Source organism: Microcebus murinus, chromosome 18, assembly GCF_040939455.1.
Source record: "Microcebus murinus isolate Inina chromosome 18, M.murinus_Inina_mat1.0, whole genome shotgun sequence".
Lineage (NCBI taxonomy): Eukaryota > Metazoa > Chordata > Mammalia > Primates > Cheirogaleidae > Microcebus > Microcebus murinus.
Window position 1 is genome coordinate 2,950,202 of NC_134121.1, and position 56,894 is coordinate 3,007,095.

Consider the following 56,894-nt stretch of genomic DNA (forward strand, 5'->3'; position numbering starts at 1 on the left):
TGTGAACCACTGGCAAGGGAATGTCACTGACCTAGGGACTTCCAGTTTGGAACTAACTCAAGGTCCCGGGCATCCCAGCGGAAAGTCACTTCAATTCCTTCCGCTTGGGGGCGGGGTAGGAAATGAGAAAGAACGCCAAGCGCCAGAGTCCGAGGCGTTCCTGGAGCTTCCCTGGAATGGGGGAGAGCCTGCGGGGGGTCCCGGAGCAGGAGCAGGACTGTGGCATCCAGCACAGCTGGCGGCTGAAGCCCCAGCCCTGGCGGAGCTCGGGTTCAAGGCAGCCAAGGGAGTCGGATGACCTCGCTGCCCGCAGGCTCTGGTGCCACCATTCCTCGCCTGGGCCAGCCTCGCCTTGAGATTTCCCGTGGGACGGTGGGTGCTCCCTTCCCTCCCGATGGGGCGCTGGGTCTCGGGAGGAGGGGCGCTCGCGGACCGGCCCCGTAACTGGTAGGCCAAGCCTCCCTCGGTGCAGACAGAAGCGGGGGTCAAACTCTCCGCCTGGGGCATGCTGAGCCACAGGCTGCCGTCTAGGGGCTGAGAAGTCGGGGCCAGCAACGAGGCAGCAGAGGCCGCGCGCCCTGGGCGTGGGGGCTTCTGTTAACACCCTCATCTCGGGTGGGGCTCCAAGACCTTGACCGCTGGGATACCCACTTGTCCCAGGCTGCTCTGCCGCCACACCCTGCCGCCCATCCTCCTCCTCGACTCTCGCAGTTCTGCCCCTGGCTGTGCCTAGTGTCTGTCCTATCTGAGTCCCTGGTCCCCAGAGCGTCCAGACCCAGCGACTCCGGACTCCTTTCAGGCCGCAGCTCTCCAGCCCACGCTGCTCCCCGAGGGGCCCCCGGGGCTCCCGGAGCCGGCTTTCTGCAAGCAACACCAGACGGCTTTCCTGGGAAGGGGTGTGTGCCCGCGCGCGTGCTGAGTGTGTGCGCGCGCGTTGGCAGTGGAAATCCGCCCCGCGGCGCGCATGCGTGCTGGCTCGGGCGCTGTGCGCGTGCTCCTGCCGGCACCGCACCGGCAGCGCGCCTGGCCTACGCGCCCCGAGGGCCCGCCCGAGCGCTTTCCCCGCCAGCCCACTGGGCCCAACCCGTCCGGGGGCAGACGCCGCAAGGGACGAATCTAAACTGCGCCTGAGCGGCACACAGTGGGTTTCCCAGGGAGGATAGGTGCGTGCCGCGCCCCCTCTCCGTGGGTGCCCCTCACTGGGAAGCAGTGACAGCTTGAGCTGACACTGGGTTCCCCTGGGGAAAGTCACCCAAACCAGAACCGCTGGATCCCGTTAGCCTGTCCTGGTCCCAGGACGCCAGTAATAGCAAAATAGTAACAGTAATAATGAAGGCTTGCCGAGCGTTTGCCTGTGCCTGACAGCGTGCTGGTGCTGACATCCTATCTCATTTAACCCTCCCGTGGACTCTGTCGGGGAAAGCATGCTAATAGTCCTTTTTGATAGTTTACTGAAGCTGGAGCACAGAGAGGTTAGGTCACTTGCAGAAGGGCACACAGCTAGCAAGTGGATTTGAACCCAGGCAGGCTGGCCCCAGAGCTCACATTTCTAGTCACTATGCTCCTCGGTAAAGGAAAAGCAAAGACTCCCACCGACATCAGCCTCCAGCGGGGTTGAAGGTTCTGGAAGCCCCTCCTGTCTCTGTTGTTCCAGCCTCATCTTTTGTGCTGAGGGCTCTGAGAAGTCTCCCTGCTAGGGCCATTGTTGTGGCTGGTTCCAAGAGATCCCACCAGCTCTTTCTTACCTCAAATTCTTCCCTGGAGCCCTGGAGGAAGTGAAATGTCCGGAGCGACCAAAAGTCCTTGCTGTGGGGTATTGGAGACTACTGGCTCAGGGCCTCTCAGGCGGAACCCCTGCGGTGTGCCTCTGGACGAGGCACTCGGCCTGGCTGTCCCTCAGTTTCTCCTCTCTCAGGTGGGGGTGGCACAGCTTCCTACCTGGTGGTGGTGACTCCTTTGCGGGGCGGTCAGGCACTGGACATAGAGCAACTGCTCGGTAGATGATGCTTAACTTCAGGGAGAGGTTTTCCTCCCGTGGAGGGGAGGGGAGGAGGTTTGATTTCAGTTCCTGTAGTTTAAGGCAGAAGCCAAAGGTCACGTGGCCTCCATCCAGAGCGTGTGCACCTTGTCGCATTCCATCGTAAAGGGTTCAGCCCCTTCTTACACTTTCCAGCCGGTTCTACTGCTTCTCCAACTAGGAGGATCTGAATGTCTACCAGGGAGGGCAAGGCGCGGGACAGGAAAGGTGGGAGCCAAGAAACCTGGGCAGCTTCACCTCCAGTTTCCCGCCAGCCGGACCAGGCCAGGCCTTCTGACCTTTTCCCAGAGTGTCGGGTCACCTCTGCGGCGTTCCCGCAGCAGAAGGCACCCAGCGCTGGCTGGGCGTCGGGGAGCAGAGCAGCAGAGCAGCAGGGCACCCGTCTGGCTCCTCCCGGGCTGCGGGAGGCGAGCCACCGACCACAGCCGCCAAACACGCGGCGGGCGACCGCCCGCAAAGCCATGCCCCGGAGCCGCCCCGCTCGCTTCACAGCCCCGCCGCCGGCCCGCCGGAGTCCAGCGGTTGGCTCCAAACCCACCCGCGCGCTCGCGCGCGCGGCCAACGCCGACCCGGCAAGTCCGACGCCCGCCAAGCCGCGGAGTTGAAACGCTCCCCGAGGACGAGCCGAGGCCGGGCCGCAGCCTCGAGCTAGAGCACGCGCTCGGGCCTGCTGGGCTGGCTGGCCGGCCACCGCGAGCCCAGCGCCCGCCGGGCCGCCCGGCTCTGCCCCTCTCCCCCGACCGAGCCAAGCCTCGGGCCTCCCGCGGGGAGGACGCGCCGGTGGGCGGCGGGTCCCGGGAGGCCTAAGAGGGTCCCAGACCTCGGCGGCCTCCGGGCTCGCGGAAGGGAAGGCGGGGGCGGGAAGTGCAGGGTCCCGCGCCGTCTAGTGGCTGGGGCCGAGGGCTGGGCGGGCTCCCAGGAGCAGGTTGGAAGTCGCGAAGGCCAGTCGAGGCCGCCCGCCCGGGTCACCCGCAGGAGTGAGGAATAGGGAGGGAGAACCAGGGACTGAGGGTAAGCAGGTGTCCCCGGGCGGACGGGCCCCCGCGTTTCTGTAAACAAAGAAACAGGGCAGCTCTTGAGGTGGGGGTGGGCGGTTAAGAGAATCGCAAACAATTTCCTTCATAAAAATGCGATCTGAGAGCATTTGATTTCCACTTTCACTCCCCCCCCAACACACGCACAGTCTCCAAAGACACTCAAATTGCAGCCATATGGGGCTAAAGTAATAGGAAGCAGTTACCTTATTTACTGCAGAGGCGGCGCACGCGAACCTGGCGGCCGCGGACCGCCGGCGACGGGACTAAGCGCGGTGTGTTCTCGCTCTTCCAGGCTCTGTTTACTCCTGGGAGGTTCACGTGGGAAAAGCCATTACCTAACTTTTAACGGGGACAGCGGTTGTATGGAGGAAGGAAGGGAAGTGTTTGGAGAATTGAGTGGTAGGGGATGGGGGGGCGGTTCATAAAAAAGTTGGGGAGTGAGAATCCTCCTTCCGATGGTTCCTAAGAAAGTGCCACCAGCTGCGGGTCCGAAGGGACCCGGTCCACACTCGGCGGAGTGACCCGAATGCTAGCACCCTCTCTGGGCACACAGGCATCCCCCACGCCCCCCTATCCAGAGCCCAGCTCTGGCCGGTCCATTTGCCCAGACCCCCGCCTCTTGCGTGTCTCCGAAGTGTGGAGGACCCAGGTCGCCCAGTGACCTGTTGTCACACCCGCTGAACCCTGCTCTCTGCCGGGCAGCTGGTGCCAGGGTGCCAGGCAGGGCGAGAGGACCTTCCCCGTCACTCCCCTTCCTCCCGGTCATCTTTCTCTGGGGGACAGAGGGACGGAGCACGTCTGCAGCGACCTAGAGCTGGCTTAGGTCTGACTCCAGCTTATCCTGTTGCCCTCTCCTCTCCTTCTGAATCGAGTCCCACCTTTGCCCCGTGCTCTGCAGGGACCCCGACGTTTGCAAACGCAGACACCTGGAGAGCCCGAATTCTGTTCCCAGCGAGCGTTTCCTAAAGAACCGCGGTCAGACACAAAGATGGAGGGAGGTGAGAAATGGGTTGGAGGAGAGAAAATAATTACCAGATACCCCCTAGAGGAGGGGCTGGGGTTTCATTTCTTCACTTCAAGCTTAAGGGGTATTTAGAGAAAGAAGGAAAAATGAGGCCGAGAGAGGGAAACAGGAAGAAAGGAAGAAAGGATGGGAGAGAGAAGAAAAGGGAAGGAACACAAGGAGGGAGAACCAGAGCGAGATTTTTCAGCGTGAAACTAAAACCATCAACCTCTGCACGCCTGGTGCAAACCCCGGGGTCTGCAGAGGCACCCAGCCCAAGCCCAGCCAGGGATAGGGCTCCGGAAATCCTATCTGAAGCAAAACCACCACTCTCCGCGGGTGCAAGCGACTTTCCAGGGGTCAGGGAGGGCGGCAGGCCAGGTGGGTCGGGGCCCCAGCCCACTCCGGGTAGGCTCCCTCCTCCAGCCTCTGGAGTGGCCCTGGAGCGGCCAATGAGCGCGGGCGGCCGGCGCGGGGTTTGGGGCGGCCCCGCAGTCACAGCCCGCCGGGCGGGCAGCGGCTTTCAGGAGGGGGCGGGCGGGACGTGCAGAGCGACCCGGGCCCAGGGCGGAGGGTGGGCTTTCTCTGGGCGGGGAAACCAGACACTTATAGGCGGCTGAGGCCGACTTTATTTTTACTGCCCAAACTGTTGGAAAGTATTTAAGCTTAAACAGAAACAGCTGTATCGCTGGCACCGGCAGACGAAACTATTTGTTACCGGGAATGACTTTTTATGATTAAGGACGCGGCCGTCGGCGTCCTCTCGCGGGCGGCCGGCGCGGGTCGCAGGGCAGTGGGAGCGTCGTCGAGGGGCTGTTCGTTAGGACAGAACGGGCCGGAGAGATGAGACTGTCCACCCAGGCCCACCGTGTACAGTTTGGGACCAAAGCCAAAAACTGGAGCCCGTGTTTCCCGGGGCGAGGGGAGGACCGAGAGGGAAGGTGGGCCCGGCGCCACGTCTGGCCCGCGGGTCGAAGGCTTCGCCGCGCCCACCGCCCGCGCGCACCTCGCTTTGCACAGGAGGCCAGTCTTCGGGTCTGGGCGTCCTGCCTCTTCAAGGCAGACTCCTTGGCTGGCCGCTTCTGTCGCGCTCCGTCTATCGTTCTCTCTCCTCGCTGTCCTCCTCCCTTCCTCCCACCCGGGCCTGCCCAGGGGAAACCGCTTCCAGTCTAGTTGGTCATCGATGTTTTAACTAAATCCCGGGTTCCAGTGAATGGGAGTAGAGATTTGGAGCTTGAGCGACAAAAGAAAAAGGTGGGAGGGAGCTGGGCCGGGACTGAGGTTGCTGTCCCCACCGCCGCCGGCCATGGGTCACCGAGAGCCGAGCAAGCGCGGGGGGGCGGCGAGTGCCTGTCCCTGTGCGCGCGCCGAGGCACCGCGGCCCGCCCTCGTCCCCCTTCCAGGAGCCGGCCATCTCCGCGCGTGAGACCCTCTCGCCAAACCCGCAGCGGACCCCGCGACGACCCCTAGCTCCCCGCGCCGCCGTTTCTTCTGGGGCGTCCGCCGCGCGCACTGGCAGAGCCGTGGACTGGAAGAGCGCGGGTCGGGCGCCGGGGTCCCGGGCAACGGACGCGCGCCCAGCCGAGCGCCCCAACGCCAGCCAAGCCCCGGCTCTGCGGGGACGGTCGCCCGCGCCCTTGGCACGCCCGGGCCCAGGGCAGCCAGGGCCGCGGCTGGGGACGCTCCGGGGCAGGGCCTGGCGGAGCCGGAGCGCGGGCGGGGGGCAGGGGCAGGTGGCCGCGGGCGTCGGGGTCAGGGAGAAGGCGCACGAAGGCGCCGCGGGGTCCCGCCGCGGGAGGGCTCGGGTGGGAAATGCCGGGCCTCCATCAGGTCCGCACGCGGCTAGCGCTGGGCGAGCGGTCCAGCCAGACCGGCTCGCGGGGCCCGGAGGGTGGCCGAGGGCAGGGCCGCGCGACAGGAGACCGAGACACAGGCACATTGATTTGTTAGCGGACCCGGCCGGCGACGGCGGGGGAGGCCGTTGCCATAGAGACCGAGGGTCGGTGTGCGGTTCGGGGGGAGGGGGCCGGGCGCGGGAGCGGCCGCGGGCGCGTCTCCGGGGCTCGCGGCTCGGGCGCGGCTCGCGGCGGCCCGGCACCTGTGCATTGTGCATTGTGCGGCGCGGCGGCGGCGCGAGGAGGGGGCGCGAGCCCCGGCGGTGGGGGTGGGGCGGGCCGGGGTCTGCCGAGGGGGCGGAGCCTGGCTGACACCGCCGCGGGGGTCCCAGCGAGAGCTGAGGGGGACGCCCAACACCGGAGGGACAACTTGGCGGCGGGGGAGGGGGCCCGGCGAGGACAGAGGGCAGCCGGCCCCCCTGGCCTGCTCCGCAGACTGACAGCGGCCGGGCCCGCCCTCCCCGCGGCGTCACTTCCGGCGGCGGCCGCCACCCCCGCCCGCTCTGTCTCTGGAGTCGCCTCGGACTCCGCCCCCTGGCGATTGGAACGCGGGTCACGTAGCAACGCGGGGGAGACAGGGAGAGGGGCGTGGCCCGGAGCTCGGCCAATCAGCGCGTGGGGGCGCAGGCCTCCGGCCGCTCGGCTCTAGCAACGTCGTTAGCAACACGTGGGGCGGGAGGAAGCGCGGGCGGGGGGGCGCGCGGAGCGGCGCGGGGGGGCCGCGGGAGGGCGCGGGCGCGCGGGGAGGGGAGGAGAACTGACGTCAGCGGGAGAGTATTATGGTCTGTCGTGCGCTGGCTGCTGCTTTTCTGCTCCTGGAAGCGGCCGAGGGGGGAAGAGGCGAGTCAACATGGAGCTCTCGGCGGTGGGGGAGCGGGTGTTCGCGGCCGAAGCCCTCCTGAAGCGGCGCATTCGGAAAGTAGGTGCCCCGGGCCTCGGCCTCCGCGCGGCGGGCCCTCCCCTCCGCCGGTTTCCTCCCCTGCTGCAGCCCAGCTTCCCTTCCCCCAGGTCCCAGCAGCGGCCGCGGCCGTGGCGGCGGCGGCGGCGGCTCTGAGCCCCAGCGCTTCCCTTAGACTTGCAGCGATGCACAGATTGCACGGGTGGGGGGCGGGGTGGGGGATGGATGCCGGTGCATGCACTTTGTGCAGCCCTAGGTGCAGGGGTGGTGCAGCGGGCGCCTGCCTTTGGCGGTGGGGTTTTGAGCATTCATTTGGTGCATGCATTTTCGCATGTATTTCTTGTGTCCTCGTCATGCATTTCTCCCCATGCACACACACACACACACGCACACACATACATACATTTTCCCCTTTGCATCCGCAGGGACGCATGGAATACCTCGTGAAATGGAAGGGCTGGTCGCAGAAGTAAGTCTGTTATATGCAGTTCTCAAGCCCAGACTGTTACTCGGGAGGTTTCTTTCTTCCTCTTTTCCCCTTTATATTGAAATACAATACAATGCAACGAGAAAAGTTACACACACCCCCTCCGCTGCCCCCCTGCTCCTGGGACTGATGCCCGCTTCTTCCTGGTTCCTTCAGGTACAGCACCTGGGAGCCGGAAGAGAACATCCTGGATGCCCGCTTGCTGGCAGCCTTTGAGGAAAGGTACAGACCCTTCCAAGCCCCAGCCACTCACCTAGAAACATGCAGGGTGGCTTCTGTCCAGCCTGGACTGGAGTCCCACTTGGTTTGTTTTTTTTTTTACTCATGCACCCTTTCTCCCTTCCTTCTGTCTCTAGGGAACGAGAGATGGAGCTCTACGGCCCCAAAAAGCGAGGACCCAAACCCAAAACGTTCCTCCTCAAGGTAGGATGGCAGTACCAATGGTGGACAGTAATATTTTGGGGTTACTTTCTGGGAAGGGGGCTCTGAGGGCTATGAGCCAATGCGGTGTCCACACATGTTGCCTCTTTGTAAATCTAGGAGGGAGTGTCCTAACAGGGTGACACTGAGTTAGTAGTGGCAGCACCAAGGGGTGTCTGGGGGGAGGGGCTTAGCCACACTAGAATTCCTTTAGCTTCCAGCCCAGCCATTCCAAATGGACGAGTGAGTGAATACAAGAAGTGTGCTTTCTGCAAACGATTGCTTCCAGGCAGACTTTATTCCTTCCCCCATACTCCACCTCTCAGCCCCACCCCCTCCCCACTCACTCAGAAATTCCCAGGCGTCAGACAGTGTAGCTGGGAGTTTAAGGTTAGAGGAGGGGTCCTGGGGGCGGGGCAGGGCCTGCTCTACTCTTCACACCACCTTCTCTCCCGCAGGCCCAGGCCAAGGCCAAGGCCAAGACTTACGAGTTCCGAAGTGACTCAGCCCGGGGCATTCGGATTCCCTACCCCGGCCGCTCACCCCAGGACCTGGCCTCTACTTCCCGGGCCCGAGAAGGCCTTCGGAACATGGGTCTGTCCCCACCAGGGAGTAGCAGCAGCACCAGCAGCACTTGCCGAGCAGAGCCCCCTCGGGACCGGGACCGGGAGAGGGAGCGGGAACGAGAGAGGGAACGTGAGAGGGAGCGAGAGCGGGCAGCCAGCCGGGTGGATGACAAGCCCAGCTCGCCAGGGGACAGCTCCAAGAAGCGAGGCCCCAAGCCCCGGAAGGAGCTCCTGGACCCTTCACAAAGGCCCTTAGGAGAACCCAGCGATGGCCTCGGAGACTACCTCAAGGGCAGGAAGCTGGACGACACCCCTTCAGGGGCAGGAAAGTTCCCAGCAGGCCACAGCGTGATCCAGCTGGCCCGAAGGCAGGACTCGGACCTGGTGCAGTGTGGTGTGACCAGCCCTAGCTCAGCGGAGACCACGGGCAAGCTGGCTGTGGACACCTTCCCAGCCAGGGTCATAAAGCACAGGCCTGCCTTCTTGGAGGCCAAAGGCCAGGGTGCCTTAGACCCTGGAGGCCCCCGGGTCCGGCATGGGTCAGGTGCCCCCGGCTCTGTGGGAGGCCTGTACCGGGACATGGGGGCCCAGGGGGGAAGGCCCTCCCTCATCGCCAGGATCCCAGTGGCCAGAATCCTGGGGGACCCTGAGGAAGAGTCCTGGAGCCCCTCCCTGACTAACCTGGAGAAGGTGGTGGTCACAGACGTGACCTCAAACTTTTTGACCGTCACCATTAAGGAGAGTAACACGGACCAAGGCTTTTTTAAAGAGAAAAGATGAATTGCTGAGTGGGTGAGCCCAGGACAAGAGAGCAGGGGAGAGAGTGAGCTCAAGCTTGGCATAATGCTTTTCGTTTCTGGTGGGATGTGGCCGCCTGGCTGGACCTGTCCCTAACTTCACACCCCCTCAGCCCCTTTCATTCCTCCTTCCCCTCAGTTTTGGTTGGAAAGATTATCTCTAGAGTTATATTTTCTATTAGATGTAAATATGTTATTTAAGAAAAATATCTAAATATATATATTTCAACTCTTGAAGTTGTTTTATTTAAATGAGGAGAGAGAGAGTGTGTTTTAGTTGGGGCAGGCCGGCTGAGCTGGGGCAGGAGGGCCCCATCCCTCCAGGGCACTAGGAAAGTTGGGGGCCTGGGCCCTGGGTTTCTGATGGTGTCTGGAGGGATGCAGCCTGCCCCCCTCGCCCCTCCTCCCTTCTCAGCAGCCCAGTGCCAGATTCCTGGCACCAAGTCAGGGCCCAGATTTTTTCTCTCTTCCCATTGGCCAGCCAGGCCAACAAAAGGTTGGCTCCCCAATCAGAAAAAAGGGGGTGGAGTCAGTCTGTTTTTCTTTTTTCTATTTTTTTTTTTTTTTAAGATTAAGAAGTCTATTAGAGGGGGAAAGTATTAACTTGGATAACCTTTTCGTGTGTGATGTTGAAGGTACGAAGCGGCTGGCTGGCTGGCGCGCGGGAGGGTGGGATCAGGTCCCCCCAGGGCGACACCGGGAAATGCACTTTAGGGAGGGGAGTGCGTGTTCCGCACGCAGCTCGCGTGTGTCATGTGGATGAAATCTCCCCGTTCCCTCAATTCCTTTCCTTACTCCGCAGAAAGAAAAAGCCAGCGAATCTGTTTACATTCCCGAAATGCCAGGATAAATTGGGAGGATTGCGTGTCAGTGCCCAGAGTGCGAGACAGTTGTACAAGGAAAGTGTTGGGGTGGACTTTTCCCTTTCGCGTCCTCTAGCTTCGCCGGGAGAAGAGACGGCGGCCCCCACCTCCCAGGAAGAGCCGGACAAGTCTCCCCCCACGCGGCAGGGAGGGCGGGCCGCTGGCGCTCCGACGACGACGGACACGGCCGGCCCGGCCGCCCCGCGGGACCGCGGAGGGAGGCGCGGCGGGCGGCGGGCGCGGCTGGCAGCGGCGGCCTCGCACCCGGGCCCTCGCCCGGCCGGCCTGGAGCGCGGCGGAGGACCCGGCTGGCGCTCGCGGCGCGGCAGGACTCGCATCCCCGGCGCCCGCTCGGCGGGGCGAGGGGAAGGAGGGCGAGGCAGGGTTTTCATCCAAGAATGCGCATAGGAACTTTTGCTTCTTCCTCCCCCCCCCCCCCTTCTTAAGAGCAAAAACTATAATTTATAGGCCTTTTCGATTCCCAGTGTTCTCTATTTGAACTCCGCAAGCTCCGCCAAAGGGGAGGGAGGAGCGGGCGTTGGGAGTGGAGGCGGCCAGGGGGAGGCCGCGCGCGGCGGTGGGGCCGGGGCGCCCCCGCCCCGCAGGCCCTGGGCCGCGCTGCGCTCCGAGGGCGCAGAACGCGCGCCCCTCTTTTGACTCAAAAGCACAAATCGGTCCCCTCCACCCCACCCCCGTCCCTTCGAGCTCTGACCCAGCAGCCTCACCGCCCTCCCCGCCCTTAAAGGGCCAGCGAAGACCTAACTTTTCCCACTGCTCGCTCGGGGAGGGCCGTGGGGGCCCTGCGCGCCAAGCAAGCACAGACGCCGGACTCGGGCGAGCGAGGCAGGGGCCGGGTGGGGCAGCCTCGCCGCGGAGGGACGGGAGGGAGCCCCAGCCTCGTCCCCGCGCTCCCGACTCCCCACCGCCAGCCTCTCAGACTTTCTTGCCTTTAAAGAGAGAGAAAAAGGGGAGATCGGTGTACTACGTGATTTTGTTTGTTTTTGAATATCAAATTGCGCCTATAAAAAAAGAAGCCCCTGGAATGGGGATTTTTATCTGCTCAAATTTGTAAAACTGGTATTTTAGACTTTGTATAAAGAAGCGCCGTTGACCCGAGTGTATCTATTTAAATGTTGACGCTATTTTCAGATGAAACTTCAATGAAGGGACACGTCAGTTGCCGAGTGGACGGTGACTCAGGGACACAAATCTTCACCTGGCTGCCGCCTTCCCCTCTGCTCCTGCCTTCGCTCCCAGCCCCCCCTTCCCAGGGCCGCCCTCGCCCCTTCCCTCCGACCTTCCTCCGGTCAGTCTGGTTCTGTCCCCAGCGCCCCTCCATCCTGCCATTTGTCCGTGGCCATGCGCGTGTGTCTCCCTCGCTAGCTCTCGTGGCGTTGACCTGGGGTGGGTGGGCAGGGGCCGGGGGCCTTGTGCTGGGAGTCTGCAACCGCGTGGTGTGCACGCCTGTTGGATTTATTTAAGTCTAAGACTTGTACAAATCTCGAATCGATCTCAGCCTCTGCTCAAGAGTGAAGCTTCGGTACTATCCTCTGCGGTTGTGAATGTCTGTATCCAATACCGCTTTTTACGTGTTTAAATATATACTTTGTAAATAGAGACATGGCTCGGTTTTACTCTTTTTTGGTTTGTTCCCTGAGCTGAGGAAAGAGGTGCCCCAGGAGGACAGGATCGGTCGTTCCTCTCTCATTACACGCCCATCCCCGCACCCTTGGCCCCTCTGCGGGGCGATTCCCGCGAAGGAAGGCCGAAGGCTAGGGAGCCCACCTAGCTGGGAGAGAGCTGGGCTTGGGAGGGAGCGGGGTGTGACTATCCTCCGGCTTGGGCGCGGCTTTACTCACTTATAGACTGCACTTTTCCGGGACTTGGGCAGAATTCGCGGACCCCCGGGGGATGCGGGTGACATCGGGGTTCCCCTTTCCTCTGGCGAGGTTTCCCCTGCGCGCCCAACCCTCAGGCCGGACGTCACGGGTCTCCGAGGCTTGGGTGCCTCTCGGCCTCTCGCCCCGGCCTGCCCAAACTGCTCCCCCGTGCAGTCGAAGGACCCGCCCCCCCAGACCCACCCAAGCTCGCCAGCGCTCCCCGAAATGCACAGCCTCGCGCCTATTGATTGAGGAATTGGATTCGCGGGTATTGCTAGGCAACTGCCTGCTCAGAGCCGGCGCAGAGCGCGCTGATGTGATTAGTGAACCTGGAGCCGCCGCGCTGCAGCCCGGCGCATCCCCGCCCCCCAGTCCCCCGGACTCTCGTCCCTGGCGGGCCTGAGCGCCAAGCTGGGCAACGGACAGTCTGGGGAGAGCAGGGCAAAGCGAAGGTGGGGATGGGAGAGGATGGGGGGCGTTCTCGGTCCTCCCTGACCACGGACTTCGCAGCAGTGGGGGCGTGGTCGTGAAGCCCGCGCAAGAAAGCCGTCCTCTGCATCCCCGAAGAGCCCATCGCATTGAACCCAATGCCGCTTCCAAGCCCCCCTCGGACACCGCCCTGCCCACAAGCAGTTAACTAGGCGCGTCTGTGGAGCACGCCTGGAGGGGCGCAGGCACGCGTTGTCCCCGCATCTCTGGTAGAGGGATAGATGGCCAGGCCCTTGGCAGAGCTCTCCCCACCTCTTCCCCAGCTCTGTGCCCTGTGTGGGAGTGCCCCGGCTCGGCTGGGGCAGCCAGTCGCAGAGCCCCGAGTGCCCTTCCGACGTGAGCCACCTGCGCCTCGCGCTGAGTAGGGTCGCTGGCCTCCAGGGATCCAAAGTCTGCTTCTGAGGCCGCCCTAAGGCGTGCCCTAAGCCGGGCTGGGCTGGCTGTGTGCTGGGCCAGCGGGCGCAGGACGTCAGGGGTCGAAGGTGGGAAGGGTGGCTCAGCGACGGGCGCGGTCCGACGCCAGCCCGCGGCCGAGCCCCTGCCGCCGGGCGGGGCACCGTCCCCTGTCCACTCTTGGGTGTTTGAGGCAACGGAACAGGCTCATGCTTCGGGAGGTGGGAGGGCGCCGACCCTGTCCCTTTTCCCGGTTTGCTGGCAGCCGCCAACCTGAGCTTTGAGCTTCTTCGGCGGGTTTCCGTTCTCTGGGCAGATTCTCCGGGAATCCGCCACACCTGCAGAGACTAGCGGTAAAGCCCTGGCCCGCCCGCCCTCGGCACCGCCTCTGGCCCAAGCCAGTTCCCCCGCGTCCCGAGGACAGGGCAGTCTCTTGCAGCAGTCGCCCGCGCGGAGCCTGGCCCAGCAACGTTGGTCGAACTGGAATACTTATGCTTTCCTTACAGGGTTGGATCTCAACCATTTTCCGTCCCTTTAGGGCTCAGGCTCTGGTTTCCTCTTCTCACCGAAAAGTCCTCCAGGCTCAGAGGTGCTTCGAGCCTGGCGGGAGTCCGAGATGGGGCGGCCCGGGGCCCCGCAGGGATCCTCCGTCCTTGGTGGCACGCGGCCGCCCGCAGCCTCCGGACGAACGCCGCCAGAGAGGCTGCGCCTGGGCCGGGGCTTTCCCCCTGAGACCGCGGAGGCGGAGGGCGCGGGGCGCCGCAGTGGCGTGGGTGCGGGTCGCGCGACTGCGTTCCGGAGCAGCCCGCGGGCGCGGGTGGCGAGTTCCCCTCCCGCACGTCCAAAGCGCCGGCCGCCCGGGCTTCGCGGGGCGCGCGCGCCCTCTGCAGGCGGCGGCCTCAGCCCCTGCCTCCGCGCCCACCCCGCCCACCGTGGAGGCGGGTGCCTCTCGGTTCCGCACCCGCGCAGAGAGAGCCCCGTCTGCCCCCGCCCGAAGGCACCGCTGGGCGCCCCCTTCCATGGGCGCCCCCTCTGCGTCCTCGCTGCGCCCGGTCCTCGAGCCACTAGGACGGAGGGGAGGACGGAGGTGTCCAGGCGCCCGGAGCCCAGTGCTCTGAGCCGCGCTGCACCGACCGCGCCAGGCGCCCTCGGGCCGGTCGCGGCAGCGCGGGGCGGGCCCTCGGGCCGGGTCGGCCCCTTGCAGCCCAGCCCATTCTCCTGGGAAGGCGCTGGATTAGGCGATCAGACCAGCAGCGCAGAAACTAACAAAGGCCGGCGTGGGCCAGGACCCGGCACCCGTCTGGCGAGTCCCTGTAGAAACGGGGTCTCACGACAGCCTGGCTGTCCATCCGGGCAGCGCCAGTGCCCGCGCCCCTTCCCGGCGGTCCCCAGCCGCCTTCTGCAGCTCTCAAAGGCGGGAGGACAGGACCGCTGGGGTCGCCCCTGCCCAACAAAACACCCAGGGCCTCCAGGAAGCCACAAGCACAGAAGCCCCAGCAGCAGCCTTCTCTGCAGGAATCCAACTCTCGCAGGCCTTTCTATTTGTAGTGGGAACTTGCTCCTCAACTACAGCATTCAGGCCCTCGCCCCAGCTAGGCTGAGACCAGTGCCCCAACATGTAGGCCCAACTTCTCTCTTCACTTCAAAGGAAGCTCCATTCTCCCTGGAGGCTGAAGTTTATGAATACATGCATGTGGAGGGCAGTGCAGACCTTAGAGGAGCAGGGAAGGTCATATAATACACAAATCATCTCTTTATTAGGAGCCACGGGTTGGGAGCTGACGGAAAGCTGCTCGTACTTCATGGCAACTCACCAGGAATTTTATAGCCGTGTCCTGTTAAAGTGCTGCCACATGTAGCAGATCCAAGGAGTAGAGGAGCTCTCCAACACAGAGTCTTTGGGTACTGTGGGTGTACCCGGTGGGCGAGGTGGAGGGGGGGCCATGGGGCAGGGAAGTGCAGTGGGGGAGGGCGGAATTTTGGTTTCGCATTGATTACGCTTCAGCGAGATGTCTCACAGGGAGTGTGTGCTGCAGGGTCCCTGTTCTCTACCCACCAGATGCAAGTTACAGCCCTCCTCGCCCTCCCCACTAAACCAGGGTTTCTCAAACTTAGCTCTGCTGACATCCTTTCCCGTTTTGGGGGACAGTCCTGTGCACTGCAGGAGGTTTAGCAGCACCCCTGGTCTCTGCCCGCTAGATGCCAATTTCAGCCACCCCTGGTGACCACCAAAGTTGTCTGCAGACGCTGCCAAATGTCCCCTGGTACGACAAACTGTCCTCAGCTGTGAACCACTGGTGTAGGGACTCCCTCGCAAAATAAAAACCACACACCCTGCTTAGAAAACCACCTTTTTCTGCATCCTATCAAAGTGGCCAAGCCTTTCCCAAAGTCTGTGACTTTTCCATGCCACAATGACCCAGCCCACACCCAGGGAAATATTTTGCCTCAAGGGGAAAGTAGTCCGCTGTGTCTCCGGGCTGAAGTTTATGAATACATGCATGTGGAGGGCAGTGCAGACCTTAGAGCAGGGAGCAGGGATCCTCTACATCACTCACGATGTACACCAGGCCAAAAAGTTTTTTGAAAAATTTATTGATATACTAAGAGTTAACAAAAAGACAAAAATCTTCTGACAACATTTGTTAATGTCCTTCCTCTACAAAATAAATTAACACCAGTCTAAAAAAAATCTGCAACCTATGCTAGTGTTAGTTCTCCAGAAAAAAAAAAATGTTAGAAAACCCCCAGAATCCTGAAATGCACTTGAGTTAAAATCTGGTTATCTAGGCACTACTCTTCTCCTGACTCCAGCCCCTTCCCCCGAAGCTTCCCGGGAGAAGTTTCCTTACCGGGGTTGGTCCCCATTAAACGTGGGGCCGGGCTGCTGTCCCATGTCTACAAAGATCTTTTCTACCCAGGGAAATAACATACCCACTTTTGTTCTCTCTCTTTTAAGAAAGCAAACAAACAACCATAGTCTAAAGCAATTAGAAGTGGCATACATGGATGTTTTTTTAATTAAAAAAACAAAAAACACAAATCAAGCCAGTGATTGGCATGGGTTCAGCTCTGTTCCTTTCCCCAACCCCCAAGTGTCTTCCCCTAGTGAAACTTCTCGGCCTAGAGCCTCCTCTAGCCAAATTTTGAGTGTAACCAAAACAAGGAACACTCTTTTTGGTATGAAAAAATATATATAAAAATATGCCAAACCCTCTAAAGAGGAGGACTGACTAACTGGGCACTTCTTCCTAAACAGCACAGAAGCAAACAAAAAGACAGGGGCTCACACACCCATGCAATATACACAGTGACAGTTCCTGGAGGACCCTTCAGGATAGTCTTAAGCCAGATGTGGCACAGATGCCAAGCTACCCACACACATATAGCAGCAAATAAAATACACAGAGTACTACTTTTATTTATTGGTAAACATAAGACGACCGGCTGCGAGCATCCGGTGCAACGGCAGCGCTCGTGCCTGTGCACACTCACTCTGTAACGTGAACCACCGGCTCCCAAGCACCAGGAAAGAAACATACAACACAGCAAGAAGGCAAGGTGGCTGGGAGTAAGGTGTTTGCAGATTCAAACTTTGGGATTGAAGTAGCTGGTAAACAGAAAGGCACCAAATCGGGGTTTGGAGAGACCTGGCTGCTGGGGCCCCGTGCAGCTGGCCCAAGCACCCTCATTCCTTCAGCAGCTCCTGGGACCCCAGGGCCACCCCCAAGGACTTGCTGGGAGAGAGCTGTTGGCCTGGCTTTGGGGCCTCTAAGGCAGCATAGTGCCTTAGGAGCTGCAGGACTGGGGAGGCAGCCAGCTTCTCTGCAGGGCAGGCGGCCAGGGGCCCAGCTGTCTGGGGACCTGGAAGCTGGACAGTGGCCTGCTGTGTGGGGACCCTCTCCCCCTCCCAGGGGCCAGCTCTTCCCCTACTGCCACTTCCAGCCTGCCTAAGTGGGTGCCACCTCTGCTGCACCCAGACAGCCCCCAATGCAGTTAAGGGTGCAGGTCCCTCTCCAAAGGCACACTGTTGTGATCAATTTGGCTACACAAAGGCCACCTCTTCCTATTTGGCATGGAGTGAGGCATGGGGGGCTTGCAGGATGGTGTGTGGAAGGGCGGCTCTTCCCCATAAGCAGGGTGTCTGGAGCGAGGCCTCACACCTGCAGGCTGACCTCAACCAAGGATGGGAGCGGAGACAGGCCCACCTTCCTTGACTTCTTTTTGGCATCACAGACCCAGTGTCCAGACTGCCTGCCACTGCCGCCCCCAGGGCGCTGTTGACTTGTCCCTGCCCCACGCTGGTGTCTTGGAACAGAAGTCCCAATGTCAGAAATCATACACGGTAGCTCCAAGGCTTAGTCGTCTGGGGGGAGGGGAGCGGAGCGGACAGGGCCCCAAGGCGCAGGCTGGCAGGGCTCGACTTTCGGGGCCCTCTGCCAGGTGGGCTGCTGCCTCGGTCCTGCCTCCCCGATGGCACAGAGATACTGCTGCTCAGCTGGGAAGGAGCAGAGCATAGCACTGCTGAAGATGGGGTGGCGGGATTGTCAGGGACAGTGGCCAGTCCCTCTGGGCAGGGCCCGGCGTGGGCACAGCGAGGGGAGGTTGTTGTGGACGGGAGACACCTGCCAACAGCCAGGAGCCAGCACGTGCCTGCACTCCCATCCTCAGCGGCTCCCCGAGCAGTCTGCGGCCACACTCAGGGCTGAGCTGGTCCTTTACAACCCGAAGATAAACCCCAGCGAGTGGAGAAAGGGGCTCTCCCGCCCAGGGCTCCGCTCGGACACCTCTGCTGGTCTGAGCATGTCTTCCAGCTCCTCTCCAGACTCAGCTCTGGGTCTGCACCCTGAGTCCCAGCACCTACAACCCTAGAACTGGGGACACCATCCGGTGGGCCCTGGCTAGGGGTGTGGGGCTGGGTTTGGTAGGGGACCAATGTCACAGGCCAGCAGGAAGGAAGGCGGCGGCAGCATCCTGCTCCCAGACCCAAACACGGACACTGTTCGAGTGGGACCACCCCTCTCCCTACCACGCGGGGTCTCAGGGCAACTTTCGGGGCTGTAGAGGCTGTACTGAACTGAGATTAGGTGGCGGTGACACCAACCTTTTCAGTGCTCCTGACCTCAACCCGCCCCACTGCAGCCACCAGCGACACCTTTGACATGATGGCCACCGCCGGCCCCCAGCCGTGGGGCAGGACCCCTCACCCCGGCCGGTGCGGGCACTGGTGGCAAAGGCAGGCTCCACCCCACCCTGTCTTCCAAAACTGCTCCAGGCAGCGGGGACACTACGGGCCCTCCCTGGAGCAGTGCCAGGGGGCTCTGTCTCCCCCCAGCGCACTTTCCCTCCGCACCCCAGGGGAGAACTCAAGCTGGACCGGAAGGGTCCAGCCGACACCTCTGCCCTGGGAGGCTGGGACAGAGCTGCCGCCAGTCACGCAGGCCACTGCTCTTCTCGAGGCGGCTCGGGCCGCAGGTGCCACTGAGCTCCTGAGGTACAACGGCAGAGCGAAGAGGTGGCCCAGAGGTAGGAACGCGGGTGCGGCCTGGACCCAGCAAGGCAAAGATAAACGCTCCCCGCCGAGCCCCGGGACGGGGCAGGGGCTGGCGAGAAGTCCCATCCAAGCCCGCCCCCACCCTGGACCCAGCCCCAAGGGGGGTTTGGGCTGCGGGCCACTCCGGAGACCGGGAGGGCCGGGGCGGCCGCGGGGGCTTCAGTAATGTCTCAGATTGAAAAAGCCCACGCTGGTGGGGGACTCCTTCACGGTGACGGTGATGAGGTTGGCGGTGACGTCGGTGACAAAGACGTGCTCGATGAGACTGCGGGTGGGCTTCCAGTCCTGGCTGGTCTGGACGGACACCGACGGGTTCTGCCCAGCGCTGGGGGGCGAGGCCAGGTCGGGGTCCGAGTCGGAGCTGCTGCTGCTCTCCTCACCGGCGCTCATCTCCGGCGGTGCGGCCGCCTTGCGCCCGTCCCCCGGGGCCGCGCGGCCCTCCTGCCCGCGGGGCGCAGCGCCGCCCTTGCCGCAGTCCCTCTTGCCCACGGGGGCGGGCAGAGCTGCAGCCCGGGAGGCCACCTTCTCGCTTTTGCTGGTGTCAGTGGGCACGCCGGCCCCGGTGGGGCCACCCCCGGCGCCCTTCCCGGAGGCCGAGTTGGTGGCCGGGACGCCCTTGGTGGCCGAGGCGTGGCGGGCGAGCAGGCCCACCCCAGGCACGCTGTTCTTGACGCTCTGTAAGTCCAAGACCTGGAGGCTCAGCTCCTGGGTGGGTGCCAGCTGGGGGCCCGGGCACCCGGTGGGCACCCTGCCGCCGCTGCCACCATGAGCATGCAAGGCACCCCCTGTGCTCCCCCCTTTCTGCTCTGCAGCTCCGGCGGCGCTGGGGGCCTTTGGGACTTTGCCTCCTGGGGGGCTCATCCCCAGGTCCCCTTTCTGCGTCCTCACCTTCAGGTCCAGCCCGAGGCCACACTTGGTGGTGGCCTGGGCCTTGAGCGCCAACCTGCTGGCGGCCTGGGCCTGGCCCTGGCTCATCCTGTTCATGTAGTGCACGATGGAGCTCTGCCAGCTGATGCCGCCCCGGCTGGGGCTGCCGGCCACGCCCTTCATCAGGCTGGCCAGGTTCTCCGGGGTGGCCACGGCGCTGGGGCCACCACAGGCCTCCTTGGCGTGGGCCTTCAGGGCTGCCAGGCCCGCGACGGGGGCGCTGAGCGGAGAGGGCAGCTTGCTGGCCGGGGCCCCCAGATCCTTCCGGGCGGTTTTCAGCACCTTGGCCAGGCTCACGGGTCTCCGCGCCGCCTTCTGCTCCGGCGGGAGGGGCTTGCGTCCCCGCTTCTTCCGGATGGGATCCTTCAGCTCGGGCTTGGCCACCAGGATCTGGGCCTTCTTCTGAGGCACTGGGTGGGTCTCACGGCCTCGAGGGCTCCTCTTGGTGTCTAAGTCGCTGTCCTCCTCTTCCTCCGAGGAAGAGGAGGAAGATGTGGAGGAAGAGGAGGAACTGCTGGACTTGGATTTGGAGGGAGCGTCGGGTTCCTGGAAAGATAAAGGAGGCGGCGTCACACCTGCACCTCCCGGCCCAGGCTCCCGAGCAGCACGCCGTCCCCGAGAGGCACCAGGCGCCTTGCAGCCAGCACCTCCTTTTCAGACTGGACAGGCAGCCAGGTAGGAGCCCCACCACGTTGTTCCAGAACAGATTCCTGAGGTCCTTAAGGCTGTTCTCCTCCCCAGGGAGAACTAGCTTCTACTCTGTGAGATCTCAGAAAATAAAAAGTCCTTAGGAGGATCCACAGGATGCAAAATTAAAGGTAGAATAGGAAAGGTGGCTCACACCTGTCATCCCAGCACTCTGGGGGGCCAAGGTGGGAGAATAGCTTGGGCTAAGGAGTTTGAGACCAGCCTGAACAAGAGCCGAGACCCTGTCTCTACTAAAAATAGAAAAATTAGCCGGGAACGGTGGCGCGTGCCTGTAGTCCCAGCTACTTGGGAGGCCGAGGCAGGAGGATCACTTGAGCCCAGGAGTTTGAGGCTGCAGTGAGCTATGATGATGATGCCTCTGCACTCTACCCGGGTGACAGAGACCTTGTCTCAAAAATAAATAAATAAAAGAAAATTTAAAAAAGAAAAGAAACCACAGGCAGTCTGCGTAAGGGCAGAGTGATGAGGGCAAAGGCCCACACCGTAACCACCCAAGTCAGCTTTTAAGGGGACGAAAATTCAGCTCCAGGGCACCCAGCAGACAATTCTAAAAGGGGCTGTGTCCAGGTGGCACGGCCCACACATTTCTCAAGGTTAAGAGTCAACTGAAGCAGCATGAGAGCTGTGCAATCCTCATTTCCAAATCCGAACCTTCCAGGACACAAACAAACCGACAACCTCCTGGCCTTCTGCATGTCACCTGAACGGTAACTTAGCACGTCCTCCTGGTTCTTAGGCCCCCCACGCTGTCTTCGGGCTCAGAATTTTAAAAGGTGTGCCGGGCATGGTGGCTCACACCTGTAACCCTGGCACTCTGGGAGGCTGAGATGGGAGGATCTCGTGAGGCCAGGAGTTATAGACCAGTCTGGGCAGCATGGTGAGACCCCACCTCTATAAGAAATTAAAAAACTAGCGTGGTGGCCCAGATACTTGGGGGGCTGAGGCAGGGGGGATGGCTTGAGCCCAGGAGTTCAAGGCTGCAGTGAGCTAGGCTGACACCACGAACTCCAACCTGGGCGACAGAGCAGGACCCTGCCTCAGAAGAAATTTTTTTTAAAAAAGGTGCTATGCTTTAGGGAGACGGAACCACATCCAGTTCCCTGCTGCATGGCTCTCCTAAGTCAAACAGGTGCCACCGTGTCGAACCACCCAGAAGGCCTCAGGGCTTCCCTGGCAGCCTCTCCTGTGGCACTGAATGCCTCGTGGGCATGACTTCCCCAGCCCCACCGTCCTGTTTGAAGAGGTGAAGCCAGCGTGGACGGGCCAGCAGGACTCTGAGGCAGGGAACCCCACAGCCTCCTGGAAAGGTGGCCTCTGTTAAGTGACTGAGCTCCTGGCCACAGCATGGGGGCAGGGGAGTGAGCCTGAGGAAGGAATCAAAGATACACCTGAGACTGCGGCCAGGCCCTCCTCCACCTTCCTGCCCGACCAGACCTTGGGGGAGGGGGGCGGTGCCAAGGACCCCCGGTTTATGTTGATGCTCACGCCACTGCCCACCACTACAGCAGGGAGGGTGACGGGATACCCCTGAGAAGGCACCAGCAGGTGTTCCCCAGCTAAGGTGCACTCAGAGGGAGGCCCAATATCCTGGGCTTGATGGATTGGCTCCTGTCTACAACCTATGAGCACCTACTGCATGCATGCATGTGTCCTGTTCTCTGTCCCCAGTAACAAAGGGGGGAGGCAGCCAGCAGCCCAGCCTGACCCCCCTGCCACCCAGGAGGAAGGAGTGCACAATGGAGCCAACGGAAGCAGGAAGCCACCTCTCAGGGGCCCAGGGCCGGGACCGTGGAACGGCTGCGCAGCTGCCCTGCAGAGGGTGAGAGGCTGCAGGAAAGGGGGGGGTCCCGTGTCACCCCCTTCCTGAGGGCCCTCACGCCTCCCCTCCCCCTGCCTAGCCCAGCCCAGCGGGGTCAGCGCGGAAGGCACAGCCACCCACCTTGAGCTTGGAGCTCCGGCCACAGGAGGACATCGCGGTGAGCTTCCGCGGCCGGCCTCTCGGCCTCTTGCCCCTCTTCCGGTTCTGCACCTCCTTCTCGTGTTCCCTGCGGGCACATCCCAGTCAGGCAGGGAGGAGCAGCCCTGCACACACCCCTCCGCCGCCGCTCCGAACCAGGCGCCCCCCCATCTGCGGCAGCACCCCCCGGCAGAGGTCTGGACCCTGTTCTTTGCAACAGGTCTGCCTTATGTTTACAGCCACCCCGCTTCACCTGCGTTTAGGTGAAGACGTGAAAGAAAAGTGGGCAGTGACCAGTCCCTCAGTTTTCTCTGAACCCTGCTGAGAGGGTGTTTCAGGAATATTCTAGCACACCGCAACTAGAAGCAGCCCAACCCCCACACCTTAGAGAGGAGGAGCTGCCCACAACCCGGGCATCCTCCCTGGATGGATGCAGGAAACCCCACCCCTCACCTGTGCTCGGAGCCCCCAGGGCCCGGGGCATCTCCGCACGGCAGCGTCCAGAGCCTGGCCTTTCCTGATACCTCGCTGCTCCGGACTCTGTTCTCCATGGGAGTGCCCAACTCTGCAGCGGCCAGGCTCAAGGCCGGCACCCCCCGCAGCACCCCTTAAAGCAGCCCCAGCGCTTGGGGGCGAGGCAGCCCCAGAGAGAGCCCCCAGCCCTCAGAGGAGGCTTGTATTTCAGGCTTCCCCTGTGGGAAGGGGCCCTGGTAATTAAAATGGGCGAAAAACATCATCTCACTGGGGGGCCTGGAAGGTGATTTCTTGAAGACAAATGTGATGGGCACAACCAGGCAGAACTCATACTTCAAAGCCTCGGCCCTCGACCCGCAATCTCCTAGAAGGACGACGGGACAGCCCCTGGGTGTCCTCCGCTGACACATCAACCCGCCGGCCACCACTTTCCCTTCCACCCAAAGGCCCGGCCCTGCCGGATCCCGTGCAGGTGCCTGCCGGCCCCCAGGGTCCGGAGCGAGCTCCCTTTTGAACATCCGCCTTGCTGGCTTTCTCTCTTCCACGATGTAATCTAGACCACCCGAGGTTTTTAAACTCTTGTATCTCTCGGATATTTCTGTTACAACCAAAAGCCAGGTAAGGACCGGCCCTCTCTCAGCGGCTGGGACGAGATCTCAGATGCAGAGGAACGTGCCAGCTGCGGGACTGGGCCAAGCCATCGCCCCCACCCCGAGGCTCACTGGCCCCAGCTATGAACCAAACAGAAGGCAATGGGATCGCCGATAAGATTTTCCAAAGTTACTTGAGCTAGCACAGGTGCACTTCACCTTATTGCACCCCGCTGCCAAAAACCCATCTTTATCTCCCTTGCCGTCACAGCCCCTCCGGGAGGCCCAAAATGTCCTGCTACAGTGGAACCAAGTGAGCACACCTTCATCTTCCAGAGAGCAAGCCTGCCACGCTGACCCCAGCCAGGAAAGATCTGAGCAACAAAGTCATCTGCGCCCACCAACACAGCAGCTCTGGCAAGGGGGGCAGGCGTCCAGGCGACTACCCCATCTTGCTACGTTCGCAGACAGCACGCCCCGGACCACCCTGCCGGGGCTGGAGGGGCACCCCCACGGCCCCTCCGCATCACTCCGTTCCCTGGAACATCTCAAGGGGACCCATCTCTCAAGTCAAGTCTCCCACCTAAAACAGAAATGACATCTAGAATTACAGAAGCAACTGGCCAAACACTGGCAACGGGGCCCCCACCGTGCTCACTCGGCACTAGGTTTTACAGCCCAGAGCAAAACAAATGTTGCTTTTCTCGATACACAGACAACAACAGCAGGCGTGACCTGGTGCTGTGTGTTCCAGCTCCCTCTCTGAGCCTTCTCTGGCCCAATGGCACACTCACACCAGAAGGACCAGAAGGGCAGGTCTGCGCTGTTACCGTGAACCTGCTATCCTACCTATTAGTGTCGTCTGCAAGCCACTCAATAGAAAAGGGCAAGAGAAGCCAAAAGCCTCACACTAAGGAACCCAGAAGTTCCATTTTTGCAAGTCTGGCTGTCGGAAAGCCCAAAGAAGTGCTCATTCGGATTCTTCAGAAACAAGTGTGGCGGCAGGGATGGCTTGACCCATTTCAGTGCCCTGTGCTGGCTGCTCGGAAACCACTGGGACCCTCAAGCGATCCACCTTTCAGACAGCCATGGAGACGGCACCTGAGGCCCTGGGGCCAGGCTTGCTACAGACCTCAGACCAGAGCCCCAACCCCTGCCCCAGCCCCCTGGAGAGCCTGGCTCAGGTGAAACCAGCTGCTGCCCTCCCCCCGCCCCCATGCACCCTGTTAACTTTCTCACTTCTTCTGGAAGGCCAGGAGCAGCCTCGGGTCCAGGATGTTCTCCTCTGGCTCCCAGCTGTTATGTCTGGAAAAGCAAAGGGGGGTGGTGGCATCAAACACCAGGCAGTGACCAGGCCACTTCAGAAAGCGGCCCAGGTAGGGCCACCCAAACTGCTCCCCGAGCTCTGCCCAAGGCAAGGGCACCGGGGTGCAGAGGCAGTCCTCAAAAAGTCCAAACTCCTGCAGGTCCTGGAGGCTGGGGCCCTTGAAGCCAGCACCCTCACCTGAAACCCAAAGAAAAACAGCCACTACTTCAACTCCCCAATTAAAACGCGGCCACAAGAGGACTCCCACTGTCTCCGCCAGGGAGAAAAACAAATCCCAATAAAACTCGAAGTTGCAGAGAGGGAATCCCCCAAACACTGGCCCGGAGCCAGGGAGGGAAGGGAAGGCAGGTCCAGGACGCCTGCAGGGAGGGGCACAGGCGCACAGCCCGGGACTCAGAACAATGTGGCTGGCGCCCAGGCAGGCGCGGGCCGGCACGGGAGGGGGCGCAGAGAAAGGAGAGTGGGGTCCAGGAAGAAGGGGGCCCGGGCTGCCAGAGCAGCTGTGAGGAGAGCCCCTCCTGGGGATGCCAGACCCTCTCCCTCCCATTAAAAAAAAAAAAAAAAAGAAAAAGAAAAAAGAAACCCTACATCCACCGATAGGAAGCTCAGGTTACAGCGGGGAAAATATGGACAGGGGGGGCTCGCATCCCGCGCCTCCCGCCCGGCAGGGCCGGGGAGGGGTGAGCGGGGCGGGGGCGCATGCAACAAATGGGCGCGGGCGGGGCGCGCGGCCGGAGGGGGGTTCGCGCGCGGAGGCCACACGGCCCCGTACCCCGCGGGCTTGTAAACAAAGGGCAGCCCCGGGCTGGGCGCCCCCGCCGAGCCCGAGGAGCCCCCGGGGACCCCGCGAACTTCGCGCCCTGCCCGCGGACGCCCCCGGCCCCTCCACGGCGCGGCCCAGGGTCCCTCCCCTGCCCCCTGGGCGAGGTGGCGCGGGCGGGAAGGCGGGCGCCGCCGGGGGACTCACTTGGAGGACCAGCCGCGCCACTTGACCAGGTACTCCAGCTTGCCCTGCGGGAGAGAAGAAGGGGCGCGTGAGCCGGGGCGGGCGGCGGCGGGGCGGGGGCGGGAGGGGCGCACGCACCTTGCGCAGCCGCTTGCTCAGGATGCACTCGGCGGCGAAGACCTGCTCGCCCACGCTGCTCAGCTCCTCCATGCTGCCCGCTGCCCGCACCGCCGCGCGCCCCGCCGCGCGCCCCGCGGCCGCACACAAAGCGCCGCCCCCGCCCGGCCGGCCCGCCCCGCGCACGCGCACCGCCGCCCCGCGCCCGCGCCCCGGCCCGCCGCCCGCCCCCGCGCGCGGCCCAAACCCGGCGCGGCCCAATCAGCGCGCGGGGGCGGGCGCGGGGCGGGGCGCGCATTGTCCGCGGCGGGCTGGGCGCCGCGCGGGCGGGGGCCGGCGTGGGGGGAGGGGGCGCCCCGCGGCTTCGGGCTGGGGGTGCCCAGCGAGCCCCCCTCGGCCTCTGGGGCGCGCCCGGCCTCCCTCCCGGCGTCGTTTTCGGGGCGACAAGACATTGTTCTGGGGAGGGGAGGGGATGGGGGAGTGGGATGGGGCGCGGCGGCCGCTTCCTGCCCCCACCTGGCAGGGGCGCTGCTCGGGGTGCCCGGGGCCCAGGAGCTCCGGCGCGTTCAGCCCGGGCGCCCTGGGTCTGGGCGGTTTCCCTGCCTTGCCCGGGTGGGGGAGGAACGGGAGGTAAAGGATGGGGCGGCGGGGGTGTGGGGGGGTGGGGGGTGTCCGGCTACAAAAGCGGAGTGGCCCGGGGTTTTTCTCCCCAAAGGCGAGAGAGGAAAACGCACGAACGGAGAACGCCAACCACCCTGAGAAGGGGACAACACAGACTGCTCAGAGTGCTTATTAAGTAGCTTAGGAAAGTGGACCGGCCCCCGAGTTTTAGGGCCCACGCAGGGACAAAACCACACCTTTCCTGAATTTGTTGCACGATTTTGAGGAATGAATAGGGGCCGGGGGCAGTTTGAATGGCTGTTTCTAACTTAGGACTAGGACATTAATGCCACCGGGGCTTGGCAACCAGCGTCCTCTCTGGTTCAGTTGCCCGTGGCGGAAAAGAGACCAGACTGCGTTGTGGAGGTGGGGGTGGCCCCGAGTCCTCCCTGGGGTCCGCACGCTGACGGGCTACCTTTTATCTTCCGCTAAGATTCGAATTCCATTGAGCAAGTCACCCTTTAAGTTATTTACGTTTTGAATCAGAGCAACTCAAACACCTAATCAAGGAAATATACATTAGCCTTAAGTTTATTCGAATCAATACGATCTAACTCAGTGAAAATTCATTTTCTGGTTTTGTTTGGCCCTTGAACATAGCTGCAAAGTACTGCTGCTGTTGAGCAAATCAAAAAGTCGTTTCTGGTTGCAGGAGACTGTCTCAATGTAATTGGGATCATTAAAACCACATTTATAAAGGATTCCGCAGGAGAAATGTGTGTGTGTGTATGTGTGTGTGTGTGTGTGTGCGCGCGCGTGTGTTTAAACAGAAAGGCCTGCTGTAGAAAATGCCCAACTACAGGAACTCATCTTTCAATTTATGGCAGGTCCTGCAATTTTTTTCTGGTAAATAGGGTAAATTCATTTGCTATCCTGGGCAGAACTTGCAAACTCAGATGCTGTTTGCAAAGAAGGCAGGGGAAAGGAAAATCTGCCGAAGGGGAAGGCGACTGCCACTTAGGAGGGGCCGTGGCAAAGCACCCCTGTTTGCGGATAAAACTGGGGTCTGGAGGGAAAAAGAGAGCTGCGCAGAATGCCGCCTCCACGCTTTCCGTTTCCCAGCTTTGTGCAGCGTGGCAGTCAATTGTGGAGCCAAGGGCAAAGGTGTATTCATTGTAACCCTACAAATAGCTGGATCGGTTTCAACTCACGTTTCCTTGCAGCGTTCATCTTGGGTGTAAGATTTTTGCCCTGCAAGTTTCCGGTTTCCTCGTTGACTGCACGGTATCCTGGGATGCTTGCTTAATTTCTTTTCTTTTTTAAGAAAAGAAAGCTTACAAAAAGAGAATTATTTCTTTTTTAAGAAGTACATTTGTCTGGAATTTGATACTAACACATAGAGGGAAAAAAAAAATCAGTATTCCTAGAAAATTTAACACATACATCATCTATCCAAGTGCAAACACCCAGTTTGGGTAAAATAATATTTAGATAATGCATTTGGAGAAACAAACACGACAGATTTGACTAGAATGAAATCAAGAGATAAATATGGCGAGGGTTACGATCCAGAATTTGTGACGTGTTCCTTAAAAACAAAGCTGGGAGTTGGCGGCATCGAGGAACAACCCCAGCTAGTCCAGTTGTGCCAAAGCACGGGTTGGGGCCAGAGCAGATTCTGTCTTCTGTTTCTACTGTCACTGAGATTCCTAAGGCAAATCAGAACTAATCATTTTATTATTCATTCAACAAACAGTCACTCAGCATTTACTACTGTGTAGTAAATGCTGGTTACACCATAGAGTAAGACCCGAGCAGCTCTGTGGGACAGGACTTGCCTAGGTCGTGGAGATGCCCTCGGCTCACGCTGTCCAACCTGGTGCTGTTAGCCACTGAGGCCGCTGAGCACTTGCAGTGTGACCATCGCTGCTGAGGAACTGAATTTTAGATTCTATCTAATTTTAAATAATTTAGCCGCGTGAAGCCAGTGCTGTCCGTACTGGGCACTGGGCAGGCACATAGGGATCCAAAGGAGATCCTTAGAACATTTGAAGTTCAAGTGATGCACTTACGGAAACTAACCCTGGAATGTGAACAGTTTACCCGCACTCACGTTTGTGCTTGATTATATATAAGAATGTTTAAAGCCCACCCAAAAAAAATGATATGAAAAATACAGGCACAAGGGAGTCCGTTCAGAGGGTAGGTGCGTGATGCAGGACCACTTTCTTTCTATTCGAGTGACGACGCTAAGTGTTAACTCAGTCATGTCTGAAAAGCTGCTGAGGAAGGATAAGTATTTTCATGCTGTGCTTGTGGATGAAAAAATTAAAGACACCAAGGCAAGGAATGACTCACCCTGGAGTCAGCGGAAAAGTCAGGAATTGAAATCAATCCAGTGACCCTGGGCTTGGCAGTTAAAACTAGATAACATTAGTCACATCTTACAAAACTGTTTCATGAGAGTGCTTAGGTTTTCTAAAAATACTTTTCTTTTTTTCTTTCGTTCTGAGACAGAGTCTCACTCTGTTGCCCGGGCTAGAGTGCCGTGGCGTCAGCCTAGCTCACAGCAACCTCACACTCCTGGGCTCAAGCGATCCTCCTGCCTCAGCCTCCCAAGTAGCTGGGACTACAGGCATGCGCCACCATGCCCGGCTAATTTTTTCTATATATTTTTAGTTGGCCAATTAATTTCTTTCTATTTTTAGTAGAGACAGGGGTCTCACTCTTGCTCAGGCTGGTTGCAAACTCTTGACCTTGAGTGATCCTCCCACCTCGGCTTCCCAGAGTGCTGGGATTACAGGCGTGAGCCACCGCGCCCAGCCAGGTTTTCTAAAAATACTGACTCCCTGCTGCCATCAGAGAACATCGGCTAAAAAGAGCAGCCAGAGAACCCCCTGCCCCGAGCTGGTCTGCGTGGGGTGCACTCAGGGTATATGATACATCCTACAGTATTTAATATTTAATGTAATAATATATTCCCCCCAGCTCCCCTCCAGATTTGCAGGATGTAGGTGTGACTTACAGGCTAGCTGTGTTATGTTAGTGCCATTTCTGTATATATGATGGGTAAATGTTAAATACACTCGACACACAGCGTTTACGTATCAGAACTCAAGTACAAATAAGCACAGTTCAGGCGCTTGCAGAAGTCCGCAAGCTTTCAGTTTGTCTAAGAACCCCTGGGCACGCGACTGGAGGTCAACCCTGAGTTCTGACCTAGGACACCCTGCGGCTTCACTGTTTAGAATGCTTCTTCCAAAGGGCAGCCTGCCTTAGCCTTCGTTTTGCAGGGGTGCCGGTGAGGTCGTGAATCCGGAATTGCATCCGGCCCGGGGCTGTGGAGCCAGACCCTGCCGTTTCCCGTGTTCGCCTGGCAGGGGCGGGCAGGCCCCTCTAGAAGCAGGCAGCAGCTTGAGCTCGGAGGCCTTCCAAAGTGGACCATGGCAGAAGTAGCACCCCCTTGGGCTCCTGGAACTCCCCCATCCCCACAGCCACCTAGCCCATTGTAGTGCCCCTAAAGTCTTGCCCAGGGAACAGAGTTACAGGATGTGGGAACGGACAATTAACTCCTTTCATGATGTTGCTTTGGAGGCAGATCATAGCCCCTTACGGGAGGTCTCCATTACCTGAGGTTTTATTTTAAAGGGTGTCATTTATTAATCTTGCGATCAGCTCAGTCCCTGATTGCAGTTATGACTATTAAAATAGTGCAGCGATTACCATCTTTGTCTTCCCATGTGCAAGGTGCTAGCGTATCTATGGAATAGCATGTGTATGTAGATGCTGTATTAAAGGATATATGGGCCGGGCGCGGTGGCTCATGCCTGTAATCCTAGCACTCTGGGAGGCTGAGGCGGGCGGATCATTTGAGCTCAGGAGTTTGAGACCAGCCTGAGCAAGAGCAAGACCCCATCTCTACTAAAAAAATAGAAATAAATTAGCTGGACAACTAAAAAATATATATAAAAATTTAGCCGGGCATGGTGGCGCATGCCTGTAGTTCCAGCTACTCGGGAGGCTGAGGTAGGAGGTTCGCTTGAGCCCAGGAGTTTGAGGTTGCTGTGAACTAGGCTGATGCCACGGCACTCTAGCCCGGGCAACAGAGTGAGACTGTTTAAAAAAAAAGGGGGGGGGGAGGTATGTGGACCTACCATTTCATGTTAGCCATCGCCAAACTGTCCCCTGAGGGTCGGCACTAATTCACACTCCTGCTCCGGGTAGATGGGGTGTCCTCTGTCCCCCCTTCTCTGCAACCCTAGTACTTATGGGTGGTCCAGGGGATTTCTGAGTGCCCTCGATGCTCAGCGGTTGGGTGGTGTCCTAACAGAAATTAATCGCCTCGGTTCTCCTGCTTTTTCCAAGACCTTTGCCTTAGTGCAGAATTGTCACAGTGTCAAATGATTTTATGAATGCAATTTTCCAGTGTGAAATGCATTATTTTCACAATTTTAAAACTAACTTACACGTGGCGGGGAGAGGTGGCTCACGCCTGTAATCCCAGCACTCTGAGAGGCTGAGGTGGGAGGATCGCTCAAGGTCAGGAGTTTGAAACCAGCCTGAGCAAGAGCGAGACCCCCGTCTCTACTAAAAATAGAAAGAAATTAGCTGGACAACTAAAAATATATAGAAAAAATTAGCCGGGCATGGTGGCGCTTGCCTGTAGTCCCAGCTACTTGGGAGGCTGAGGCAGGAGGATCGCTTGAGCCCAGGAGTTTGAGGTTGCTGTGAGCTAGGCTGACGCCACGGCACTCTAGCCTGGGTGATAGAGTGAGACTCTAGCTCAAAAAAACCCCCCCAAAAACAAACAAACAAACAAACAAACAAACTTACAGGTACCAAGGTCTCAAATCCAGGGTGAAGCCCTTACATAAAAACAGTTAGGTGAGGGATTCAACCCGGCAAAGGAGTGCACAACTCGTGAGCGTGCTAATTGTTTTTCCTGCGGGCCGGAAGTGGACTCAGGCATCCTCCATGCATCCTTCAGGCACCGTCAATAAACCCAGGGCTTTAAAGATTTGAGGACAGCATTGCAAGACCCTCTCTGAATCCAACACACGTTCTGTTTCAGCCCGGTCTTTAGCTGAATTACTTCTTGTCTGAAGGAACCCAAACACTGGCATGTCATTTAGGTCACCCACAGAAAAGAGAGACCTTGAATCCTGCTGCTTTTTGGTGGCTCTTTGGTAAAGATATGTCCACGAGATCCCTATTAGAAAACACAAAAAGAACCCTTTCCCTCCCTCTTGTTGGCAGAAATAAGAAATCAGTAATAATCAGAGGAATTGCATTTGGAGTCAGAGAATTTTAGGGCCAGAAGGGACCACGAAATGCCATTTTGCACGGGGGAACAGGGCGGCCCAGGGAGTGTCCGGGGTGGCCAGGTGAGCGAGGCTCCGAGCCTGGGCTCCGGGCAGGGCAGCAGCTCGCCGACTGCAGGCGGCTCCTGGGATGCACTGAAAACCGTCCTCCCTCCCTGTGTGTAGCCACCTGGCTGCCTGCTAGTTCTGGAGGCAACAAATGCTGTCCCTTTCCAGCCCCCCTCCCAGAGGCGGGCCTGTGCCAGCCAGGACCAGAGGGACCTTTCCTCACGGCTGCCCTCCCGCCCGTTTCTCTGTGTCCCACCCAGGGCTCCACGCCACGCTCTTTTCTCAGCAGTGCGGCCCGAAGGTCATTCCCCATCGGTGGAGAGACCCGCCTCCGTCCTTTGAACCTCCCGGGATACTCTGCGCAAGGCTGTCCCGTGGTTTGCCGAGCCAGACCCAGATCCACGGGTGTCCAGTTGCTTCCAGCGTTTAGCTCCTGCTGCCGTGAGCAGCACTCGTTTGAAAAAAAAAAAAAATAAGAAAAGGTTCTGTGCGTGCTGGACTCCGGGGGAGGCAGGCGCCGGGCAGCGGCTCTCTGGTGGCCGCGGAGACAGACGACCCATGGAAACGCGGTTAGCTCACGACGCACCGGCGTGTCCCCGGCGGCCTCAGCTGCTTTGGCGCTGAGTGTCCTCCCAGGGCTCGGGCTGCGTTCGCAGGGGACGGGCTCTCAGCGCTGGCAGGGGCGGCCACTGTCTTTTGAGGAATGTTTACAGGACATTCCTCTTTGGAACTAGGACTTTGCATTTCACGTGTCCTGGCTGCCGAGGAAGGAGGGGCCGGTCCCGGCACCACCACTTCCTATTTCTATTTATTTTTATTTATTTATTTATTTATTTTTGAGACAGAGTCTCGCTTTGTCGCCCAGGCTAGAGTGAGTGCCGTGGCGTCAGCCTAGCTCACAGCAACCTCAAACTCCTGGGCTCGAGCAATCCTCCTGCCTCAGCCTCCCCAGTAGCTGGGACTACAGGCATGCACCGCCATGCCCAGCTAATTTTTTCTATATATATATATTAGTTGGCCAATTAATTTCTATTTATAGTAGAGAAGGGGTTTCGCTCTTGCTCAGGCTGGTTTCGAACTCCTGACCTCGAGCAATCCTCCCGCCTCGGCTTCCCAGAGTGCTAGGATTACAGGCGTGAGCCACCGCGCCTGGCCTCCACTTCCTATTTCTTTGGGTCCAACACCGGTTGCATCCCATGGTCCTGGCGTGACTGCTGCTGCCCCAGCGAGGCACGTCCGGCACTCCCAGCTTCACTGGCAGAGCGGTGAGCATCCACCGAGAAGAAGTGGCCGGCCGGGTGAACTTGGGGTTGAGGAACGGCTGTGAAATCACCCCACGAGTTTGCCAAGTGGCCGCTCCTTGCCGGGCCCTGGGGGAGGAAGCAGAGGCAGGACAGTCGAAGGACGGCGCCAGGGGGGGTTCTGGCAGTGATGACAGAGCCCTGGTCTGTGGCCGAGGGACATGGAGGGGCCGTAGGGGCACAAAGTAGAGCCCCTAGCCTCATGCGGGTGGTGAGTCGCATCAGTCGGGTGCTCCGGAGAAACAGAACCTACAGGTGCATGTCCTATATAAAACCCATATGGAGGCCGGTCGTGGTGGCTCATGCCTGTTATCCCAGCACTCTGGGAAGCCGAGATGGGAGGATCACTTGAGGTCAGGAGTTCGAGACCAGCCTGAGCAAGAGTGAGATCCCATCTCTACTAAAAATATAAATTAATTGGACAATTAAAAATATATAGGAGGCCAGGCGTGGTGGCTCACTCCTGTAATGCTAGCACTCTGGGAGGCCGAGGCGGGTGGATCGCTCGAGGTCAGGAGTTCAAAACCAGCCCCAGCAAGAGCAAGACCCTTCCATCTCTACTATAAATAGAAAGAAATCAATTGGCCAACTGATATATATATAAAAAATTAGCCGGGCATGGTGGCGCATGCCTGTAGTCCCAGCTACTCAGGAGGCTGAGGCAGCAGGATTGCTTGAGCCCAGGAGTTTGAGGTTGCTGTGAGCTAGGCTGACGCCACAGCACTCGCTCTAGCCTGCGCAACAAAGCGAGACTCTGTCTCAAAAAAAAAATAAAAAAAATAAAAATATATAGGAAAAATTAGCCAGGCATGGTGGCGCATGCCTGTAGTCCCAGCTACTCGGGAGGCGGAGGCAGGAGGATCGCTTGAGCCCAGGAGTTTGAGGTTGCTGTGAGCGAGGCTGACGCCACGGCACTCACTCTAGCCCGGGCAACACAGTGAGACTCTGTCTCAAAAAACAAAAAAGTCTCGTATGTAGACACCCATTTATAAAGAGATGTTTCACAAGGAGCTGCCTTGCTCTACTTGGGGCGCTGGCACGGCCCCTCCGAACCTGCAGGGCAGAGCCGACCCCGCACCCCTCAGCGGATTTCTTCTTCCTCAGGGAAACCTCGGTGCTGCTCTTTGGGTCTTTAGACGAATTGGGCCAGGCCCACCCAGGCCATGCGGGATCATGTCCTTCAGCTCAAGTCACACCTGCAACAAGTCACACTTCATGCGACCCAGCGCCCTGCAGCGGCCTTCCCAGCAACGCCGGCATTGGGGTTTGGCGGGGCACCTGGGCCCGGAGGCCCAGCCAAGTAGACGGGTCGGACCCACCGTGGCTGGGCTCAGCTGCACGGTTCCTTCTGCTGGGGCAGGCTGGCGTCGCCCGTGTGGCTGCAGTCCCCTGGCGGCGTGGCTGCGGCTGGTGCCTGCTGGCGGGGTGCCTGTCTGCGCCGGCCGGCTGGGCTCCTTCCCCCGGGGGCTGAGTCTCGAGACAGCGAGTCCCAGTGGGCCGGGTCTGCAAACCTCCTCTGGAACCAAGTCTGCTGGGGTCCCCTGGGCCATCGCAGGCCCCGCTGAAGCCCCGTGGAGGAGCAGGCTCCACCTGCCGACCAGAGGAGCAGCCAGTGGGTGCCACATAGGAACATTTATTCCCGCAGCTCTCGGATCGTGTTAGATGGATGAAGATTCCGAATCCCCCAGACTTGCAGGGGGAGCGCCAGCCGTTACCCCGCTGTGCCCGTCAGCTCGGGCCTCCACGACGGAGGACCACAGACTTGGGCCTCAAACAACAGACGTTAATTTTCTCACGGCCCTGAAGCCTGGAGGTCCTAGGGCAAGCTGTTGGCGGAGTCAGTTTCCCCTGAGGCCCCTCTCCCGTCTTGGCCCTCGCATGGTGTTACCCTGTGTGTGTCTGTGTCCTGATTGTCTCTTCTTCTCTCTCTTTTTTTTTTTTTTTTTGAGACAGAATCTCACTCTGTTGCCAGGGCTAGAGTGAGTGCTGTGGCGTCAGCCTCACTCACAGCAACCTCAAACTCCTGGGCTCAAGCGATCCTCCTGCCTCAGCCCCCCGAGTAGCTGGGACTACAGGCACGTGCCACCATGCCCGGCTAATTTTTTCTATTTTTAGTTGTTTGTCTAATTTCTTTCTATTTATAGTAGAGATGGGGTCTCGCTCTTGCTCAGACTGGTCTCGAACTCTTGAACTCAAGCACTCTTCCCGCCTCGGCCTCCCAAAGTGCTAGGATGACAGGCGTGAGCCACTGCGCCCGGCCTAATTATCTCTTCTTATAAGGACGCCAGTCATATTGGATGAGGGCCCGCCCTGAGGACCTTATTTTAACTTAATTATCTTGTTAAAGGCCGCATCTCCAAATACAGCCCTGAGGTCCTGAAGGTTGGGAATTCAACATGTGAACCTTGGGGACACCATTCAGACCCGCTGTGGCACTGGGTCTGTCCCCACCTAGCCTCCTGCTTTGTTTCCGTGTCATCCTCGTCACCTTCGTGGCTGACGTTTATCGGGGGTCCCTGCGTGCCTGGCAGCTTGCGAGGTCCCTCGTGTGCGTCACCCTGTTCAACCTTCCTCCTTCCCTGTAGCCGCAGCCGGATCCGAAGTCACCTCTGAGGACCATAAACAGAGAGACCGTCTCTTAAACGACCCACGGGGCCCGTCTTCTCTTCATCCTTGGAAGAAGTCACTCTGTGTCGGATTGAACCCTGGATCCCCTGAGCTTCGGGGCCAGGCCCCGTGAAAAACATCTATCAGAAAACAGCCGCCGGGCGCGGTGGCTCGCGCCTGTAATCCCAGCACTCTGGGAGGCCGAGGCGGGAGGATAGCTCGAGGTCAGGAGTTCGAAACCAGCAAGAGCAAGAGCGAGACCCCGTCTCGACTATAAACAGAAAGAAATTAATTGGCCAACTAATATATATATATATAGAAAAAATTATATATAGATATAATTTTGCACTCTAGCCCGGGCAACAGAGCAAGACTCTGCCTCAAAAAATAAAAAAATAATAAATGTTAAGATGAAATCATCCTGCAGTCAGGGTGGGCCCTGAATCCAACGACCCATGTCTTTATAGGACACGGGAGAGGGAGTTCCGAGACAGAGACGCCCGGGAGACCCGGGGAACACACACGACATTCTTCCACACTTTGCTTTTTCCATGCAACAACATGCAGCTCGGCGACCTCTGCACTCGGACCCACGCAGACCCACCTGTCCTTAATAACGGGCAGCACGGCCCCGCCCGCCACCACGCAGGCTTACCCGCCCGGCGTGAGCAGCCCTGCAAAGGCGCATTTTTCTCATTTCCAGTTTGATGCCGTTTCCGGTTTTTCAATAGCACAACAGAGTTTTGTTACACCTGCATCTAACTTACCCAGATGCCACACTTCCAGGTTGGAGCTGTTTTCTTTTCTTTTTTTTGAGACAGAGTCTCACTCTGTGGCCCGGGCTAGAGTGAGTGCCGTGGCGTCAGCCTAGCTCACAGCAACCTCAAACTCCCGGGCTCAAGCGATCCTCCTACCTCAGCCTCCCCAGTAGCTGGGACTACAGGCATGCGCCACCATGCCCGGCTACTTTTTTCTATATGTATTCATTGGCCAATTAATTTCTTTCTATTTTTAGTAGAGATGGGGGTCTCATTCTCGCTCAGGCTGGTTTCGAACTCCTGAACTCAAACGATCCTCCCGCCTTGGCCTCTCAGAGTGCTGGGATTACAGGCGTGAGCCACCGCGCCCGGCCTCATCTTAACATTTTTTTTTTAACTTAATTACATCTGCAAAGACCCTGTTTCCGAATAAGGTCACATTTCCTTCTTATATTTGTCTGTATTTTCCAAAATTTCTGTGGTCAGAATTTCTGAACTTGGACCCTTAAATTAGGACAGGTGGACAGGTGGGGCCAAGTCGGGAAGGAGAAAGCTTTTGCCTCTAGAGACAGAATGTAAGACAAGGAAGGAAGCGAAGAGATGCTAGTTAAATTTTTTAAAAAAAATCATTAAACTGGAGAAGAAAGCTGTGGCGTCTTGACGAAAGTCGTGGTCCACCTGCATTTTCCCTCCATGAATCTCCATCCAGGAAAGGCAGCATGGATGCAGCGAGTGACAGCGGTTAGCAATAGGAGAAACACTGAGAAAAGCACAATCGCAGTGTGAGACCTAGACACATGTCTGAGAAACCACAGACGAGGAGGGCAAGACAGAGGACCGGCCCTGGAGAAGCTTGTCCGGGTGCAACCTCGGTTTCCAGAACACGGCTTGCAATATCTGCGTGTGGAGGGTGCCAATCGGTCACAGAGCTTAGGCTGCTCCCTGCCTGGGGACAGCCGAGGGTCCCGCTGGGGCAGCGACAGCCCTTTCCTGGGAGTTTGCACGAGGGCCGGGCAGCAGGTCTCTCGTTCCCTCTGATCTGGCCAAATGGGAGCGGTGTCCCGGGCAGCCCGTCCCGCGGCCCACACTGGGACAAGCCCGTCTGTTGTGAGCCGCTGCAGCCAGCACGCGGGGAGAAGCGGAGGAAAGAGCAGGAGCGAGCAAAAGAGATGGAGAGAGCCCGGACAGAAGCCAACTGCCCGGGTCCTCCAGGGACCCTCCCAGCTGGGAGAGCCCTGGTCGCTCCAGCCAGCGTGAGTTGGGCTCCTGCCGCTCCCGGCCGCCGGGGACCACATTCTCCTGTCGGCTTCCCGCAGACCACTTGTTCAAACGAACTTGCGCGTGTTCCAGGCCACAAAGAAACAGCAGCGTCCAAAAGCGGAACCCACACAGGCCTCGCCTCTGATTTTGATGCGGTAAAACAGGAGACTAATTAAAAAAAAAAAAAAGGCGGTGGAGGGCCACAGGGAGTTACAAAAAGAATCTGAACAGACACATCACAAAAGAAGACGTAAGAATGTCCCCAAATGCACCTCCACAGATGCTCGACACCATCGCTCATTAGGGAAGGGGAAATGCAAACAAAAACCACACATCCACAAGGACAGACAACATTTATTTTTATTTTATTTATTTATTTATTTATTTATTTATTTATTTTTGAGACAGAGTCTCACTCTGTTGCCCGGGCTAGAGTGCCGTGGCGTCAGCCTAGTTCACAGCAACCTCAAACTCCTGGGCTCCAAATGTCCTCCTGTCTCAGCCTCCCGAGTAGCTGGGACTACAGGCATGCGCCCCCATGCCTGGCTAATTTTTTCTATTTTTAGTTGTTTGGCTAATTTCTTTCTTTTTATAGTAGAGATGGAGTCTCGCTCTTGCTCAGGCTGGTTTTTTGTTTTTTGTTTTTTTGGAGACAGAGCCTTGCTTTGTTGCCCAGGCTAGAGTGAGTGCTGTGGTGTCAGCCTCGCTCACAGCAACCTCAAACTCCTGGGCTCAAGCAAATCCTCCTGCCTCAGCCTCCCGAGTAGCTGGGACTACAGGCATGCGCCACCATGGCCGGCTAATTTATTCTATGTATATCAGTTGGCCAATTAATTTCTTTCTATTTACAGTAGAGACGGGGTATCGCTCTTGCTCAGGCTGATTTCGAACTCCTGATATCTAGTAATCCGCCCGCCTGGACTTCCCAGAGTGCTAGGATGACAGGCGTGAGCCACCTTGCCCAGCCATATTTATTTATTATTTATTTATTTGAGACAGAGTCTCACTGTCACCCAGGCTAGAGTGCCATGGCGTCAGCCTAGTTCACAGCAACCTCAAACTCCTGGGCTCAAGCAATCCTCCTTCCTCAGCCTCCTGAGTAGCTGGGACTACAGTCATGTGCCACCGTGCCTGCCTAATTTTATATATAAATATATTTTTAGTTGGCCAATTAATTTCTTTCTATCTATAGTAGAGACGGGGTCTCGCTCGTGCCCAGGCTGGTATCAAACTCCTGACCTGAAGTGATCCTCCTGCCTTGGCCTCCCAGAGTGCTGGGATTACTGGCGTGAGCCACCGCACCCGGCCCCGTTTGTTTTTTTACTTCAAAATAAGATACGTGCAGTGTGCATAGGAATTTGTTCATAGTTTTTTTTTTTTTTTTAACTATAGTCCGGCCCTCCAACGGTCTGAGGGACAGTGAACTGGCCCCCTGTTTAAAAAGTTTGCAGACCCCTGTTCTACATTGACCAAAGCTGGCAGAACGAACCACCTCACATGGGTATGTCTTATTGTGTATAGCGACTGTCCCTCCGGAATCCTGAAGACTGGTATAAAGGAGGAATCTCAGTGACCCCGTGGGTCGTAGGTCGGCTTCCTGGTTGTGACGTTGCGTGGTTGTCACGAAGATGGCAATGTCAGGAGGCTGGGCGGAAAGTGTATGAGGTCTCTTTGTACAATTAAAACAATTTTTTTTTTATTGTGGCAAAGTAAAAGGATAAGATTCATCATCTCAGCTATTTGGAAGTGTAAAATTTGGTGGCATGAAACACGCCGCCAGTGTTGTGTGACGACTTGCAGTATCTACACGCAAAAGTCTCTGTCATCTCCGGCACAGTCTCTGCACCCCTCGGGCACTAACTCCCCGCCCACCCCAGCCCCGGACCCTCTGTTCCGCTTTCGGTCTGCATTTCCTACTCTAGCAGCTCACGATGAAGACAGAAATGGAGGAATATTTTTTAAAAAAATGTATTTAGCAAAACCCAGAGCTAATTCTTTGCAAAAAAAAAAAACTGGTAAAATTTAAAGGAAACTTGAGGCCAGTCCGGCGATGTTAGGAATGACGAAAGGGATGTCATCACACGTAGAGAAAAAATGAAAAAAAAAAAAAAAGTCGACGCTACTCACAGATTTCTATCAGTACATTTAAAAATCTATTTAAAATGGGAAAGTTTTAGCTGGGCTCACACCTGCAATCCCAGCACTCTGGGAGGCCGGGGCGGGAAGATCGCTTGAGGTCAAGAGTTCGAGACAAGCCTGAGCAAGAGCGAGACCCTGTCTCTACTGAAAATAGAAATTATCTGGACAACTAAAAAAAAAAAAATATATATATATATAAAATTAAAATGGGAAAATTTTAGAAGAAAATGGAAGTGGAGAAAATGAACTCAAGGAGAGAGAGGGGTCCCCGTAGAGAATGGGAGTGAGCCTGGTGCCCACCCTTCCGAAAGGACGGCCTTACCAGCGCCTCTTCCTCCCCCCGTGGGTAAGTCGGCCCTGTGTCATCGAACTTAGCACCTTTTGTACCGCATAGAAATCTCTAAGACATACGCCGGGGCCCACACGTTTTTGTGCAAACTGCACGTTATTTAAATCATCATAACGACAGTGAGAGCCGAGAAAACTGGCGACCAGTCCTTAAGGTGTCAGGGAAAGGTGGTCAGTTCCCGGCTCATTCATTCCGCCAGACCGCAGTCGCTGACCCTGGGACAGGACGGCGGGAAAGAAGGACACTCCGTGCCCCGTCCTTTGTGCGCAATGCCTACGTGAAACGTTGTCCAATCGCGGCCGTCCGTGTCAGCAGTTGCTGCTGCTAAAGCTCGGCGCGGTCCCTGCCCAAGCTCGGGAGTAACCGCCGACCCCAGAGAGACCGCCTTGCTGGGCGAGGCCGGTCTTGGGCGGCCAGCACCACACATTGCGGAGACCCCCCCCCCCCCCGGCCGTCCCGTCGACAGAGTCTCTCTCTGTTGCCCTGTCTAGAGTGCCGTGGCGTCAGCCTAGCTCACAGCAACCTCACACTCCTGGGCTCAAGCAATCCTCCTGCCTCAGCCTCCCGAGTAGCTGGGACTACAGGCATGCGCCACCATGCCCGGCTAATTTTTTCTATATATATTCCATTTCTCTTGTTTATTAAGTGTCCCAGTCTGTGGTGCTTTGTTATAGCAGCTCGGACAGACGGAGGCAGATGAGATCAGAGAATGAGTTTTTATTTTCTCAGCCGTGATAACGGTTTTGCAGTTACGTAGAAGATTATCCTGATCCTCAGGAGATGTGTGTTGGGGTATTTAGTGGCAAAGTGTCATCAATGTCCACATCTTTTCAAAGGATCGGCGAAAACAAATTGATAGAACACAAGTGACAAAATGTTGAGGATTTGGTGGCAGGTACCAGGTGTTTATGACACTTTTCTTTCAGTTTTACTGTATGTTTGACATTTTTCATGATAGAAAGTTGATGTGAAAAAAGCAGATGTAACATATGTAAATGAACGAGGTTTCCTTTCCTTTCCTTTCCTTTCCTTTCCTTTCCTTTCCTTTCCTTTCCTCTCCTTTCCTCTCCTTTCCTTCTTCCCCTCTTCCTTCCTCCCTCCCTCCCTCCCTCCCTCCCTCCCTTCCTTCCTTCCTCCCTTCCTCCCTTCCTTCCTTCCTTCCTTCCTTCCTTCCTTCCTTCCTTCCTTCCGATGGGGTCCCACTCTGTTGCCCAGGCTACATTGTGGTGGCACCATGCCTGGCTATTTCTTATAAAAATAAAAGAAGACAGCCCAGGGGGGAAAAAATGAGCAAACATACATAAAGAGGCAGTTTGTAGGGGAAAAAAAATTTACAATGGTAAATAACTATATGAAAAGATGACCCTATCCCAGTAACAAGTGATGCAAATTAAAGTCACAAAGCTGTTTCCCCCACCAGACTGTGGATGATTTAAAGCCCTGATGCCACAGAAGCATCCAAGGCGCACGGAGGTGAGGATGGAGGGATACAGTCCTGCTCCTGCGATGTGGGTTGACGCGTGTTTAAATAGATGTGACCTCCTTCAGGGCAAGTTGTCTGTGCCTATCGAAGTTTAAAATGCCTTCCACCTGGGATTTCATTTCCAGGAATGCACCTTGGGGAGTACGTACACCGTGCACAGAGAGGTCTAGCACAGCACGGCTCGTAGGAAATGGAAAGCGACTTTGGTGCCCGTTGATAGTGCAGCGGTTAGGTGATGAGAATCCGAATAAGGGAACAGATTACAAAGGAGATAGATCTCTTAAGTCAGAAGGTGCTGCTCAGTCACGGGGCCAGACCAAACCAGACAATTTGTGCATCTCTGTTTCTGGCTCTTCTAGCTGGAAAAGTGTCCGGAAGGGAATGAAGGTGAAGGTAGGGCTGGGCAAGGAAGGGAGGGGGGTCTTTTATTTTCCTTTCACATGTATTGTATATTTTATTTTATTCATTTTGAGACAGAGTCTTTCTCTGTCACCTGGGCTGGAATGCAGTCACTGCAGCCTTGAACTCATGGGCTCAAGCGGTACTCCTGCCTCAGCCTCCTGAGTGGCTGGGACTACAGGTGCATATGCAGCCATGCCTGGCTAATTTTTAAATTTTTTTGTAGAGATGAGGTCTCACTTTGTTGTTCAAGCTGGTCTCAAACTCTTGGCCTTGAGCAATCCTCCTGCCAAAGTGCTGGGATCACAGGTGTGAGTCACTGTGCCCAGCCAAAATTTACCATTTTAAAGTGTAAAATTCAATGGTTTTTAGTATATTCGTAAGGTTGTACAGTCATCATCACAATCAACTTTAAAGCATTTCCACTGTCCTTGCATTTGTTCTGGAGCCTGGAGAGGCCCTGTTGGTCTCCCTTAGGAAGGGACCTCAACATCAGGTGGCCAGAGGGCCCATGAGAACAGGGCTGCCCGGCAGACAGCACCTGCCGGTTGCTTTCCTTTTGCTTCTTTTCTTTTCTTTTCTTTTCTTTTCTTTTCTTTTCTTTTCTTTTCTTTTCTTTTCTCCTTTCCTTTCCTTTCCTTTCCTTTCCTTTCCTTTCCTTTCCTTTCCTTTCCTTTCCTTTCCTTTCCTTTCCTTTCCTTTTCTTCCCTTTCTTCCCTTTCTTTCTTTTTTGAGACAGAGTCTCACTCTGTTGCCTGGGCTAGAATGACGTGGTGTCAGCCTAGCTCACAGCAACCTCAAACTCCTGGGCTCAAGCAATCCTCCTGCCTCAGCCTCCCGAGTAGCTGGGACTACAGGCATGCGCCACCATGCCCGGCTAATTTTTTCTATATGTTTTTAGTCGTCCAATTAATTTCTTTCTATTTTCAGTAGAGAAGGGGTTTCGTTTCGAACTCCTGACCTTGACCGATCCTCCCGCCTTGGCCTCCCAGAGTGCTAGGATGACAGGTGTGAGCCACCGCGTCTGGCCCTGCTTCCCTATTTTTACCTGGCCCAAACCCGCGGACCACTGATTTTCTATCCAGTAGGACAGCCGGAAACAAAGGCAGCACTCGAGCATGTCAGACAGCACTTGCTTGCCTAGGGACGGAAGCTGCTGCCCAGGGCCCGGCCCCTCCGGCCGAGCACAGCTGTGGGTGCCTCCTCCCTGCAGCCCCTCAGGCTCTGACTTTGCAGCTGGAAGGATCCTTGTTTGTCCCCACACAGCTGGGCCTCTCTGCGGCCTTGCCTGGGACCGCCCTCCCTCTCTGGCTCCCCAGGCCGGGCAGTTGCAGGGACCTCCTCCGCCTGGCCAGAGGCCACGGAGCCCTTTCCTCCCGTGCTTGTCAGTGCACAGTTGCGCGGCCACGGACGGTTCAGCCAGGCCGAGCGGCTCCCGGACAGGCCCCTAGCAACATGAGCAAGTGTTTCCTTTTGACCTCACAGTCTCCCCAAGTGCAAGTATTTAGAAAACTCCCTAGCCCTGAAGCTGGCGGCCAAGTGTGAGGAAAGGGGGGCTGGGGAGGGGTGCGGGTTCCTCTTGAGGCCTAAGGGAGAGAGGTCGGTTTGCTTGGGGGGCGGTTATTAATACAATTTCAAGGGTCTTATCTTGTGTCTTCCTTTTGTATTGTGTTTTCCATGTATATAAATGTACACTCACGGTAAAAAATACATATTCACATTTTAAATATATTTTTATATATTTAAGATTTTTTTTTTCAGTTTTTTTTTGTTGTTTTTTTTTATTTTGGCATATTATGGGGGTACAGATTTTAAGGTTTCAATAAATGCCCATTTCCCCCAATATATATTTAAGATTTTAAAAATATATTTTTATGTAGTTAAGATTTCTATTTTTATTTTTGTTTTTTTTTTTTTTGAGACAGAGCCTCACTCTGTTGCCTGGGCTAGAGTGCCATGGCATCAGCCTAGCTCACAGCAACCTCAAACTCCTGGGCTCAAGTGATCCTCCTGCCTCAACCTCCCGAGTAGCTGGGACTATAGACATGCGCCACCATGCCCGGCTAATTTTTTCTATATATTTTTAGTTGGCCAGCTAATTTCTTTCTATTTTTTTTAGTAAAGATGGGGTCTTGCTCTTGCTCAGGCTGGTCTCCAACTGCTGACCTTGATCTATCCTCCTGCCTCGGCCTCCCAGAGTGCTAGGATTATGGGCGTGAGCCTCCACGCAAATATATTTTTATATATTGTGTTTTCTGTATATATAATATATGCTCATAGTAAAATATACACATTTATGGCTTGTCCTTTTTGATTTTTTTTAATATGTTGTGTTTTCCCTGTATATAAAGGCAACATATGCTTGTGGTAAAAATAGTTTGCAAAATTCGGATGTATCTCACATACAGCACAGAGCGCAGATCTTAAGGAAACAGCTCCACACACTTCCACGTAAGTGTATTTCTGTGTGACTGCCACTCAGATGGAGGCGAAGGATACTGCAGACAGGCTTCGGGGGCCCCCAGGAGGTCGCCCCTATTCTGGCTCCTAGCACCGTGGATCGGCTTGTGAACTTCACGTGAGCAGAAGTGTGCAGTGTCTCTCTTCCGTGTGGCTCGCGTCGCTCAGCACCGTCTGTGAGAGGCAGGTACGTGGGTTTTTATTGCTGAGTCGTATCCACTGAATGTCTGTCCCACCGATGTTCTCTCTGTTCTGCTGGTGACAGGTGGTGGTTCTCCAGCTTCGGGCAGTATAGACAACGCAGCTGGGAGCACCACCGCGTACAGTATCTCTGCACACCCACGGAGAACAGCAGTGGGACCACGCACTAGGTGTGAGCTTTGTGGGTCGGAGGATACGTGAGATCTAAAATCTTGGCCGGGCGCGGTGGCTCACGCCTGTAATCCCAGCACTCTGGGAGTCTGAGGCGGGCGGATTGCTCAAGGTCAGGAGTTCGAAACCAGCCTGAGAAAGAGCGAGACCCCATCTCTACTAAAAAGATAGAAAGAAATTAATTGGCCAACTAAAAATATATAGAAAAAATTAGCTGGGCATGGTGGTGCGTGCCTGTAGTCCCAGCTACTCGGGAGGCTGAGGCAGGAGGATCGCTTGAGCCCAGGAGTTTGAGGTTGCTGTGAGCTGGGCTGACGCCACGGCACTCTAGCCCGAGTAACAGAGCAAGACTCTGTCTCAAAAAAAAAAAAAAAAAAAAAGGATCTAAAATCTTGACAGACGAAGACAAATTGCCCTTCTGGAAGCTTTTGCCAGTGCTCACGTCCACCAGCATCAGGTGAGAATGCCTGCCTTTCACCTTTCTCATCCGTAGTAGCTTTTATTCAACTTTACAACGGATGCCATACAATAAAAATGGCATCCCAATTTGATTTGTCTTGCGTTAGTTACGGGTGGGGCTTCTCTCAGATCTGCTAGCCATTTGTGTACTTCTTTTCAGAATTGTCTGGATATCTTATCAAAATCCTTTACCCCTTTTAAAAAATTAGGTGCTTTCCTTTTATATTTGTAGGTGTTCTTTGTGGGTTAAGACACTGGGACCATGCACTTGGAAGGCAAGGAAAGGAGATAATTTTATACCTACGGCAAGATATTAGGGACTCGACTGATGTCTGTTCCAAAACTCAACTATCTGAACACTGTACTCTTTTACTCCACACCTCGGTCATGCAATAACAGAAATAAGAAGTTTAAATTTAATTTTAGTAAATGCTTTAGAGGAAAATAGAAGGGGTTTTCAAAAAGTTCATGGAAAATGCATATTGTGATAAAACAATGCATGGATTTCAAATTTTGCACCAAAATAAATTTGTACTAACTTGTTATAACCTGTCTGAGCAGGATCTATTGCGAGGAGCTAAGAAGGGCACGTGAATTCTGCTAACATTGAAGCAAGGACAGACATCGAATCTATGGTGAAATCATTGGGGCTTTGTGAATAGTTCATGGAGACAATGCCCCAAAGAAAGCAGTAGTTCACAAATGAATAACTTGTTTTTTTTTTTTTGAGACAGAATCTCACTCTGTTGCTCGGGCTAGAGTGCCGTGGCATCAGCCTAGCTCACAGCAACCTCAATCTCCTGGGCTCAAGCGATCCTGCTGCCTCAGCCTCCCGAGTAGCTGGGACTACAGGCATGCGCCACCATGCCCGGCTAATTTTTTCTATATATTTTTAGTTGTCCAATTAATTTCTTTCTAATTTTAGCAGAGACAGGGGTCTCGCTCTTGCTCAGGCTGATCTCGAACTCCTGACCTCGAGCAATCCTCCCGCCTCGGCCTCCCAGAGTGCTAGGATGACAGGCGTGAGCCACCGCGCCTGGTCCTGAATAACTTGTTTTAAGAAGGGATGAGACAATGTTGAGGGTGAAGCTCACAGCAGCAGACCGTCCACATAAATTTTTGAAGGAAAAAAGTAGTCCCGTCCATGCCCTAACGGAAGGGGACTATCGATTACCAGCACAGACAGCGGCCAGCACCACAGACACCTCAACCTGCGCGGTGTGCACAGTTCTGCCTGGAAAATTCCAGCTGAGCAAACTTCCCACTCCGTGGGCGCAGAATCCGTGGGGCCCGCCTCAGCTGCAGACACGAGCAGAGCTTTCGATGGAAATTTTAAACAAGTGGGACCAAGACCTGGGGTGTTTCTTCAAAGGACGGTAGCAGGAGATGGGACGTGGCTCGCCCAGGGCCACCCTGAAGACACAGCACAAGGCAGGGGCCACCAAGAGGCGGACGTGTTCCGTCAGAGCAAAAGCGGACAGGTGGACAGCAAAGGTCACGGCAACAGTTTCGGGGGATGCTCGAGGCAGCATCTTGCCTGCTGACTTTCTGGGGGGCCAAGGAAGGACGGCGTCTGCTGGTTCGGGGAGGGTTTTGGGAAAGTCAGCCAACGCTGTAGCAGGCAAACGCTCGGGAGAGCTTCACCAGGGAGTCCTCCTCCTCCTCCTCCTCCTCCTCCTCCTCCTCCACGACAGTTCTCCTGCTGCAAACAGGGCGCCGCTGAGAGAGTGTCCCCGGGAAGTCACTAGGCGTCCACCTTGCCATCTGATCCGGCTCCTGCTGACTTCTTTTGTTTCCTGACCTTAAAAAAGTCTGTAAAGTCAATAGCGTAGAAAAGACTGCCTTGACGTGGCTGAGTCCCGGGACTCTCAGTTCTTCAGGCAGGGACCAAGTGGCTGGTGTCCCTCACAGAAGCGTCTCGACCTTGATGAAGCCAATGTTGAGAAATGAAGTTTATACTTTCTGTTTCTACACACACACACACACACACACACACACACACACACACATATATATATATATATTTTTTTTTTTTTTTTTTTGAGACAGAGTCTTGCTTTGTTGCCCAGGCTAGAGTGAGTGCCGTGGGGTCAGCCTGGCTCACAGCAACCTCAGACTCCTGGGCTCAAGCGATCCTCCTGCCTCAGCCTCCTGAGTAGCTGGGACTACAGGCATGCGCCACCATGCCCGGCTAATTTTATATATATGTATTAGTTGGCCAATTAATTTCTTTCTATTTATAGTAGAGACAGGGTCTCGCTCTTGCTCAGGCTGGTTTCGAACTCCTGACCTCGAGCCATCCTCCTGCCTCGGCCTCCCAGAGTGCTAGGATTACAGGTGTGAGCCACCGTGCCCGGCCACTTTTTTTGAGATAGGGTTTTGCTCCGTCACCTAGGCTGGAGGGCAATGATGAGATCATAGCTCACTACAGCCTGAAACTCCTAGGCTCAAGCAGTCCTCCTGTCTCAGGCTCCCCAGTAGCTGGGACTGCAGACTCGCCACCACACCTGGCTAATTTGTTTATACAGACAGGGTCTTGCTATGTTGCCCAGGCTGGTCTTGAACTCTTGGTCTCAGGTAATCCTCCTGCCTCAGCCTCCCAAGTAGCTGGGACTACAGGCATGCGCCACCATGCCCGGCTAATTTTTTCTCTATATATTAGTTGACCAATTACTTTCTTTCTATTTATAGTAGAGACCGGGTCTCGCTCTTGCTCAGGCTGGTTTCGAACTCCTGACCTGGAGCGATCCTCCCGCCTTGGCCTCCCAGAGTGCTGGGATTGCAGGCGTGAGCCACCGCGCCCGGCCCTGTTTCTATCTTTTAATTCCATTTTTCCATGAAGGTTTGGGAGTCCCCTCGTGAACCCAGAAAGGAAGGGGCTGTCGCTTGTCCGCCACGTTCCCGTGGCCGGCTTCGCTCATTTCCCACCGGAGCGGAGGTCGGGCCTCAGAACCCTTCCTAACCGAGAGCGCCGAGACGTCTGCAGTGGCGTGAGCTGGCGCGAGCGGAAAGCCCCGTGCCGCCACGAGGAAAGGTCACCTACTCCTGGAAGCGCGACGGGCGAGGTCATGCACAGCGGCGGTGGCACGGTGGTGCGGTCACCTCCGTCAGGGCCTCACCAGGCTCAGGGCGGGAGAGGGGACCTCAGGGCCGGCCACGCTAAAGGGGAGGCGGTGTCTGGATTGGAGGGGCGTCCTGGTTGAGGAGGAGCCCGGTGGGCCTCACGGCAGATGCGGTTACTGGGGCGGGAGGCATCTGCCGACCGCGGGTCTTGGTTCTTCTCTGTGCTCGTTGGCTCCGCAGGCGATTTGGTGAGATGCGGGGGCCTTCTGAGGGCGGGAGAGAGGGTGGGTCGGCAATGGGGCCCCCAGGGCAGGACGGGGAGCCCCTGTTATTGTCATTCTCGCTTTCTCCAGGGTGTGTGATGTCCGTGTTCCAGCCTGGCCTGGAACGGGGCTCTCGTACATTCAGGCTTTGTTTTTAGGCTGCGGAAGATCTTTGAGACATTTCATCTGGGCGTCTTGCCTGTTCTTCTTCCCGCTCGGCGAGGCCTTGCCCTCTGCTTCCAGGTGACTTTGCAACTGAGACTCGAGGCCGTGGAAGCCTTTCCTGGCGGCCACTCTGGGGTGACCTGGTTGCTCCTCCACGTCTGCAAGTCCCTCTGCAATTCCCTCGGCATCCTCTTTCTCCTTCCACTGTGACATGCCATGACACAGCCCCACGGGAGTATTTGAACTCTGAGATCACTGCAGGTTGCGACCTGAACATCCGGGCTTCCTGGTGTGGCCGAGCGGATGCTACTAGGCGCCCTGGGCACACCCACCCTCCTACCTGTCACTTCCTGTGTGCGCGCTGTGCAGACAGCGTGGGCATGTGTGCACTGGGAAACCAAAACACCAAGTGACATTTGTCCTGCCCTGGGGTTGTCCTGCCGGGGTGACAACGAGGAGTGAGACAAGCTGCTACCTTCAGAGCACTGTGCCAACCCCCAAACCGGCAGCCAGTGGGTTTGGTTTGGCTCCCAGGGATAATGCGTAGGGTATGCAGTGCAAAGTTTAAACAGGGTTTACTTTTGTTATATCTGTGGCAAAATACACATAACATAAAATTTACCATCTTAATTTTTTTTTTTTTTTGATAGAGTCTTGCTCTGTCTCCTGGGCTAGAGAGCCGTGGCGTCAGCCTAGCTCACAGCAACCTCAGACTCCTGGGCTCAAGCGATCCTCCTGCCTGAGTAGCTGGGACTACAGGCATGCGCCACCACACCCAGCTCATTTTTTTATTTTTTGGTAGAGACTGGGTCTCGCTATGTTGCTCAGGCTGGTCTCGAACTCCTGGCCTCAAGGAACCCTACTGCCGTGGTCTCCCAAAGTGCTAGGATTACAGGCATGAGCCACCACACCCTGCCTAAAACACCAATTCTTTCATAAAGCCACTAATTCTTTCATAAAAACGGGATGACCCCATGTCAGCTGCAGCCTGTTGGGGTGGGGTGGGTTCCATGGCAGGGTGCAGCTTGACAGGACTGGCCCGTCCTGCACAGACACGCGGTCCTCCCGTCACAGGGCTACACGGCTGCAAATTACATGCAGCCGCCCGCGGGCTGTCAGTTTAGCCAACGTTTTCATCTCCAGCGCTGGACTTGCAGACGGGTTTCCCTGCGGGGTTTTGCTATAAAGGTTGGTTCTTGCCCTTTGTTTCTCCCAGGAAGCTGGAGATGAAAAGAACCACTTCCCTAATTTTTTTTTTTTTTTTTTTTTTTTTGAGACAGAGTCTCACTCTGTTTCCCAGGCTAGAGTGAGTGCTGTGGCGTCAGCCTAGTTCACAGCAACCTCCAACTCCTGGGCTCAAGAGATCCTCCTGCCTCAGCCTCCCGAGTAGCTGGGACTACAGGCATGCGCCACCATGCCCGGCTAATTTTTCCTATATATTTTTAGTTGTCCAATTAATTTCTTTCTATTTATAGTAGAGACGGGGTCTCACTCCTGCTCAGGCTGGTTTCGAACTCCTGACCTTGATCAATCTGCCTGCCTCGGCCTCCCAGAGTGCTAGGATTACAGGCGTGAGCCACTGCGCTTGGCCCCACTTCCCTAATTAATCCCAGACATTGGAAATCTATTCGACCTGCACGTTTTATAAAAAGGGAGAGGGTGGGGGAGGTATCTGTTAAGGTGTGCTCTGCTTAGAAAGAAACAAAAGCAATTGATAACTGCTTGGCTCTGATGACTGAGAGGTGTCATGTTCCATGTTGAGCTACCAGGCTTTGATTCACCAAAGTGTGGTGAGGCTCCACAGCCGGGGCTGGGGTGTCCCCGTCCACCTCCCCCTGCACGTCTGGCTGAGCAATCGGGGCTCTGTGGTTCTGGTGGGCGGTGGTGGACCCCTCCCTGGGCCTGGGACAGGCCCAGGCCACTCCCACTCCCTTACCCAGCCCCTCCTTCCAACAGCCCGTCAACCAACCAGAGGACAGCAGCAGCTCTGTGGGAAGCCGCCCAGCAAACCCACCTGAGGCTGTGACCTGACACCTGGACAGGGTCACCGTCCAGCTTCCCCTCTTTTTGTTTTGGTGGTCCCCAGAATCTGTTTCTGTTTTTGTTTTTTTTTTTTAGCTATGGTAAAATACACATAAAAATTACCATTTTAAAGCATATGATTCAGTGACACTTAGTACATTCATAGCATTGTGCAGCCAGCACCACCGTCTAGCTCCAAAACGTGTTTGTTACACCAGGAAAAAAAAACCCACATCCATTAAGCAGCCACTTCCCCTCCCCCTCCCTCCAGCCCTGGCAACCACGACCCTGCTCTCTGTCTTTCCGGATTTATCTATGCTGGACATTTCGCAGAAGTAGAACCACACATTATGTGGCCTTTCGTGCCTGGATTCTTTCACTTAGCAGCTTTCCAAGGGTTCCCCCTGTTGTAGCAGGTGCCAGAACTGCAGTCCTTGTCATGGTCGAGTAATATTCCACTGTACGTTCTACCGTCTTTTATATCTACCCGTCTGTCGGTGCACAGTGAGTTGTTTCTGCCTTTTGGCGACTGTGCACAATGCTGCTGTTGTCATTTGTGTACGGGTGTTTTTTTTTTTTTTTGAGATAGGGTCTCACTTTGTTGCCCAGGCTAGAGTGAGTGCCATGGCGTCAGCCTAGCTCACAGCAACCTCCAACTCCGGGGCTCAAGCGATCCTCCTGCCTCAGCCTCCCGAGTAGCTGGGACTACAGGCATGCGCCACCATGCCCGGCTCATTTTTTCTATATATATTAGTTGGCCAATTAATTTATAGTAGAGACGGGGTCTCGCTCTTGCTCAGGTTGGTTTTGAACTCCTGACCTTGAGCGATCTGCCAGCCTCGGCCTCCCAGAGAGCTAGGATTACAGGCGTGAGCCACCGCGCCCAGGCTGTGTATGGGTTTTTGTTTGAGCTCCTGCTGTCCATTCTGTTGCGTACTTGCCTGGAGAGGAGCTGGGGCCGGGTGATTCCACGTGTGACTCACTGAGGAGCTGCCAAGCTGTCTTCCCAGCTCCTGCACCGTTCTCCATGCCCGCCAGCAATCTGAGAGGGCCAACTTCTCCTCCTCCTTCCCAACACTTACTGTTTTCCTTTTTTTTAAATTAAATGATAGTGGGCATGAAGTGACATCTCAGTGTGGCGTTGATTTGCATTTCTCTAATGACTGGCCCTTCACATAGCATAGTCGCCCTTACTTTTCATCAACTCCTGCAGCAGTGGACTATCTGCTCTCCTCTTCTAAGCCTCAGTTTCCTTATCTGTCCAGCAGGGAGCTGTCCCCGGTCCACGGCCTCCAAACTGCTTTACTCACATAGCCCTTAAAAAAGAATTTTGATGGACCGGGCGCGGTGGCTCACGCCCGTAATCCTAGCACTCTGGGAGGCCGAGGCGGAAGGATTGTTTGAACTCAGGAGTTCCAGACCAGCCTGAGCAAGAGGGAGAACCTGTCCCTACTAAAAAAATAGAAATAAATTAGCTGGATAACTAAAGAAATATATATATATATATATATATAAATTAGTTGGGCATGGTGGGGTGGTGCATGCCTGTAGTCCCAGCTACTCGGGAGGCTGAGGCAGGAGGATCGCTTGAGCCCAGGAGTTGGAGGTTGCTGTGAGCTAGGCTGACGCCACGGCACTCTAGCCAGGGCAACAGAGTGAGACTCTGTCTCAAAAGAAAAAAAAAAAAGAATTTTGAAAAACTAGATGTAATTTGACACCTTTTAAGGTTAACAGCTACGTTTTTTTCACCAATAAGTTTACAGCTTTGCAAAGTATGTGATTTCCAGGGTATTGTAAATTTTGACATTTAAAACATGAAACTGCTCCTCACTCTGCAGAAGCGAAACCTGACATTGTATCCTGCTTCCAACGTCACCGGGCAAGTCACAATTCCTAGTCAAAACCAAACCGCACCAGCAAACCACTTCGCACACTGAGATAAACCAAAAACCAGAGTCCACGACAATAAACCTCAACAACTTCCTGTGGACCTGGACTCTGTGCCATAGCGAGAATTTTAGCTGTGACCTTTGCTCTTTTCATCCCGTGCCCTGGCCTCTAGGATTAGCAGAGTCACGTGAGAACGTCGCTGCTGCCCACCAGGGACAGATGAATGTGAAGTTGGTAACCTTGTTTCTCTTGTGATTTTTCCCCTTTCCCATACCTGTTGGATTTTTGTATGTGGTGAGCCAGTCCTTCTGAAGTCTGATTCCTTTGCACACTTCGCAATCAAACTTTCTTTCTCTAAATGCCTCTGCCTCCAGTTTTCCCTGGGCAATGCTTTTAAACCATATCAAATACAATCTAAATAATGTAGCAACACGACCTGCACTAACGCCCGATGCAAGGACAAGTTCTTATTGATTTTTTTCTCCTCCACCTCTGGGTTCTATTTCATTTCCTCCCCAGAACTTTATTTTAATAAAAATATTTTTATGTTTGAAAGTAATTCATTGATCACTCAAGCATATATCTCTGCAAGAAGAACAGGCACATAATTTATTCAAGCTTTAAAAAAATATTAACCCATGTCTTAAAAAATGCACACCAAGTAAGTTCTTTTAGAATTAGACCATGTCTAGAAATATTGATATATGAACCACAATTTAAATTTAAAATGTTTTATCTCCCGTGATCCTAAGGCTCTCGGTGTTAAAAAAAAATTTATTCTGGATGGAGTGATTAATGCAATTAATCAATTGATCAAACCAGCATAAATATATTAAAACTGTGGTGTATGTTCATTATATATATAAAAGATAAATCTTTGTCAGACTCCATCTCTTAATAAGTGGGACTGTATTTGTTCACATGGTTCACGTGCCATTAGAGGAATGGTACCTGTTATCTGAGACAGAGCTCAGCCCCAGTCCCTCCTGGTTTTCATTTTTATTGGTGCAGAGTATGAGACAACTCGCTCCTATAAATTGGTACATGGTAATGGGCCGGTTTTCTTAGGACCGTGTCGGTCCAGTTTTAGAACTTCTTCAGGGATGGAAGCCAAAGTCTCAGAGTGATCTATCGCCATAAACAAAACCAAAAAATGGACCTGAGTAGGTTCTCCAGGCGATGGAAGAGATTCCTGGCCTTTGGGGTCTCTCTCTTGGCACCCGCTGTTGCCAAAGGGGCCGGGTCCCTCTCCACCCCGCGGTTCTCCCCTTCTCCCCCTCCAGCACGTATGTAGAGGAGCGACCTCCAAGCACTACCGGGGTTGGGGTGGGGGCGAACCCAAGGTTGGGGGTGGGGTCCTGAGGCCCGGCCCCTCGCGGGCCGTTCCGGGACCGTGCCCCCAGAACGCAAACCCAGACTTGAGCACCCTCATCTCCCGGCCGGTTCCACCAGGCCCTGGGGGTGCGGGTGTTGTGTGCTTCTGGCGGCCGTGAGGCTCCAGGCTGGATGCGGGAAGGAGGGCCCGGGGTGGCTGAGCTGGCCGCCCCCTGTCGCGAGGTGACGGAGCAGGGCCGGGCTGGGAGAGGACGAAGGAACCTGCAGGCGGGGCGGTCACCGAGCGGAGGTGCGGCCCCAGCCTCCTTAGCCTGCCGCGCGTGCGCCCACCCGCGTGCGTCCCGGCTGCGGGCTCTGCCAGGGAGAGCAGCCCCCAGGGCCTGTTCCCACTGTCGTCCTCCCGCGTCGGGGTCCCGCGTGGGTGTGCGTGGGGATATGGCGTGGCGTGTGCGGAGTGCGTGCTGTACGTGCACGTGTGGCGTGTGCGGCCGCGATGCGGTGTGCCGTGCCCAGTGGCGGGTGCACGCGGCGTGCGCGGCTCGCGCGGAGTGTGCGTAAATGTGCCAGGTGCGCGCGCCTGTGGTGCGGCGTGGGGGATGGGAGTGCGGCGTGTACGAGCGTGCAGTGAGCGCGACGGCGTGCGGCGCGCTGCGACAGGCCGGTCACGGTGTGCGGCGCGCGCAGGCTTCCCGTGCCCCGGTCCCACCGCGACCGGCTCTCGGCTTAGCCGGCTGTGGCGGTGGCGCTGGCCGCCGGTCGCGGCGCGGGAACCTGGCGCTGCTGGCAGAGTGGAGCCGCGGGTAACCATGGCAACAGATGCTCCTGCCGCCGCGGAGTTGGTGGGGGGCGCCGCGCACCTGAGTCGGCGGGCGTGGGGGAAGGGAGGCCGCTGGCCCTGAAGAAACCCGCGGAAGACCGGGGCTGCCCCAGGACACACCCCTACCTGTCATCCCTCGCTCTGACACCCCTCCTGGTGCGGCGCCAGGGCGCCAGGGCGGGGTCCCTGTTGCTTGCCTGGGGGCCGGACCTCACTCGGGTCCTCCGGAGGCCTGGGGCTGGGGTCAAAGCGATTCCTGCTGTCTCTTTCCCAGTGAGTCCCCCGCACAATGCACTTCGTGTGAGGCTCCAGCAGCAGGAGGGCGGCAGCTCCTTAGGACCCCACTCATGGCACGTGAACCCGCCCATTCCAAAGATGGGGAAACCCAGGCCTTCCCGGACCCCGGAGGGCACTGCAAGCACAGTGGTCTGGTCACACGCGCCTTCAGGTGCTCCTGTTGGTGTTGGGTCCGACTGGAGAAAAGAATGACAGCGAACCGCAGGGAGCCCTGCGTTTGACACAGGCTGGCCTCCAGGGGACAGGGAAGAAGCTGTCACCGGGCTCTGAAGGAACCGGCTGATTTGCACCTGCAAGTAGCACCTCTTGGGAAAGGGCGGTCCAGGCCCGCTGAGATTGAACTTGGACATGCCCGCACTCCCCCCACCTCTGCCCAGAGCCAGCCCCGTTCAACGTGAGGAGGTGGGGCTAGCTCACTTTCACTCCTTGATTTATAACCTTTATCAAGTAAGAGGGTTCCAGAGTGCGGGGCCCAGGCCGGGCATCAGAGGCACCTGGGACTAGTGAGAAACGCAGGTTCTCAGGCTGGCCCCGCCCCACCAGTTCAGAACGTGTGCGTGTGTGTGTGTGTGTGTGCGCACGCACGCCGGACCTAGCAAGGTGATTCTGAGGCAGCTCAAACTTGGGAACCACCACGGGTCCAGGGCAGTCCCTGTGCTAAACACGGGGCTACATGATCCCTCTCCTCAGGGGCACACAAAAACTTGGTCCTGAAAGTTCTAGATCCCTTCTCCGAACTGAGCCCCAGTGCTCATTTGGGGCTCCATCTAAGATTTGAGCAAACTCTTAAATAGTACTTGACTATTACCCCAGGCTGGATCTGAGCAGGGATGAAGCTATTTCAGAGGAGGAGGAGGAGGAGGAGACGCTGGAGAAACAGGAGTTTCTGAATTCCTCTCCCTGCTTGGGAAGCGCTGGAGAAAGGCATCCAGGGGTGTTGAGGAGCCCACGAGCGCCGCCTCCTGGTGACAGCATGCAGAGCCGACTCCGAAGGGGCGGGGCCCCTCGACAAAAGAGGCTTTCTGCGTCCCAATGGCACACCCTGCCGTGCAAGGACCACCCCGTCAATACCCGGGTGCTTTATGCATTACTGCCAGCGCCTGGACTTGCTAAATTCAGAGAAGGCTTTGGATTGAGAGAGATTTGTGTGTGGACGACGTATATTGTGACTTGTTCTCCGTCATTTTCAAGTTGCTCCAGAACGCAGTGTGTATCTTTATTTCCGCTGTATCTTTCCCCAGAATCTGTTTCCCCGGGGCTGGTACGTGGTGAAATGAGCTTTGTTCAGCAAATTGCAGGGCCAGTGTTTAGTAGTGTCCTCAACTCAGCCAACAGGTAGCCAGGAAGGGCGCAGCACACCTGGGAAACAATGCATTTCTGCAGAGAAGCCTGGGGGCGATGTTTGGATACTGGCCACGAAGAGGCCAAATGCTTCCTTCTAGAAGCTTCCAGGGATGACACCATGGTTGGTAGGAAGTGGAGGCAGGCAGGAGCCCCAGCAACCGCCAGCAGGTTTGCTATTGGCCAACCTCCTTCATGTATTTTGTCATGCCCACCAGCCACCAGCGCTATCATTTAGTCAACACTTTTCTTGAAATCAACTCATGCTTTGTTATTTAATTTAATTTTTAAAAAGACTTTGTTTAGGACCGTTGCTATAGGTGTAGGGACCACTGCAGCCGGGTCCTGCAGTTGGGGAGAGAGACTGGGCTCAACTCCCTTAAGTTAATTTTAAAAGGGAAAAAAAAAATCCCTAAATAACAGATGTAAATGAAAATCAGTAGCACTGACCCCAGTTGAAGATGATCATAAAACAAATACTGTGCAAATAAAACTGCTGTAATGGGCCATCCTGACACTGTTGTTCACCGGAGCTCTGAGCCTGGTGTCTCTCTCCCCGCTGAAAAGAGAGATGTCTAAGACTTAGATTCACCAGCCAGAAAACTCAGCTAGAGAAACAAGGCGATTGAAAAGGGGTGTGTTTGTGACTTTCTGGCTATTTGAATCAAAGTAATCGCCACCCCATCTCTTTGTAACACTGAGGCCTCCCGGGCCAGGTAGCAGCTTGACCAGGGCCACAGAGCTGCAGAGCTGGTGAGCGTCGCCGCGGGTTTGAAGCC

The 56,894-nt window shown here is 56.6% G+C and overlaps 2 protein-coding genes across 2 annotated transcripts; one reads left to right on the forward strand and one right to left on the reverse strand.

The window, feature by feature from the left end:
• The first annotated feature begins 6,740 nt into the window (after positions 1–6,740).
• Positions 6,741–9,375, forward strand: CBX8 (chromobox 8). The gene is made up of 5 exons (XM_012756310.3): positions 6,741–6,892; positions 7,297–7,340; positions 7,515–7,580; positions 7,715–7,781; positions 8,237–9,375. The coding sequence occupies exons 1-5, from the start codon at positions 6,824–6,826 to the stop codon at positions 9,122–9,124; spliced, it is 1,134 nt and encodes a 377-aa protein (XP_012611764.1). The 5' UTR covers positions 6,741–6,823; the 3' UTR covers positions 9,125–9,375.
• Positions 9,376–16,168: 6,793 nt separating this feature from the next.
• On the reverse strand, positions 16,169–25,481 carry CBX2 (chromobox 2). The gene is made up of 5 exons (XM_012756188.2): positions 25,388–25,481; positions 25,271–25,314; positions 24,216–24,281; positions 21,895–22,000; positions 16,169–19,793 (listed from the first exon to the last, which is right to left on the reverse strand). The coding sequence occupies exons 1-5, from the start codon at positions 25,457–25,459 to the stop codon at positions 18,480–18,482; spliced, it is 1,602 nt and encodes a 533-aa protein (XP_012611642.2). The 5' UTR covers positions 25,460–25,481; the 3' UTR covers positions 16,169–18,479.
• Positions 25,482–56,894: the final 31,413 nt, after the last annotated feature.

Excerpts from the sequence above, each read along its gene's own strand:
- CBX8 (XM_012756310.3), top strand. The coding sequence starts at position 6,824 with ATGGAGCTCTCGGCGGTGGGGGAGCGGGTGTTCGCGGCCGAAGCCCTC. Across the intron at positions 6,893-7,296 it reads TGAAGCGGCGCATTCGGAAA|GGACGCATGGAATACCTCGT; the intron begins GTAGGTGCCCCG and ends TTGCATCCGCAG. Across the intron at positions 7,581-7,714 it reads CTGGCAGCCTTTGAGGAAAG|GGAACGAGAGATGGAGCTCT; the intron begins GTACAGACCCTT and ends TTCTGTCTCTAG.
- CBX2 (XM_012756188.2), bottom strand. The coding sequence starts at position 25,459 with ATGGAGGAGCTGAGCAGCGTGGGCGAGCAGGTCTTCGCCGCCGAGTGC. Across the intron at positions 25,315-25,387 it reads TGAGCAAGCGGCTGCGCAAG|GGCAAGCTGGAGTACCTGGT; the intron begins GTGCGTGCGCCC and ends TCTCTCCCGCAG. Across the intron at positions 24,282-25,270 it reads TGGCGCGGCTGGTCCTCCAA|ACATAACAGCTGGGAGCCAG; the intron begins GTGAGTCCCCCG and ends TTGCTTTTCCAG.